This window comes from Diabrotica virgifera, chromosome 1 (assembly GCF_917563875.1).
Source record: "Diabrotica virgifera virgifera chromosome 1, PGI_DIABVI_V3a".
Classification (NCBI taxonomy): Eukaryota; Metazoa; Arthropoda; class Insecta; order Coleoptera; family Chrysomelidae; genus Diabrotica; species Diabrotica virgifera.
The window spans coordinates 132,301,116-132,356,186 of NC_065443.1; the positions used below are offsets into that span (position 1 = coordinate 132,301,116).

Here is a 55,071-nt window from a genome sequence, read left to right on the forward strand (position 1 = left end):
CGGGTTGATGATGATGATTACCTCTATTGAATATTGAATATCTTTGTTACATAAATATGTTTTAGTAAACGTTATATTTTTACATGGATGAATCACTATAGGAATAAAAAAAATTAGTAACCTGCGATACGCAGTTGACGCACTTATACTAGCAGCAAATGAAATGAAAATGATCAACGGCGTAACTAGGATGATTCAAAAGGGAGTTACAACTACTGGAGGGTATGGAATACTAATGGTGTTAAGCGTATAGAGCTCAAAGTACATCCCAATGGAGGGGATTATAACCCCCCAACCCCCCTGGATATGCCACTGGAAATGATTACCATCACAGAACGGCTTAGCCGGATAAGCAAAGAGTTCGGAGTTTAAATGAACACCGGAAAACAAAAATAATGATCGTGGAGAGGGCAAATATAACCTACCGCAAATACACCAAGTGATGAATTTGGTCAACGACAATGGCGATTGCTCCTCAAAAATGAAGTGTAGACTATCAATGGCCCGAACCGCAACAGCTAAATAATTAAAATATGGAAAAACAGAACAGTACCAAGGAATACTAAGCTCATGTTGGTCAAGGGCGTTATTTTTGCTATTGCTAGTACATATGCAATGGAAACATAGATTCTCAAAAACATCGATAGAAGTAAGATTGAAACCTTCGAAATGTAGCGCTACAAAAGAATTATACGCGTATGGCTGTCTTTTTTTGCTAAATCACTAGATTTAAACCGCCATATAGATGGGTTTTTGTTCTATCACCTATTTTATTAAATTGCCGACATATAAATATTCGAGTTTCATAAATTTCAACATCTCAGCCTCGATGTTATCTTCGCGCCTTTTGTTTTTTAATTTTTTGACTGCATTCTTCAATTCCGATACCAGTGTAGGTGATCCTGAACAATTGCTAAAGGTATACCTATGGTATACCTATAGGTGTACCCATAGGTAATCTCCATGTCTGTTCTAGCTACTTTTCGTTTGTTTTCTTATTCTAGATTTTCTTCTTCAGGTGCCCTATCCTCTGCGAACATTGGCTATTAACATGGCATGGTTATCGGAGAATATTGGCAATGAAAGAGCTACCTAATGGAATCGTCAGATCATCAACTAAAAAATACATCGGTCCAGAGCCGGCTGTGGTAATGCCAAATAGCATCGGTCAAACACATATCAAGATTGGACGATCATGTGCTAATTTTGCTGAAGTACTGCAGAAAACAAGCAGGAGTCAGCTCAGATAATAGAGCTTTATAGAAACCCTTCTATAGAAGGCTTCCTTAGTGGACATGCTCCAGTTAAGGGACACATGCATGCAATAAGACAGTTTCATGGAGACTTAAGCTGCAGACTCTATAGCAGAGAATCTGAAGCAGTCAACCATATTTTGTATGACATAAGCATTGGATCACGAGCAGCAAACACGTTTTGGAGACAATGAAATGACTCTTACAGATATGGTACTCATCTCTTAGACCTGTATAAGCTTGTACAGTATTCCAGAATCCTGAAATGGGTCTCAAAAAGGAATGGAAGATATACAATAAGTCAATTGGCTGCAGATAGTGCAGATTTTGATGCCACAAGTGTCTTTTTCTGTCTGGTCTTCGCCTGCTGTCTATTTTTTTGGATAACTAATTGAAGTAGACAGTGCTTCTCGTACCTCAATATGTGGTCTAGATATACAAGTTTTCTTTGTTTATTAATTGTGCTCACGATTTATTATTGTTTTCCAATTCTGTGACAATACTAAATAGATAATTGAATGACCTTTTAAATCAGCTAGCACACGACCCCTATTCCTATTTAAAAAAATCATCGATTACATCGTCACGCCTAGATGGATGACGTCACTAGTATGACATATATGCCAAATTATCACAATTTAAAAATAAAAATCAGGATTTTTCCTTAAAGTCGTCGGTTTACGAAATAACGAATTCATTCCTTTCATTTGCACCATACATATTAAAATATAATTATTTGATTTATATTGTAATTCTGCTGCACCTTTGAGATTTAACTTAAGTTGAAGATAATCACCACAACAAGTATTTTTAAAACGATTACAACTTTCATATCGATCGGAAGATAGTTGGCCCTTGAAGATAAGATAAATACATTCAATATTTATGTCAAATTCTTAGTGAGGTAAAGCGTTTGGATATACCTACCTACTCGTAACTATGGATATTGGGTGAGTCATTTAGCAATAATATAAGTAAATTATTTATTATAAATAATATTTTATATTTTAAAATAATATATTTTATGGTAATAAAACTTTCATAGAAAAAGTCTAGGGATATTTTTTGAAATAGATTTTTGTAAATAATTAATAGTGCAGTCACTGAAGGTTTTCACCTCCGATTTCGTTGAACCTCCATCAATTTTCATGAAAATTGGTGAGTAATTAGAGTATACCTCAAAGAACAAAGGTGACATGATGCCAACTTGCGCTTTTACCCTGGGGATGGATGCCACCCCTTCTCGGGGGTGAAAATTATTTTATTAAAAATAATACCAAAGGTCGTTAGAGGGACAAATTAAAAGCAAAATTTGTTATATAAAGTTATTAAAATAAATCAACACTTTTTGAGTTATTAAGGACCAAAAATTTTATTTTTTCGTAAAAAATCCATGTTTTAAATCGGTTTTTCACGTATAAATCAAAAACTATAAGCTTTTGCAAAAAAGTTATTATTACTGAAATTGAAGATAATAAAAAATTGAATACATTCCTCATATAAACAACTAAAACAATGTTAGTTCAAAGTGAGTTATTGGCAATTAAATGTGTATTTTTTTCGACGAGTACTCAAATCTAAGTATTCAAACTTAAATAACGGGAAAACGATGTAATGTATAAAATATTCCTGTTAAACATTTGCCAAAGTACTTCGGAATACCTATCAAATGAGCTTCAGAACAAGGTAATAGCATCAAAATTAAGCAAGTTATAATGAAATTAAAGAAACCGTTTCGAATTTTTTAGGAAAAAGTGAAAAATAAAACATACGCCATTTCCACAAAAATTAAAATTTATAGAAATCCTTACAAGAAATTCTTTATATTAGCATAAGTAATGTTTTCGAAAATTTTGACCGGTTTAGAATGTATATTTTTGAAAAAAAGATATAATTTAAAAAAATCACAATTTTTAAAATTATTGTAATTCTCATATTATTTTGATAATAACTCCAAAAATACTCAATATACGTAAAAAATTATAAATAACCAAATTTTAGTTTTTTCTCTGTCAAATATTTTACCTGTTTTACTATTTCTATAGGGTAAAAAATAACCGAGATAGAAATGTTTAAATCTTAAATTTTGCTGTAGGAACCATGCAACCGGGGTCATTTAACCTTTTATTTTTAAAAAAGTAAGGGGTTTAAAAGATTATATTCAACGTGCTTAAATAGCACTTGGAATTAACTTTCAAACAGTTTTTAGATGAACCTGATATCGTAAATACGAACGGAGTTATTAAAAAAATCAATAACATTTTTTGGAAAAATTTTTAAAACATAAATTTTAAAAAAATTTTGGAGCATAAATTTTAACGCGATCAACATGTTCGGGAGCTCATTTAATAGATATTTTTAAGTACTTTGAGAAATGTTTAATAAGTTTATGTTATAAAATGCATCAATTTCCCGTTATTTTAGCATGAATACTTAGAGTTTTTTACTCGCCAAAAAATATACATTCAATTACCTATAACTCACTTTTAGTAACACTACAAGGTTTTTGTAGTAATGGATTTATTTCATCTTTTATAAGCTTCAATTTTGATATTAATAACTTTTTTGTAAAAACTTACACTCTTTGAGTTATTGATGAAAAATTTGTTAGTAACATGCATTTTTCTCAAGAAGAATTAAAATCTTTGATCTTTAATAACTCAAAAAGTTTTGATTTATTTTAATAACTTTATATAACAAATTTTGTTTGAAATTTGTCACTCTATCGAATTATGAAGCTATTTTTAATAAAATAATTTTCACCCCCGAGAAGGGGTGGCATCCACCCCCAGGGTAAAAGCGCAAGTTATCACTATGTCACCTTTGTTCCTTGAGATATCTTCTAACCACTCACCGATTTTCATACAAATCGCTGGAGGTTCAACGAAATCGGAGGTAATAGCTCATATCCACCTTCAGTGACTCCACTATAATAGATACAATAAAAAGAACACATTTTTAATGCTAAACGTTCAGTCTGAAAGCACTGAAAATATTAGGTGTATTACAAAGTTTGATTTTCATTCTGGTTTAATGCAGATCCATATCTATCTATCATAATAGGCTGGGACTATGTCATTTAAAAAGGCACTAACGCGTTCAAGAAATTTTGTTGTTTCATATTAACCAAAAATCTAAAACCAAGAGTTAGTCAGAACATACCTTTTAATGACAACATCTTCGAAGTAGTCAAAAAGTTTAAATATCACATTCTAATAACATATAATCACATAGAAAAAGAGGTCTCAGCAATGAAAGCTGCGGGAAATAAAGCATTACACTCCCTATCATCATTATTAAGATCTAAGATGCTAAAAAGACAATTTAAATAATTAAGACTGTACCTACGTTTGTAGGTAGGTAGGTACATGTCAATTATTCACCCTTTTTTTAAATATGGAAGTGAAACATGGACTCTACATCAGTAGAAAATCAATAAGTTGCTGGTTTTTGAAACGAAGGTTTTCAGAATGGTATTTGGCTCTCAAAGTGTTGACGAATTGACAAGAAAGTGGAGACGGCGCCAAAATACTGAATTTGTGACTCTGTATTGTACTGAAAACATAGTCAGATATTTAAAAGCTAACCGAATAAGATCAGAGGACGACAGAATGTTAAAGACAATGTTTTTTGAGAGACCAGACGGTAAAAGATCAGTAGGCCGCCCTAGAAAAAGATGGAAGAATGATGTTAAAGACGATTGATCTAGAATTGGGTAGGGGCATCCATAAACTACGTCGTAAAAATTTGGACTTTTTAATACCCTCCCCCCTCCGTCGTAATTCGTCGTTTACAGACGAACCCCCTCCCATGTCGACGTCGTCATTGCAGTTCACGACCCCCCTTTCAGTGATTTAAAAAAATTCAATGTTATTTCTGTTTTTTTTAATCAACCTTGAAACTTTATTTGCGAATCTATCATAACAAGAACAATTAAGGGGGTAGGCGCAAAATCTTGGTCCAATGCTATTAAATGCATTCTTTTTTCAAATCCTGAGAAAAATAATATATATAAACGCAGAATGAAAGATTACGTTATTACCGAGGGCTTAAAGTCCCTTAGAATAAACAAAAGGTTTCTTAATTACGTATTTTTTATGGGAAATAAGCCACAATTTTACTAAAAAATGAATTTATTAACGTTTCGAAGCCCAAATCGGGGTTCGTTGTCAAAATACAAAATACTCTTTTTTGAGTATTTTTGACAACGAAACCCGATTTGGGCTTCGAAACGTTAATAAATTCATTTTTTAGTAAAATTGTGGCTTATTTCCCATAAAAAATACGTAATTATAAAAATGCCACAAGGAAGTAGCTTCAGAATAACATTAAAAAGGTTTCTTTTGAATGAAATTTTTGAACTTAAAAATCAGACTAAATATTCTCTTTTTTTATCCATGAAATAAACATTATAGATGTTTTCAGAAACTTTTGGCCTTCGGTAATAGTGTAATCTCTCAATCTGCGTTTAAATTTTTCAAAAGTTTTTATTAGTTTTCTGAGTATTCGAAAAAATAAATGCATTTAAATAGCATTGGACCAAGATTTTGCCTATAAATCTTCTCTAAGTATAAATAAGACTTTTTAACTAAATAGAACACAATATTTTATTTCCATTCATTCTTTCAGAACTATTGTTTCACACACAGTATGCAGCACATAAATGAACTAACAATTTAATATTGTTTGTTTCCAGACGTTGTTCTGTATATTTATATAGAAACGCTTGTTTAAACCCAAAGAACAATGTCTTATTGTTTGTTGTCCTGTACAAAAGTGTTACCTAATATTATTTTAAGGCTGTGACTGATAAAAACGAAATGTATGCGATAAAAGTATCTATAAGAGAATTCTTTTTAATTTTAACAAAGGTGTATTTATTCGTAGCCGTTTTGTTTTATTTTCAATTTCATTTCAAAAACTATACGTTTTTATATGAATATCTGATACTTTAATGCTCGTAAAAGCTAGTAAAAAATTATATTTGTAGAGGCAATAGCGACAAATTTAAATATATGTACCAATATATTAAACGACGTCGAATATGCACTCATACCCCCACCCCTGTCGTATTTCGTCGAAATAAGCAAGCCCCTCCCTCCCTCTTCTCAACGACGTAGTTTATGGATGTCCCCGTACAACCATGCGAAATGTAAGTGCAAGATCGTAGAAGATGAAGACCTGTAGTGTAGTGAAATCCAGGCAAGAAGAAGAAGATAATATGGTCAAATAACCACTAAAAATGATGAAATCGAAAAAATACCCCCAAATAAAATCTTGCGTTTTAATACTGGGTTAAATTTCTTCACTTTTCGGTTTTTTGTCTATATTATGTCTCTTATGCAGGATTTCTTTGTAAAGAATTAAATTTCCTATCGAAATAACATCTTTTAAAGTCCAAATTATTTTTTTTTCATTTTTTCAACAAAATAATTTCGAAAAACAGTATTCAAAAAGTCGAAACATTTCGAAATAAAAAAAAATAACTGTAACTGTTTTGTGAGGATACTTAGGCATTATATTTACTCTGATTTAAAAAAAAAACGTAACTGATGCACTATTTGTTAGTGATCTTCGAATTTGCAGATCTTCTAAAAATCTAGTAAATAAATTTTCAATTAATATCAAACATATTTATTTTATATTCAGTGCATTTGCAAATTTATTGAAAACATATAATATCACGCATAAACCAATTAATCTAATTAGATTAAAGTTAGCGTGTCACATTATCTTGATTATCTACATTTACCGTAACTGATAAAAAATATACATTATTATGTAATATTCAATTATCATATCTTTGTACTGATTAGATAGTAATATAAACAATAATAGCTATGGTAAATTTTCTTATACACTTGAATCTACATCTCCATCTCACGAAAATTGCATTGGAAATATTGAACTTAATAATTCTCTTTCACCCAAAACTACCTTAATATGTATATTGCCAACCCTTCGACCAAGCCATTATCCAGAATGTTCCAGAAATGATATATAAAGGACACTTTACTAAGAGAATTTTAACTGTGGTTGTACTCTATGTGAAATAGAGAAAACATTACAATAACCAAAGCCTTGATATGGATTACAGCGACTTGGCGTATTTTGTCGCAGATGATAATAAAAAACGCTTTACTAAAGTTGGAAAAAAAGGTGATGATTCAACATCAAAGACACATCAGTGGATTTAGAACAATCTGCCTTGATTGACAGTGACGTGCCAATAGAAATTGGAGCATTGACCGTCAATTACTGTATTGAAAATATATAAGAAATAAATGAAACTATCCCTAACTTGAAAGTTGCTTTAAACACGAATGGACCAGAGGAATCAGAAATTAAAAAAAGTAGTAAAGGGAAATAAAGTTTACGTTTCACTCCCCCACGTATTCCTCCATAAAAACACACAGGGGATCGAAAATCAGGGTCTACAAAATTATTGTCAGATCAATAATGTATGTTATGGATACGAGGCATGGGTGATGAGTGATGACAGAAAACACAAAAAAACCTGGAAGTTTTTGAAAGAAAAGTCCTTAGATAGGTATTTTGACCTTTGCACCGTTGCGCCATGAAAAATAAAATAGATCAGAAAACCTTCTACTACTTTTGGCTATGTAGGTACATTTTTCACAATGGAGAAGTGTTTTAGATTTTATGAACAAAACACATGATAGGCTATTTGGAATGTTTTTCAAAAACAACTCGGGACCCGTAATCATGATGGGCCTGGTCTCCTGGAGTCTTGTAGAAAATCCATATAAAATCAGTGCAATTTCCTCGTTACTCTGAGGTCTTTTGGGATCTCTGAACACGATTATCATGTCAGCGATAATCTCTGAGGTATCTGAAGAGTACAGTCCCGGATTAAGAATCTCGAGGCCCCTAGGCAACCTAAGCTAGGAGGCCCCTTAAGAAACTTTTGCCTTTTCCATCCAAAACCTCAGATAGCGGCTCCATCTCCGACCGGTATTCTTTTGATATATTAGTAACATTCTGTAGATTTAAAGTCTAAATTTTTGTTTCGTTTGGTAAAACGTGTTGCTTGTAGAAATAAAACAAAAAAAGTCAAGAAACTGTTTATTTATATAATTTTAAAAATGAATAACCATTTTCAATTTCGTTGCGACAGGAAACTACAGCCGCATCATTATTCCAGTTCAATCAGAGAGTGCAGCAAGCACCTCTACCGGTTTCGAAACTTATTAGTCTCTCATCAGGAGGCACATATGCTGCTCTCTCTGACTCAACTAGGACAAACCCCGGCGTGCAGTCACGGATTGCAACGAACGAAATGGCAGGGATGCCTTAGCGCATGGATAGTAAAACAGAATGAGATAATATAATGAAACAATAAAAAGAAAATTTCTTGAAATTTCAAAACCGAATGGAAAAATATGAAGATTTGAAGGTTTATTTAGAGCAAATGCAGGAAGAGGTAAATCAGATTGCTGAGGAGATACAAAAAATTGAAAAGGTGGAAGAAAAATTCAAGAATACGGTAAAATTCGATATGGAAAAAGTGGAAGAAAAATTGATGGAGATAGGAAAATGTCAAAAAGGAGGAGCAGAATTCTCTTTGACGAGGATATTAGAAAACGATATCCGGCACTTTCAGTAGTGACACTCTCGAAGGCGAATACCGTCACTGCTGTTAGATTTATTATGCTATGGTACTGGTAGGGCTGATTACAATGTGCTCATTCCATCTTACCCTTACCGTTCTTTTCAATATGTGGTACCATGTGGTTCCGTTCGCGTACCAAGATCTGGTCTGGGGTAAATTGGTTAAGACAAAGTAGCTGGGACCGGGGGCCGCTATTCCGGTTGCATTTTAGTTTTTATGTCACCAAAATAACTAATTTCCTCAGTAACAATTTATATCTTTACGAAAGATCTCAGGGGCCCAGCTTAGCCCGGGCCCCTCTTCTAATGGCATTTTAGGTTTTATTACCCAAATAACTAATTTCCTAAGTATTAATTTAAATTTTTATGTTAAGGTCTCGGGAGCCACAGCTCAGCTCAGGCCTCAGGGGCCCCTTCTAAGGGTTCTGTTCCAATTGCATTTTAGTCGAAAATACTAATTTCTCCAGTGAAAAATTAAAACTTAATGTTCAGATCTAGGGTGCCCCTGTAAGGTCTTTTTAAAATTGTGTCAATTGAAAATATTTCGTTGGGATCGGCTTTTAAAATACATATTTTTATTTTCCTCGTTAAACTCTATGCACGGTCAAAAAAGGGGCACCTGCGGGGCCCCCCTTGGCCGGGGGCTCCGGGGCACTGCCCCCGTTGCCCCAATGGTAGTTAGGGCCTTGGTTCAGCGAGACCAAAAAGCGAAAAATTTATCATTTTTCCTCACTTTGAAATACATTATGGAAAATGCATTTTCTTTGTTCATTTTTGTTCACAAAGTTTCCTAAGGCTCTTACTAATCAAATGCAAAAAGTTTCATTGAGATTAATCCAACTGCAAAAATTTGGTAGGTTAATTATTTTATACATACTCTTATAATTTTCACAGGAAATTTGATGAAAGTCTCACTGGTATTAAAATCTATATCTACATTAATTTAGTCTTTAATGACCCCGCATTTGTTTGTTTACTATTATGCCGCACCACCACAACTTTTAATTAAATATTATATAAACTAACAACTACATTTTAATAAGTGTATATAAATAAACAAGTATATTAGGTCTGGATCCCGCGTATGAAAAAAAAGTTGATTAATAGCAAGCTGAAAATTTGTTAATAGCTTAAGGGTGTCTAGTCGGATAAACTTTCATATATGGGAACACTGGAACAGAGGCAGTTTTAATTGTGGAACAGGTTAAAAATTTGGAACTGTCAGACCACGAAAACGGCACATTTATTTTGTACGACAGAATAGACCTAAACTCTCCGAACAGAGATTAAACTCTCTTGCAAAAATCAGACTGCTATTTATCACCTGTCATTATTCCTATCATTTGACATATTCTACATGTTCCACTCATTAAAACGCCCATTTGGTTATAAATAGCAGTCTGACTTTTGCATGAGAGTTTAATCTCTGTTCGGAGAGTTTAAGTCTGTTCTGTCGGACAAAATACATGTGCCGTTTTCGTGGTCTGACCGTTAAAATTTTTTTAACCTGTTCCACAATTAAAACTTCCCCTGTTCCATTGTTCCCATATATCAAAGTTTGTCCGACTAGACACCCTTAAGCTATTAACAATTTCAGCTTGCTATTAATAAACTTTTTTTTTCATACGCGGGATCCAGACCTATATGAATATATCATATAAATGAGATTTATACAATAACTGGCATAATATTTATTTTGATACCTACTTATTACCACCGTCCAGTTTGATCATATTTATTATATTATATTTTATATAATGAAAAGCTAAAAGCTATTTCATATATACCTAATATACATATAATCTCATATTTATTGTTTAGTAATAGAGGTGTATAAATAACAGTAATCAACGTATTAAATAAAATATAGTTCGTGCAGTGTCGACTTTTATCGAAACTAAAACTTAATTGACTTTCAACGTAGAATGAAGTAAACATTGCTGTCTTCTGTTGTATGTAGGTATATGAATTTATTAAAGGTTATTTAAAATTTATCCACAAGGTAGTGAAAAATTACAATACACAAAACGTTTAAGGTTAACAGTAACCACCATCAGTGTGAACGTCCAGTGTACAAGTAGGTATTTGAAACTAGCCACTTCCTTAGGTGTAAAACCTTCTAAATCACATTATTAATAGATTTAACATTGTAAAGTAGTCGACATTAAGTCGATGTATTCAAAATGAATAACCATTTTCAATTTCGTTGCAACATGAAACTACAGCCGCATCATTATTCTAGTTCAATTAGAGAGTGCAGCAAGCACCTCTACCGGTTTCGAAACTTATTAGTCTCTCATCAGGAGGTACATATGCTGCTCTCTCTGACCCAACTAGGACAAACCCCGGCGTGCAGTCACGGATTGCAACGAACGAAATGACAGGGATGCCCTAGCGGCAACTGCTAGCAAAAAACTAAGTTTTCAATCTAATAGCACATAAAACAACATCAAAAAATGTTACTCTACATCCTACCAGATTGAAAACATTGGGAACCTTCTGTGGTAACACCTCCGAGGCTTCTACAATTTGCAAGCCATAACGGATGCTAAGACTAAGGAAGATAAGGGAATTTTACAATATATAATTCACGTCCCATCTGCTCAGCGCGGTAAAGTTCCAACGAGAATGGTTCCCTTCGTACTCCAATCAGAGTAATGTAAATCAAAAATGAATAACCATTTTCAATTTCGTTGCAACACGAAACTACAGCCGGATCATTATTCTAGTTCAATCAGAGAGTGCAGCAAGCACCTTTACCTCTAAGAAATTGAAAATGGTTATTCATTTTTGATTTACATTACTCTGATGGGAGTACGAAGGGAACCATTCTCGTTGGAACTTTACCGCGCTGAGCAGATGGGACGTGAATTATTAATTGTAAAATTCGCTCATCTTCCTTAGTCTCAGCATCCGTTATGGTTTGCAAATTGTAGAAGCCTCGGAGGTGTTACCAGAGAAGGTTTCCATTGTTTTCAATCTGGTAGGATGTAGAGTAACATTTTTTGATGTTGTTTTATGTGATTTTAGACTAAAAACTTTTTAGTTTTTCGATGTATTATAAGATTATTTGAATACCATGTGGATGTACTTCATCCTTGCTCGAAAATTGCACGTAGTGCTCAAGTGAGAGGTTAACCACCAGTTGTTAACGACCGGTTGTCATCCCATTTTTGCACGGTCGACCGATACTTCTACCGATTGGTGATTTATCTCTTGCTATTTTGATCACATGAGTCTCCCCCATTCTGCTTATATGGTTATTCCATTCTTTTTTCTATTTATTGTTCATTCGTGAATGCACTGTACGTTACATTGTCTTATAATGTTTTCACTCCTTTTTCGATCTGTCAGCGTATTTCCTGTAATTCTTCTCAGTACTTTCATCTGTGCCTTTTCCAGTAGTCTTTGTATTGTGGCTGTATCGGGTCTTATTTCTGATGCATATTATGTCATTATTGGTCTTACACTGGCTTTATAAATTCTTGACTTCATCTCAGTGTTAATATGCCAGATCTGTGAATGTAAAGTTCGTGGGTAAAATAAAATCATTTACACTGATAATATAATATATGTATCTCTCTGTCTTCTTCTTCTTCTTCTTCTTCTTCTTCTTCCTTCTTGTATGTAGGCTTTAAAGCCTGTTTCTTCTTCAATATTAGCCGCCTAAATTTTTTAAGTTATCGCACCATCTTTTTCTTGGTCTGCCAATACTTCTCCGTCCATTTGGTGACTTATCTCATACTATTCGTACTATCCTATCCTATGCCGTTCTACTAATGTGTTCGTTTCACTCCTTTTCCGTTTGGTCACCCCTCCATTTATGTCTTCTACATTGCATGATCTTCTTATGTTTTCGCTTCTCTCCCTATCCAACAGATTTTTCCTGATATTCATCGAAGTATTTTCATCTCTGTTGTTTCTAGTAGTCGTCTCGTTTTAGATGTGTCAGGTCTTGTCTCCGCAGTGTATGTCAATATAGGTCTAATTGCTGCTTTATAGATTCTTGCTTGTGTCTTGTCTTAGGTGTTTGTTCTTTCAGATTGTGTCATTAAGAGATCCCGCCGCTTTATTTGCTTTTAAGCTTTGTTGTCGTACTTCCTCTTCAACATCTCCGTAACTGGTTATATCTATTCCCAGATATCTAAACATTCCTTCCTGCTTTATTATTTTCCCATCAATTTTGATTTTACATCGTAGTGGGTATTTAGATGTTGTCATAAATTTTTTTTTCATTAAAGTTTTTTTCTGCTGATATTATCATATTGTATTTCTTGGTTGTTGTATTGAAGATGTGTGTTAATCTTTGGATATCGTCTTCTGTCTCGGCAATTAATATCTCTTTGTAAAACCATTAATCTATAAAAATTTAAATATATAAAAAGTGTGTCCTTTTTCTGTTTCCAGAGCCAGTATAGGAAGCTTAACGTAAGTATGTCTCATCTTTTGTATCGCATCGCCTTGATTAATGTTTCTTCAGGTACATTCAGGAACAGCTTCAAGAGGAAGAGGAAGAAAAAGAAGAAGAAGTATTTATAACAAAAAAGAAGTCCATTGGTCAATATGAAAGTGACAGTTTTAGATGCTTATTACCACAGGTATGTATTTGCCAGATTTTTAGTATTTGTTTATAATAATCAGAAAATTTGATTAAAAAGCAGACACACTGCTAAACAAAAATACCAATTGCCCCCATAATTATAATTTTTATGGAAAAGATGAAAAGTCCGGATGCAAAATTTATTGAAAATAAATAATAATTTAAATCTGAAAACTTTTCATTCATGTAGTCCCATTGAAAACGTCTAGAGACAGAAACAGCTGTCTCCATTTCTGAATCGAAAGGAAACGTAATAAATTGTCCTTCACTTTTATCTTTACTCAGATTGTGAGTACTCGGAACTATATTTCGGACCTTTTCCTAGACGAATGAAGCGGAATGTGACTGCATATTGTAGAGTCCTTTTTAATGTTATTTTTAATTTTTAAGGTATTTTATGTGCTATTAGATTGAAAACTTAGTTTTTGCTAGCAGTTGCCGCTAGGGCATCCCGCCATTTCGTTCGTTGCAATCCGTAACTGCACGCCGGGGTTTGTCCTGGTTGGGTCAGAGAGAGCAGCATATGTGCCTCCTGATGAGAGACTAATAAGTTTCGAAACCGGTAGAGGTGCTTGCTGCACTCTGATTAAACTAGAATATGATGCGGCTGTAGTTTCGTCTTGCAACGAAATTGAAAATGGTTATTCATTTCTCTGATTCATTTACATTTACATGATACATTTACATGTTTACTTTGATTAGAGTACGAATGGAACCATTCTCGTTGGAACTTTACCGCGCTGAGCAGATGGGATGTGAATTATAAATTGTAAAATTCCCTTATCTTCTTTAGTCTCAGTATCCGTTATGGCTTGCAAATTTTAGAAGCCTCGGAGGTGTAACAGAGAAGGTTCCCATTGTTTTCAGTCTGGTGGGATATAGAGCAATATTTTTAATGTTATTTTATGTGCTATTAGATTAAAAACTTAGTCTTTCTTTTACAATATTTCAGAATCGAAAATATGTAGCTGTATTATTAAGATAAGTATTGTATTTTGACAAGAGCTATGAATTAAGCCGATTAAGTACACAAGTTTATGTAAAATTTTTAAGCTCATAGCTCTTCCAAAATCCTTTACCTATACCAGAAAGTAGTTTAACGAGAAGTTTTCAGATTTAAATTATTTATTTTTAATAAATTTTGCATCTCCACTTTTCATTTTTCCTTTAAGAGATGTGGCTAAAGCGTCCTAAAAGTGGATTATAAAATTATTTTTATAATTCTGCTTAAATACGCAGTTCGTTTTTTTTTTCGATTCAGATGTATTTATATAGCCCCACTGAAGACGTTTTAGAGACAGAAAGAGCTGTCTGGGGATGATGAACAACCTCTGAATCGAAAGGAAACATAAGTTATCTTTCACTATAATTTTATGTTTATGCATATGTGTGAGATTTAGAAAAGGCGAGAGGAAAAGACAGAGAGAAGGAGAGGGAGAGATAGGGAGAGTGAGAGAGAGAGAGAGAGAGAGAACAAGAAAATTACAAGATCAATTAAAATTGTAGGCACTATTGTCTATGATCGTTATATTTTCACACATGTAAAATTAAAAATTATTTTGAATAATGTTAATCGTTGACTACAAAAGTTTTGTTTTTTTTTTGTTTTCAGATCTACGCGTCGCTTGTTGTAGCGGCATACCATATTCAAAATGGAGTCGTTATGTCATTCTCAGCAGTTTTAATTTCCCAAATTGAGGTTCCAGATACTGAAATAGTATCTACCAAGGCCCAAAATACCTTCATGGGTAAGTACATACTGTGTTTTTGTTATAGGCCTGGATCCCGCGTACCAAAAAAAGTTTATTAATAGCAAGATGAAAATTTGTTAATAGCTTAACGGTGTCTAGTCGGACAAACTTTGATGTATGGGAACACTGGAACAGGGGAAGTTTTAATTGTGGAACAGGTTATAGGTTTCGAACGTCAGACTTCGAAAACGTCCCATGTATTTTGTCGGATAGAATTTCCAATTGATTTGTTATCCTTTCATTAATCTCTCATGCAAAAATCAGACTGCTCTTTACCACCAATATAATTCTTGTCATTCGACATGTTCTACATGTCGAACTTATTAAAATGGTCAACATATTTGTCGGACAAACATTTTGTCATATATTATAAAGTTGGCTATTGAATAAATTTAAAAACAACCTGCTACCCAGGCAACCAAATAACGTTTACAAAACGTTGAAAAAACGTCATAATTGTCTCCAAACCACGTAAGTTTATCACGTTTTTTCGACGTCGAATGTCACGTGAATAATATGTGCCACCATAATTGACGTCGTTTTTATCACCTTTTAAACAAGTGCTATCAAAAACGTAGTTTTTACGTCGTTTTTAGATTATGTTTCATTTTATGGTTTTAAAGATACACAATAATTAATAGTATGGGCATTGTTGGTATTGCAATTTTTCATTTAACCGTTTCAAATTTAGCCCATAGGCTAAAAGTAAAATCAAATTGGAAGACCCTCTAAAATGTATAGAATTACAATACTCTCAATGCAACATACCTACCCATAGGAATAGAATTTTCACTTTTTATATTATATATACTTACTGTGTCAAAATTGAAACAACATATAAACTAATAAATAATTTATTGTTAATTTAATCACAATTCACAATTTAAACTCAATAACACATAATTAGTTCATTAACAGAAAACAAACACCAAAACAAAACATAACCTCAAACAGTTTTCAAGAAGAATTAGTGTATTAAACTTATTCACTTGAGAAAAACTAATGAAAATCTCTTAACTAACACGTTTCTTCAACTAAATATCTAAATGAAAAGTCGTATTTTACCACACAAAGCACCTAAACAATAAATGAAACACTTCTTATGAAAATTGTTTGAAGTCATAAGCATTAAGTCTTTAAGCTCCTCCCAATTTTGTGACGTCAGACTGTCAGACTTCGGCTGCGTGAAAGGAAAACGTGTTTTTAGGCGTATTTTAACGTCATTAATCTTACGTATTTAAAATTACCTACAAAAGACGTTTATACGACGTAATCTTCAAACACGTATATATATTCAACCAAAAACTGAGGTTTCCTCGACGTTCTTGACATCACTTGGTTGCCTGGGTAGTTTTCACAATCGTAAACTTGTCAGGATGACACGTTCAACAATTAAAATCACGTTCCACAATTTATTAAAACTTTCCCTGTTCCAGTGTTCCCATACATCAAAGATTGTCCGACTAGACATCGTTAAGCTATTAACAAATTTTCAGCTTGCCATTAATCAACTTTTTTTGGTACTCGGGATCCAAACACATTATTTGTATTTATTAATTCATTAAAATGTTTTTTCAGCCAGTGTATTTACTATGATAATGCCATTGGGATCTACAACAAGCGGTTTCTTAATGGATCGATTCGGGAGACTTAATACAGTCAAACTTGGTCTGATACCCACCATTGCTGGTTGGGTTTTAATTGCGATGGCTAAGAGCATGACACCTATTATTTGTGGTAGAGCTCTTCTAGGAATTGGTGCATGTAAGTATATCATATAATGTACGACCCTTCCAGCAACTTTCGTAATAAACAATGTCATGACAAATATCTAACCAGCCTGTATCTTCTGGGCAATTTCTCGATCTAGTATACCATTTGCCATGTAGGAGCCAAGCTATTTAAATTCTCCTATTAGTCCTAGTTTTTTTCCAAGTAATTGTATGTCTACAACCATTCCTGTTCCTACCAACCATATATACTCCATTTTTGACCTGCTAACCTTTGGTCCGCCCTCTTTAATAGCTCTTCTCCAACCCTCCAACTTTTTCGTCAATATTTCATCAGTAAAGCGCCTAACCAGGAAACACCCTCTCTTACCTTCTCTGTCATAATAGGTACATCCATAACAAGATTAAACAGATAGAGACTCAGTAACGCTCTTGGATCTCATCTGGATTGGTATTGTACCACATTCGACAATTTTGTTTGTTGGCGTACCATTTAACAAAAAATGGACCTTATAGCTAAAGACGATTTTTGAATGAAAATAAGGGTCAATTTCCAATTGCTCCAAAGCCGATTCAGAGAACACTTGTATGTTATTTGGCGTCATTTATCTTTAGCTCGTTGAAAACGAAATTGAAATGGGAATACGCTGGACATGTAGCTAGGAGCGATCTAAACAAATGGCACAGAACAATTCTACCCTGGAGACCATACCAACACAAAAGACCCAGAGGCAGACCTCCTATGAGATGGACATATGATCTGAAACGCACTGCCGGGAAAAATTGGCTACAAGTAGCGTACAACACAAAATAATGGAAAGGGAGACTCAAGAGGCTTATGTTCAGATGTGGACGTGAATGGCTAGACGAAGAAGAAGAAGATCTTTAGGAATGGAAGCCATGACACTTACAGAGGTATTAGCCAATAAATTGAGAAAGACACAGAAGGCGATCGAACGAGCTATGTTAGGAGTATCTCTGACGGAACATATACGAAATGAAGAAGTGAGAAGAAGGACGAAGGTGGAAGATGTAATTGGAAGAATTGTGCAAATGAAATGGAACTGGGTAGGACACGTGGTACGATAAAACAACGAAAAGTGGACGAGAAACATTGTACATTGGAGACCACCCGAGCACAGTCGCACCTGGTTACGATGCAAAATTCGCCAAGTTCTGGTGTGTGAAAAGCCGAGATCTTGTGAGTGACGTGAGATCGACTGCCTGGTACTCTCCTGCACAATTTCACGGACAGGGACAACATTTTCGGCAGTTCTTGCGTTCCGTCGATGTACGGATGTTGGATGATTGTTTAGTAAACTAGTGGACTCTATATTTATCCACCACACCATTATAGTCCTGTCGATGTCCATAATAAACCATTTTATCTTTTGCACTTATTGTTCTACGCTATATTGATCCAGGGTAATTTAGGAACACGTACTAAATAGATGACAGTAAATTTTATATAATGTACAGCTTCATCAAATCTAGCCGCTATTAACTGTTAAAGTTGGGAAGTCCGTATTTGTAGAATCTGTCTATAGAAAGGCATATAAATCATTGAAATATATTTTAGACTTTGTTGTTTGTAAACTAATTCTAAACTATTATATTATATAATTGCATCAAACGATGTATTGCATATTTTAGGCTGGTCTTCAAACCCGGCCGTTGTTTATATGACAGAAATTGCACATCCAAAACTTAGAATGTCTCTAAATCAATTGGCACCAGTATATGTATCATTGGGTAAGTTCCATTTGGTTATTACATTCTCAAGCTTATATTTCAATAATTAAATGTAATGCTCCATATATTTAAAAACGATAGCGCGCAACGCCGCTGGTTTGGCAATGTTGACAAGGTTTGATGACGAATGTGAGTTGTTAAAGCAGTCATCTTGTCAAACCAATGGCGTTGTGCGCTAGCTCTCTTTCATTTTATTTCCGATACCACGCGTTTTTAACAGCTGGCAACCATAATTTGGGGCAATTTTTTTACAGGCAACCTTATAATATCATCGTATATACAGGGTGATTAATTAGCAGGGTAAAGCTCAATAGCTCCGCTATAGTAATAGATAGCAATAAAAGTTAATAACAAAAATTTTAGCCACCTTTGAGCTTCACATTACAAAGTTAGTTAGAATGTTATAGGGTGTTCGATAACACAGTGGCAGACCAAACTTATGTTTTTTTAAATGGAACACCCTATATTTTATTTTATATTCGAAATCCTGTTAACTTCTCCATCACAAAAATATAAAGATTTTTAATGTTATACAGGGTATTTACAAAGTTATAACCAATTTTGTATGAAAATCGTAACAAGTTAAACTCCCTGTATAAATAAAAATAATAACAACATCAGTGGTTTATTAATGCCATCTTTTCTTATTTATTGTCAAAATTTTTAAGAATTATTGATATTGCTAATTCTCTTTATATCAAATACAGGGTGAGTCAAAACGCAAGTTCATTATTTTCTCAGTAATGTTAAATGGAACACCCCGTATTTTATATCATTATTCAAAAGTTACATTAACGTATTTTAATTTTTATATAACATTCCCCATGCCCAAATTTATTAGTTTTCGAGATATTTTCATTTTTCAGAGCAAATTATTTTAGGTGTTTAAATTTATCTAAATTTTAAGTAAGCCATGACTGAATTGACAATTGAAGATTACCGATTGATTATCAATCCGGTAATCAATGTATCACTGTAGCAAATAAAGAAATAAAAATAATTTATTAGTACAGTGGAACCCCGATAAGTCGGCCCCCGATAACCCGGAAGTCCGGCTAACCCGGACCGATTTTCATCAGATAAACATTTTGATTTTCAATATTTTGTATTTTGACAACGACCCGATTTGGGCGTCGAAACGTTAATAAAATTATTTTTCAATTTAATTGTGGCTTATTTCCCATCAAAATAGTTAATTCTCAGACAAACCTTTCAACAATAAAAATGTATGTAATATAATATTTGAGAGATGTGTATGTGTGTAATTTGAACTATACGATAGTCGATAGTAAAAATGACTCATAGCACACGCCGCAGAAACAACAGGCACCTGTATGTAGTACCTATTCCTTTTTATTTCAAACTGTCTTAGCATTGTTTAGGAAAGACTATTTAAAATATTCTTGTATAAACAATGGTCTTTAGTTTTCACTGTTCTTAAATAACATTACATCGTTGTGACTGTATTGCGTGTCTTGTATTGTTCGCTTCCGTTTGCTTACGTTTGTGTTTGGTGTTTTTTTTTTCAGTAATTTTGATGTGTAGGTACTGTGCATATTTATAAATATATTTCATGTTATTTCAATTCTAACGGAGTTTATCTGTAAGTATACCGTATTTTATTAATTTTTACCATATTCTCCGGCTATCTCGGATTTTCGATAACCCGGATCGGCCGCGGTCCCGATTAATCCGAGTTATCGAGGTTCCACTGTAATACATTTCACAAACAAAAACACAACCACTACATGCAACATTTTTGAAACAATTAAAAACTATTAGACAAGTGCAAATAGCAAAAAAACAATAAAAAATTAATAGCAGGATGAGACCAATTCCAAATGAAAGTACACATATTAGATAACATGTGGAACATTTTTCACCAAATCTGGATGAGGGGAACATGGGTTGGGGGAGCGTTTTTAGGGGTGAAAACGGTTTATTACGATTTGCGGCAAAACGGCACATCCTATCGAAAAAAGTTAAATCGCAAAGTTGTAGGCTATAAGAAGATCTACAACTTTTGTAAATAAGCATTTTTCACATAACCTCAAAATATCCGAGAAAATTGGAAAATTCGATGTTTTTGATTTTATTTCTTTTCTCACTGAAAAAAAAATTGTTTTTACCAAATATGGTGGAAACTTACCTCTTTTTGTCCCAAACACGCTGTAATTTTTTTGTATAAAAATATTTTTTAAAACTCTTGTTTTTTATGTTTAAGGGAAAATGTAAGCATTTTTTCAATTGAAAAATCTCCCGAAATTTTTTTAGCTTTTTTAAAGAAGTTGGCATTTTTTTTGTTTATTCAAACCTCTATTTTCTGATGGTGTAAAAAAATATATACGTTACTGTGGAAAATTTTGTCACAAAAGGCAAAAATCGGAAATTTATTTTCAACCCCTCACCATTTTCAGATTCTCAGACGTAATATAAGTGCATAGCGAGTAGGTGCAGCCCAGCCAGACGCCGCGGCCATTATGTGTACCATGATGACACATACAGTGAATCAAACGTACGTGTTAAACATAATTTTGTGAAAAGAATTTAGTGACAAATTTATTTATTTTAAAGGAAATTGTGGAATCTACATAAAAAGGCAATTACCTGTGTCTTATTCTCAATTAATCAATGAAATATTATCATTTTCTTTCATAAATAGTATGACTAAAATAACCTGAAATTTTTTTATTTTTTTAATTAACAAGTTTTTAATAATAATTTAATACAACATATTTCAAAATAAATTAGAAATAGGTACTTCAGTACAATATTAACAAACAATAATTTCTTTCTTTTGCACAAGCAAATTTAGTTTTACTCAAAGAGAAAATTGTAAAATCATGATTTTGTATTTGTAGATTATCACTATGGATATGGAAGAATCTGTTTGTATAATCTGCAATGAGGCAGATAATAAGCAGTTGTATAAAATAAAAGAAAATGCTTTGAAACCTTTAGTGGAGTCTGGTAAAAAAAGATTTGACAGTAGACACAAAAAATTTGCAAATATGACATCAGCTTTTATTCATAAAAGTTGTCAGAAAAATTATAATGATGATGCTCTAATAACTAAATACCTTGATTCATGGCAAATAAAAGCAATGGAAGGAAAATAAGTTCAAAGAAACAAGAAAACAAATCTAAATGCTTTTTGTGCGGTGTGCCTATCCGTAAGGTTCAAAAAGAAAAAGTGAGATATGTTCAAAATAAGGAGACAACAGAAAATTTATTAAAACATATTAAAAAACAAAAAAATGTGATTGACGTTGACAACAACATTTTAGCTCGTTTGAAAAATGTACCTAATTTAGTTGAAGTACAAGCGTGTTATCACAAGGATTGTATGGGTAATTTTTATAGGAGGAGAAGCGACAGAAAGTTTGGTCGCCCAGAAAGTGAAAATACAAAGAATTTTATTGATTATCTCATTAATTACATTATTGACAACGAAAGAGGGGGCTGGAAGCAACATGAACGTGGCATTGTGCCCATATTCACAAATGCAGAATTAATTCCACAAATATTACTAAAATGTATTTGGTGCAGCTGTGAGACTGGATGCAATAGTCAAAAATGTGGTTGCCGAAAGCATGGTTTGAAATGTACCAAATTATGTTAAAATTGTACTTCTGATAAATGCTCCAATGTCGAAAAACATTTTTTTTGATATTAATGAATATGATGACATTATGGATGAGAAACCAACGCCAAATGAAGAAAATGTAGACGAAGACCATGATGGTCTAGAAGATTTAGAGAAAACTGCAGAATCTGTAAGCATTACCGAATGTGATGAAGAAATGCCATCAAAGAAGCAAAAATTTAATTAATTGATGAAAAATTGGCTATTAAAATTATAATAATTACTTTCTTTTGTACTACTTTACTGTACTACTTTTATAATAATTACTTTCTTTTGTTGCGACTTTTAATTTGGTTCATGAGAAAAAAGTTTAAAAAAAATATAGTTTATAGGTAAGTAGGCCGACTTTAAAAAAAAAAAATATAGTTTAAAAAAAATAAAAAACACGCTTTTAAAGCACTAACAATTTAAAAATAACTTTTAAAATTAAAGCTAGTAATATTTTATTTTTAAATTTTTAGTGCTTTAAAAGCGTGTTTTTTATTTTTTTTAACTATAATTTATTCACAAAATTAAAAATCACAGACAACGGCATTAGTGTAGTAAATTTTTAACAGAGGTTCGTTGGTTCCTGCTCGCTATGCAACTTATATTACGTCTGAGAATCTGAAAATGGTGAGAGGTTGAAAATAAATTTCCGATTTTTGCCTTTCGTGACAAAATTTTCCACAGTAACGTATATATTTTTTTACACCATCAGAAAATAGAGGTTTCAATAAACAAAAAAAATGCCAACTTCTTTAAAAAAGCTAAAAAAATTTCGGGAGATTTTTCAATTGAAAAAATGCTTACATTTTCCCTTAAACATAAAAAACAAGAGTTTTAAAAAATATTTTTACACAGAAAAATTACAGCGTGTTTGGGACAGAAAGAGGTAAGTTTCCACCATACTTGGTAAAAATTTTTTTTTCAGTGAGAAAAAAAATAAAATCAAAAACATCGAATTTTCCGATTTTCTCGGATATTTTGAGGTTATGTGAAAAATGTTTATTTACAAAAGTTGTAGATCTTTTCATTGCCTACAACTTTGCGATTTAACTTTTTTCGATAGGATGTGCCGTTTTGCCGCAAATCGTAATTAACCGTTTTCACCCCTAAAAACGCTCCCCCAACCCATGTTCCCCTCATCCAGATTTGGTGAAAAATGTTCCACATGTTACCTAATATGTGTACTTTCATTTGGAATTGGTCTCATCCTGCTATTAATTTTTTATTTTTTTGGTCCATTTTAGAGCTATCTGCACTGGTCTATATCTTTTTATGTAGATGCAACAAATAAACAAAGAAAATTAGTAATAAATTTTACAAAAAAACACACAAACACAAAATACAATATTTTGTGAAGACAATTAAACACTACTTTTGTATGTAAATGTAACAATGTAACAAATAAAGAACGAAACATAATTTATCAGTAATAAATTTTTCAAAAAGACATGTTTGAAAAAATTAGAAGCTACTTTTAATAAAACATTTTTAATACTTAATTAGCTACATAAGGTGTTCAAAATTATCTCCTAACACATTTATGTAGGTACGCCTAAAAACGATCATTGAATGAGCTACTTACTCTACGGAGCATTTGTAAATTAACACATCGAAATACACTTTATATTCTATTTTTCATCTCATCCCTTGTTGTTGGAGGTATTTTATAAACTTCATTAATAACGTAACCCCAAAAAAATCAGTCCAGTTTATTAAATTCTGGTGATTTGGGTCGCCACGTTACTGGTCCATTGAAAAATGAAAATATCTCGAAAACTAATAAATTTAGACATAGGGAATGTTATCTAAAAATTAAAGTACGGTAATGGTACTTTTCAATAGTGATATAAAATACAGGGTGTTCCATTTAAAATTACTGAGAAAATAATGTACTTGCGTTTTGACTCACCCTGTATTTGTTACGAAGAAAATTAGCAATATCGACCATTCTTGAAAATTTTGACAATTTTTTAAAAACTTTGGCATTAATAAACCATTGTTGTTTTGCTTATTTTTATTTATACAGGGAGTTGAACTTGTTACGATTTTCATATAAAATTGGTTATAACTTTGTAAATACCCTGTATAACATAACAAACCTTTATATTTTTGTTATGGAGAAGTTAACAGGATTTCGAATTTAAAATAAAATATAGGGTGTTCCATTTAAAAAAACATAAGTTTTGGTCTGCCACTGTGCTATCGAACACCCTGTAACATTCTAACTAATTCTGTAATGTGAAGCTCAAAGGTGACTAAAATTTTTGTTATTAACTTTTATTACTATCTATTACTATAGCGGAGCTATTGAGCTTTACCCTACTAATCAATCACCCTGTATAAAAACAGGCAACTACGTCATAAACGTTTTTTTTTTCAAAAATGAAATAGACTAGGAACCGGTATAGGTGAAATTTGCTAATCATTTTAGGCACGATAAGACCCTATAACTTAAATAGTAGAACCTAAAAGAAAACGTATGAACACTGTGCCGTCATTTTTTAGTGGCATATCCATCGACAGTGGCGCTTCAAACTTTCCACTTATGGACGGGATAAATAAATTAAAAGGTACCCTTCTTCACTCCCAGAGTTCAATATTTTTCATTTTTTAAGTTCTATGTGATTAGAAAATAAGACTCAGCGTAATTTTAACCCACCACTTCCCCTTCCCCCACCATCAACAACTTCATTTTTTGTTTTCATTTTTTTTAGGTAGGATGAAGTCAATTTTAAAATTTCAAAAAATTCATAGGCATAATTAAGGCTTTTACAAAACATGTCTATTTTTTATAGATCCGTAGGTTGAGTGTATATAACCTCAAAAAATTAAAAAAACATTTTTTTTGGAAAAAAGCATATAACTTTTTTTTGGAGATGGTTGGAAATCTTATTTTTTTTTCTATTTTATGTATTTTATCAAACACTATGTTTTTGATTTTTTTCAGATTTTTCGAAAGGTTCGCCACCTTCAAAAATCCAAAAAACTGATCTTTTATGGAGGTTTTGGGGGTTTGAACGTGTTTCTCCCATTTTTAAATATTACAAAGGACTAAGTTACTTCAATTTACGTATAACCTATAAAAAGAACATTGATTTGATCTATTTTGAAGTCTATAAATTAGGAAAATATACAAAACCCCCCAAAAAACAGTTTTTTGGATTTTTGAAGATGGCCAACCTTACGGAAAAATCTGAAAAACATAATGTTTGATAAAATACATAAAATAGAAAAAAAAATCAGACCTCCAGAAATCTCAAAAAAAGTTATACGCTTTTTTCCAAAAAAAAAAAAAAAAATTAAAAAAAATTTTGAGATTATGTACACACAACGTACGGATTTATAAAAAATTGACGTGTTTTGTAAAAGGTTCAGCTATGCCTATGAATTTTTTGAAATTTTAATATCGATTGCATCCTACCTAAAAAAAAATAAAAAAACGAAAAATAAAATTAATGGTTAGGGAAGGGAGGGGAAAGGTCTTATTTTCTAATCACATATAACTTAAAAAAATGAAAAGAATTAAATTCTGGGAATTAGAAGGGTACCTTTTAATTTATTTATCCCGTCCATATGTGGAAAGTTTGATGCGCCACTGTCGACGCATGTGCCACTAAAAAGTGATGGCACAGTGTTCATACGTTTTCTCTTAGGTTCTACTATATAAGTTATAGGGACTTAGGTATCGTGTCTAAACTGATTAGCAAATTTCACCTATAGCGGCTCTTAGTCTATTACTACTAATTTAACCTTCCGCTACCGGAGGGGGGTACAGATTGTACCCCAAATTCGATTTTTCATGAATAATTTTTAAAAATGTTGGAATTTTGTTTAACTTTTCTAGTTACTTCTTCATTGGGATGTGTAAAAGCATATCCAACCATTTGTTTTCAATTTGACATATTTTTACCTATGAAAAGTGCAGCACTGTGCTTGGGGTACAAGTTGTACCCCCTCCGTTAACCGTGGTACAGTTCATTGCGGTCGACGCCACTGACTAAACCAGACGTGTTGCGCACGGCACCAAACCTGTTGTTTGTAATAACACACAAATCAGTTCTGTGGATGACTTAGTGCTAACATACCGTTTTAGTTTATCCATTTGTGATTACACGATTTACCGATATGTCGAAAAAAATAAAGTTAGACCTTCGGAAAGAACAGGATCGTGAAACTGCAGTGCAGTGGTTAGAGGAAAGTGATGATGATTACCTTTCTGAAAGAGATAGTTTATCGGATGATTCAGAATTAGATGATAATTTAGAAGTAGCGGAATATGAGCCTGAAATTCTGCAGGTAATTTTTATTTTTGTTTTATGTACGATATTTCTATCTTGAGTTTATTATATTTTCGCCATCTGAGAGCGACAGTAATGATTCTGATAAACCAGTTTTGGGGGCAGTAGATTCCACATTTATTTCCAAGAATGGTACAGTTTGGAAAAATCGTCCTTTACGAAAAACTAGATGTCGCACAAAAAACTTGCTCGAAAAACCAGGGCTTACAGAAAAATCTAAAAATGTCGCTAAAATTAGTGATTGCTTCAAATTATTTGTAGATGAGAAAATTGTAGAGATCATCGTCAAATGTACAAACCAGAAAGCGGAGAAATACATTCAGGATTGGAATGGGAAAAATCCTAATAAAACAAGAACCTGGTTGCCCACTGATTCAGTGGAAATTTATGCGGTCTTGGGACTCTTGATTACGGCGGGTGCGCTAAAAGCCAATAGGGAACCAGTGCACTTTTTGTGGTGTCGAAACCCTTTGTACAGTCGATCTATTTTTCCGGCTGCCATGTCACGCGACCGATTTCTAGATATAAGTTCACTTATGCGATTCGATGATTTGAACACTAGAGAAGAACGTAGAAGTTCTGACAAACTAGCAGCTTTTAGGGAAGTGTTTACAAAGTTTGTAGAACACTGTAAAGAAAGTTTTAAGTGCCACTCTCATCTAACTGTTGATGAACAACTTGTAAGTTTTAGAGGTAAGTGTCCATTTAGAGTCTACATGAAATCAAAACCAGCCAAGTATGGCATCAAAATATGGGCTCTAGTTGATGCAACAATCACCTATGCTGCTAACCTTCAGATTTATACTGGAAAAGATGGTAACAAACCAGAAAAAGACCAGGCAAAAGAGTAGTACTTGATTTGGTCTCATTTCTAAAAACTGGTTATGGCATCACTACTGATAATTTCTTTACCAGTGTTCCCTTGGCAAAACAACTCCTAGATCGACAAATAACATTATGTGGAACACAATGTCGAAAAAACAAGCAGGATATCCCTCCAGCCCTACTACCCAATATTTTTAGACAAGAAAAGTCCTCAGTTTTTGCGTTCACTGAGGAAATAACACTGGCGTCTTACGTTCCTAAAAAGAACAAGGCAGTAATTTTATTGAGTACAGAACATAACGACGATAAAATTAGCGGAGAAGAGACGGACTATAAGCCAGACATAATCTTGCATTACAATTCTACAAAAGGTGCCGTAGATACTATGGATAAGATGGTAAATGAATATTCTTGTAAAAGAGCCTGTAAGAGATGGCCATTTGTTTTGTTTCAAAATCCTCTAGACATTGCAGGTCTGAATGCATACGTACTGTGGACGACAAAGAATTCCATTCGTGCGTATGAAGCTTCTCACAGACGCAGAGAATTTTTACTAAACCTGGGTCAAGAACTTATAAAGCCCCATGTCGATAGGCGACTACAAAGTCCACAAAAATTCCATAAGCGAATTATAAACGCGATGTACGAATTATGCCCACCGCCACCAAGGGAGAATCGCGAAAACGACGCCACCATCTTGAAATCCTTAGGGATATGTTTACTTTGTCCACGCAAGAAGGACCGCAAAAGCAGAAAAACGTGCAATTCTTGTAAATTCTTTGTTTGTGCTGAATATCAAACAACCCCAACAATTCAAACAATAATATGTACAAAATGTAAAGCTAATCAAAAAAACGATAATTAATTTTTTCAAGACACCATATATTTTTTTATTGTTACTTATATTCAATAAAAAATACTTGCATTTGTTATAATTATGTTTTAACTAAAATTATTGCATTATGTTAATATTTAATCTATAAAAATGCATGGGGTACATAATGTACCCCCTCCGTCAACTACAAAACAACCTTGACCCTTCGGTAGCGAAAGGTTAATTAAAAATATTTATCAATGTATTCTCCTATCCTTAAATTTATAAAAAAATGTGATTTTAATTAACTTACTTATGAACGTGGTGATTCTGCAGTGAGATCTTGTACTACAAGAATTTTATGCACAAAAACTGGTGGATGTAGCTCAGCGGTTAGATACTGGATTCATAGCCAGAGCGCTCGGGTTTGATTCCCGGCAATTTCCCGGAACAACTACATTTTCATTTCTAAAAATGATACGAGCCGTTAACCGTTCTTCGGAGGATACGTTAAGCTGTCGGTCCCCCTTAGTGCGGTAGATTCGTGCAAATATTGTAAGAATTGCACATTTAATGATACAAGCATATAATTTGGTCCACATATACTGCAAATATAAAGGTTGAAATTTAGATATGAGGCCATCTCAGATTTTGCCTTTTACAAAAATGGCGGTCATTCAAAATGGGCGACTATACATATGTGACTAATAGCACGATATCTTTTGAATGAAAAGTCCGATTTCAACCAAATTTGGTACATAGGTTCTTTCTGTGATTTACAAGATCGATGTCCTGAACTGGAAGAATCGGTTTACCGGAAGTTGTGTTTTTCCTGGTTTTTTATGTAAAACTATTTTATATTATGTAAATAATTTGTTTTAAATTTTTTCACCCTGTATGTATTAATTTTTCAAAATGGTAATACCACCATTGAAAAGAGCGTAAGAATATGTTTTAGGAATATTTTGAACTTTTTGGTTATGTTAATTACCATGTATAACGTATAACAAATGCATAACGTATGTTCACATGTACCACATGTGTGACAGATTCGTGCAAATATTATAAGAATTATTGTGCATTTAACAGTAGAACCATATAATTTGGACCACATATTCTACACATAAAAACGTTCAAATTTAGATATGAGGTCATCTCAGATTTTGTCTTTTACAAAAATGGCGAACATTCAAAATGGCGGCTATACATATGTGACTAATAGTACGATAACTTTTGAACGAAAAGTCCAATTTCAGCCTTTGGCATCAAGGTTATTTTTTTGATGAATAAGATCGAGATCTTGAACCGGAAGAGTCGGTGTACCAGAAGTTGTGTTTTTCCTGTTTTTTATGTAAAAATATGTTGTTTTTTTTCAATTCTTTCACCCTGTATATATTAATTTTTCCAAAAAATAATACCGCCAGAGTGTAAAAATATTTTTTAGAAAAGACTTTCAACTTTTTAGTTATGTTAATAACCGTTTAATAAATGCATAACGTATCTTCACATGTACCTATGTGCGACAGATTCATTTTGAATCCCGCCATTTTTGTAAAAGACAAAATCTGAGATGGCCTCATATTTAAATTTGAATCTTTGTATGTGTAGTGTGTGTGGTCCAAATTATATGCTTTTACCATTAAATGCACAATAATTCTTATATTATTTGCACCAATCTGCCGCACATAGTTTCATAGGTACATGTGAAGATATATTATGCATTTATTAATTGGTAATTAACATAACTAAAGAGTTCAAAATATTTCCTGAAAAATATTTTTACGCTCTTTTCAACATCGGTATTAACTTTATGAAAAATTAATATATACAGGGTGAAAGAATTGGTAAAAAAACAACATGTTTGTACATAAAAATCAGGAAAAACACAACTTAAGGTAAATCGATTCTTCCGGTTCAAGACCTTGGTCTTACACATCAAAAAAAGAACCTATATACCAAATTTGGTTGAAATCGGACTTTTCGTTCAAAAGTTATAGTGCTATTAGTCACATATGTATAGTCGCCATTTTGAATGCCCGCCATTTTTGTAAAAGGTAAAATCTAAGATGGCCTTATATCTAAATTTGGACCTTAATGTGTGCAGTATATGTGGTCCAAATTATATGCTTCTACCATTAAATGCACAATAAGTCTTATAATATTTGCACGAATCTGCCACACATAGGTACATGTCAAGATAGGTTATGCATTTATTAAATGGTAATTAACATCACTAAAAAGTTAAAAATATTTTCTACAAAATATTTTTACGCTCTTTTCATTTGAGGTATTATCTTTTTGAAAAATTAATATATACAGAGGGAAAAAATTGGAAAAAAAAACATATTTTTCCATAAACAAGCAGTAAAAACACAACTTCTAATAAACCGATTCTTCTGGTTCACCACATCCATCTTGTAAATAAAAAAAAAATATACCAAATTTGGTTGAAATCGGACTGTTCGTTCAAAAGTTATGGTACTATTAAACACATATGTATAGCCGCCATTTTAAATGCCCGCCATTTTTGTAAAAGGCAAAATCTGAGATGGCCTCATATTTAAATTTGAACCTTTATAGGTATGTGTAGTTTATGTGGTCCAAATTATATGCTTGTATCATTAAATGTGCAATTGTTTCACATATCGGCCGCACTACCTGGGCTAGTGTGAGAATCGACACTAGTACTTCAAAAAGGGTTAAAGATGTAAGTGGCGCCGGGACCTGTTCGAAATGACCTCCCCGGCAAAAATGCCATACGTTTGCCGGGAAGGTCATGTCAAATATTATTGTTATGCACAAAAACTGTAATTAATGTACCAGATAAAATAGTTACCGATTAAAATTAATCTAGGAATTAATTTTAGGATTAATTTTTGGATACATATCCGGATCATATATAAGTTGGAGAGTTATTTCATGGATATGCTCCGTTATGGTGATATTTCCTATAATAGGAGTATGTTTCTTACATGAAAGTCCTCCGTGGTTGGTTCTAAAGGGAAGGTATGATCAAGCTAGAAGATCTCTAAGTTATTTACATAGAAATCAACCACAACCTCCTGGAATGGTAGGTAATTTTCGAAATTTAAATATGAAGGGTATTACCAAAAGTTAATTGTAACGATCCAAAAAATTTATCTTTTATTTATCTTCGAGCCTTAATCTATCAATCTTTGGATGTAGACCTCCCCTTCTCTTTTCCACTGGTTTCTATCCAGCGCTGTGGTCATTCATCTGGATCCGGCCAATTTTTTGAGGTCGTCGCTCCATCTCATCTGATGACTTCCTCTTCCTCTCTTATGTTCCCATGGTTGCCAGTAAATTATTTTCTTGTTCCATCTTTCATCTGCGTGTCGGATGGTGTGACCTTCAAATTTCCATTTGAGTTTTGCCACCTGTTTCTTAACGTCTTTAATTTTGGTTATTCCTCTGATCCGGACGTTTCTTTTGCGATCTTTAAGTTTTATATTATGTAGCATCTGTCGTTTCATCGATCTTTGCGCTTTTGCCACTTTATCGATATTCTCCTTTTTAAGTGTCAAAACTTGGGAGCTATATGTGAAAATATTAAGTATACACTGGTTAAAAATTTGCGTTCTAAGATATTGCGGGTATTTTTTGTTTTTCGAAATGTAGCTTAATTTACCGGGTGATCGTAAATTGGGTCCCGGCAGGTAGCAGATTAAATTAAAAACTTTCTATCCTTTTGTCAATGAGTAAATTCGGTCCCAACCATCTTAATTGCTAAGGGTTTTACAATACTTGGCTGCTTAATCGATTTCGTAGAAAGAAGTAATTAGGATTATTTCCCGACATTTTTGCCTCCCATAAATATGCAACATTTCCTATTTTAATTCATTTCTGTTGTGAATTCGAATTGACCTAATCAGCATTTTGGGTGTGTGTTGTTTATCATTTATCACTTATCATTAATAAACTAGTCCCGGAGTCCCGGCCGATAGCCGAGTGCCGAGAGAACTGGGTGTGTGTTGTTTAAAAGAATTTCGATTTGCGATGGATCTTAAAATTATTTTAAGCGAAAAGGTAAAGCACTTACAGTTATATTTTGGGGTTCAAAAATAATTTACTGGGGACCGAATTTACATATGCAGTTTCAGGTAGAAACAAAGTTTGGGACCCAATTTACTCGTTATTTTGGGCGTAATATTTCTTGGGACCCAATTTACATATTCCCAATTTACCGGATGCTACTCAGGCCAGTCTGATTCGCCTTTTAATTTCTGCCGTTTGGTTTTCCTTGCTGAGCGTTAAGATCTGCCAAAAATATATATATAATATTCCTTAACTTGTCCTATTATATATAAAAAACTGTAAAATACGTATTAAATATTTTTCAAAAATTTATCGAATGACACTAAACACGACCCCCCTCCACCCCCTGGAGGAGGGGTGGGGGTAACTTTGAAATCTTAAATAGAAACCCCCATTTTTTATTGCTAATTTAGATTTCTTATGTAAACGTAAGCAACTTTTATTCGAGACATTTTTTCGAGTTTTATCATTTATCGTGATACCATAGGTAAATTATAGAAACGGTCTAATATCTCGAGAAATACACTTTCAAATGAAAAACCAAAGAACAAGTTTGTAATATTTTTCAAAAACCTATCGAAAGACACTAAACACGTCCTCTCACTCCAAACCCTGTAGGTGGGGGTGGGAGTAACTATAAAATCTTAAATATGAACCCCCATTTTTTATTGTAGATTTGGATTTCTCATAAAAAATAAGTAACATTTATTCGAAACATTTTTTAGAATTGTTGATAGATGGCGCTAATAAACCGCATTTTCCGATTATAGCGTCATCTATCAACAATTCTAAAAAATGTTTCGAATAAATGTTACTTACTTTTTTTTGAGAAATCCAAATCTGCAAAAAAATGGGGCTTCCTATATAAGTTACCCCCACTCTCACTTCCAGGGTGTGGAGTGGGGGGCCGTGTTTGAGGTAGTTCGATAGGTTTTTGAAAAATATTAAAACATGTTTTTTGGTTTTTCATTTTGAAGTGTATTTCTTGAGATATTAGACCGTTTCTGTAATTTACCTTTGGTATGATGATAAATCGTTTTTACCGATTATAGCGCCATCTATCCAGAATTCGAAAAAATGTCTTCAATAAAAGTTGCTTATTTTATGAAAGGAAACTAAATCTGCAGTAAAAAATGGAGGTTTATAGTTAAGATTTTAAAGTTACCCCCCATCCCACCAGGGGGTAGAGTGGGGGGTCGTGTTTAGTGTCATTCGATAGATTTTTAAAAAAATATTAAATACGTATTTTTCAGTTTTTTGATCCGATGTTCATTTCGCGAAATATTCGACCGTTCCGCTACTTTTGGGACACCTTGTATATTGACCTAACGTGATTGAGTAGTTTTCGTCCGTGTTTGTCATAATCTTTGTTTTATTGTAAGTCATCCTCAGTCCTATTTTTCGGCTTCATCGTTTAATTCTTCTAGCATGGTTTTTACGGCTATTTTTGTATCAGCGATTAAGATTATATAGTTCGCATATCGTAGGCGATTCAGATATTGTCCATTGATTTTAATACCTCGTTCCTCCCAGTGAATTTTTTGAAGACATCCAGTGCTTGACTAAATAGTTTTGGAGAGATGGTATCTCCCTGTCTAACTCCTCGTTTTAGTTGAACTGGTTCTCTTCCTTCATATACTTTTATTCTAGTTGAGGCATTAGGGTACTATGGTTCCATGACATCTCGTAACGCGACAGTTCGTAACCGGACAACTGGTAACGGACAATTCGTAACAGCGACAGTTCGTAACGGCGACACTTCGTAACGGCGACACTTCGTAACGGCGACAGTTCGTAACTATACAAATTCGTAACGGACAATTCGTAACGTCTAAATTGAATTATCCTGTTTATTTTTGTTAACGTGGAAACTAAATGTTATTACAATTATAAATGAAATTATGTTTATCAGTTTAACGAATCAGTATCAGGATAAACATTTTTAAGGCATTTCATATTTCGTGTTTCAGAATATAATAAAAGTATTTAAACCAAGTATTAAAGTATTAAAAGCCATCCCTCGTATCAACAATGATCGTTGATTGAATACCCCAACGCTATAACCAATCACAAGGTTTATTATAATAACAGGTAATTATAATCTTTCCTTTACAAAATGTTTACTAGAAAATTGGGAATGTCTAAAGATGGTTGTTGGCTTAAATATTTCACGAATTACTCATTATTCCTTTGTCTAGCTAGGTATATGCAAATTTAAGGAACAATGAGAGGGATAAACTTTTAAAAATATTGTTAAAAGTTTGTATGTATTTAAATATGTGTTTGTGTTTAAAGACTTTTACTAAATATTTATATTCTGAAACACGAAACATAAAATGTGTTACGATTCGTTAAATTAATAAACATAATTTTAATTATAACTGTAATAACAGTTACTTTCCACGTTAACAAAAATAAAGAGAATAATTAAATTTGGACGTTACGAATTGTCCGTTACGAATTTGTTTAGTTACGAACTGTCGCCGTTACGAAGTATCGCCTTTACGAACTGTCGCTGTTACGAATTGTCCGTTACCAGTTGTCCGGTTACGAACTGTCGCGTTACGAGATGTCTGGTCACGGGGTAATATATACATATATGTTCTCTTTCAGGTCTCTATATCTGTAATCAATTCGGCTGTTTTGTTAGGACTTTATTATGGCCCAATATTCTACACAATCAAACGCTTTTTCAAAGACGATGAATGCCATGAATAATGGCATGCGATATTCGTTGGCTTTCTCGATTAAGATTTTCATCGTTAGTAGATGATCAGAAGTGCTAATTCCTTTTCTGAAACAAGCTTGTTCCTTTGGCTGGTATCCATTAAACTTTGTTGTGAGTCTGGCTGTCAGTATTTTAGTGAAAAATTTGTACAGAACATTTAGAAGTGTTATTAGGCGATAATTTTTCAGGTCTGATCTATCGCCTTTTTATGTACGATAATTGTTATTGATTCATTCCAGTTGTCCGGAATTTTCTTTACCTGCATTATTTGATTCATAAGAGTATGAAGGATATTGATGACCAAAAAATCTATAAAATATATCTTCGAATTAACATGAGAGTGTAGGTGAAGCAGTGTCCCTAATTCATCAAATTGTTCGATGGGAACCAGTCCCTCTTCTATTAAAAGAACGCGCAAAGTCTCCAGTCAAAGCAAATGTAGTGAAACAAAAAAATTTAAAAATAAAAATGTATACCATTTTTATTCAGTTGCAATGCGAAGCCAAAACTGTCTTAACTTTTACTTAGATCAGAGAGTACAGCCAGCACTCTTATCGACGATTTCACCTCTTGTTAGAGGTTTATCAGAGACTGCATAGGCTGGTCTCTCTGATCCAGGTAAAAATTTTCGATATATTAATCCCCCATTGCAACTGACGAGAAGGTAGTAGGTGCGTAGCGGCATCTGCTAAATAAAAGACTAAGTTTTTCAACCTAATAAAAATATTTGTAAATTAAATATTTTTAAAAGATTTTTAATTAAAGAACTTATTGGCCCATTTTCCTGGTGACAACTCCAAGGCTTCTACAATATGCAAGCCAAATGGATGCTGCAGTGAAGACAAAAGGGAAGGACCTATGCAGTCTCTGATGAACCTCTAACAAGAGGTGCAATCGTCGATAAGAGTGCTGGCTGCACTCTCTGATCTAAGTAAAAGTTAAGACAGTTTTGGCTTCGCATTGCAACTGAATAAAAATGGTATACATTTTTATTTTTATTTTTATATTAGTATTACTCCTATAGGGTAACTAGGTCCATTTTCCGTTGGAACTTTACCACGCTGCAGACGGGGGTTGTGAATTGCATAGTGTAGAATTCCTTCCCATTTGTCTTCACTGCAGCATCGATTTGGCTTGCATATTGTAGAAGCCTTGGAGGTGTCACCAGGAAAATGGGCCAATAAGTTTTTCAATTAAAAATCTTTTAAAAATATTTAATTTACAAATATTTTTATTAGGTTGAAAAACTTAGTCTTTTTTTTTAATTTAAATTTTTTGTTGTAGAAAGAATCTTTTGCTGAACTCCAATTTGAACTGCTCAAAGGACAACGAGAGGAAATTGAAAAAAATAGTAAAAGTAGTGGTGACCTAAAAAGTATTCTGAGGGAGTTTTTAAAACCGACTGGATACAAACCGCTTATAATAATGTGCCCTTTGTTTTTTTGTCAACAGTTTTCGGGAATCTACATAACAATGTATTATTCAATACAATTTATTAAAGTAAGTTTTTTACTATTTAATTAATCTTTATATTATTCTGCATGGAGTACCTAAACTAGGTGTCTGTTTTATTTTCTTTATTCTCATGATAGTTACTTGCTGCTTTCTATCACTGAAATGCTGTCTTATTTTAGCATAAGTCGGTGCCGCTTCTAAAATTCCCCTGCTTTCCTATTTCTCCTTTTTTGACTTTTTGTCTAGTTTGACCTTTTTTTGTGAATCCACTCATCCGTCTAAGCATTCTCATTTGTGCCAAGAGCCTGTTTTTTTGAACTGCTCAAAATTTGTGTTTGTGTCTTTTAGTAATTTTTTAAAATGTTAATTGTAATCAATAATATCAAAATTTATAAAATTACAGCGAACGCGTATACAAATGTTGTGAACGTAATTTCTCTCTTTTTGCTTCTTCTTCTTCATGTACCATGCCCTTTCAGAATGTTGGTTACCCTCATAGATATCTTAATTTTATCCACTGACAGCCTAAATAACATGCTTGTATCAACACCATACCAATCTCGCAAGTTCTTCAACCATGAGGTTCTTCTTCGTCCTGGACTGCATTTGCCTGCTATTTTCCCTTGCATAATATTTTGTATCAACTTATACAGGGTGAGTGGTGAGGAACGCGCCAAACTTTAAGACTGTATAATAGGCGTAATATTAATTAAAAATAACTCATATGATGTTATTCGATTTTCATTTGTTTCCGAGATACGAGGTGTTCAAATTTTTCTTACAAATTGACGACTTACTTATTGCTCTAAAATTTGGTGGGTTTTAAGACACAGTTATTGCGAATTTTTTGATACACAATTAAGAATTTTATATTCACCATTGCCGCGCGTACGGGTAATTGTCTGACATTTTTTAAAGAAAAAAGAAAAAATAGTACGCCACTGAGATATTTCAAATCAAAAATTATTTTTGAATTCCTTGTTCAATTTCTAACAAACAATCTATCTTCCCGTTTGGTCATACGACGCTTTGTTTTCATGCAACAAATAAAATATCTTAACGCTTACAAAGTATTCGAAATAAGTTTCTACACATTCATATATTAGGAACTTCGTCGAAAACTTTGTAAGCGTTAAGATTTTTTATTTTTTGTATGAAAACGAAGCGTCCCCTGAAAAAAAGGAAGATACATTTTTTGTCACAAATTGAACGAGGAATGTAAAAAGGATTTTTAATTTGAAATATTTCAGTGGCGTACCATTTTTATCTTTAAAAAATTTCAGACTATTACCCGTACGCGCGGCAATGGTGAATATAAAATTCTTAATTGTATGTCAAAAAATGCGCAATAACTACGTCTTAAATCACACCAAATTTCATTTGCACACCTTAATCGATTTTAGAGCAATAAATAAATCGACAGTTTGTAAGAAAAATTTTTAACACTCTTTATCTCAGAAACAAATGAAAACCGAATAAAAACAAATCAGCTATTTTTGATTATTATTATGTATATTATACAGTCTTGAAGTTTGGCGCGTTCTTCACCACTCACCCTGTATATGGGACCTCTCATTACATGTCCGAATTACTCTACCTTTCTCTTCTTAATGCTCTTTATAATCTCAGTAGTCTTGCTGAGACCTTCTAGTATTGTGGAGTTTTGAATTTTCTCCACCCAACAAACTTTTAAAATTCTTCTATAGCACCACATCTCGAAAGCCTCAAGGCGATTTAGATAGATTTAATTCAAAGTCAAATACTCGACACCATAAAGTAAGACCGAGAACACGTAGCAGTGAAGTAGGCAGACCCTTAATGCTTTTTGCTTGCGTTTTTTAAAACAAGCCCAAAAAAAATTTATTGTGAATGAATTCTATAAGAAATGTCGCTGTAACGTCCCAAAAGTGGATTTTAAACTATTTTTAAAATTCCACATAGATAGACAGTTTGGTTTCGTTTTGTCTCAGAGGCATGTAGGCAGCTCTACTGAGGAAGTCTGTAAAACAGAAACAGCTGTCTAGAGGTTGTGCATCGCCTCTGAATCGAAAGAAAACATAAACTGTCTTTTTCATTTCTATCTTTACTCAGATTTGAGTACTAGGAATTTTCTTTCTGACTGCATATTGTAGAGTCCTTTTCGCTTTCTTTATTCTTTATTCTTTATTCGTCGTCTCTTGTTTTTATAAATTGAAAAAAGGCAGAGATTAAGGATGTACCAGAAAGAAGTTCCAACGGGAAAAGATTTTCAGATCTAAATAATTATTTACTGTTTTAATTTTTATTTTAATAGTGAATTTTTTATATGAGACTTATAGTTCAGAGAAATAAGGAAAAAAATATCCTGTTGGTGACACAACCCCCTCCAGGCTGAAACTAAATTTTTTGAGTAGTATGGACATCTATATTAATAACTTTTTTGCACGATTGATCATTTTTGACTGTTTACCGTGACAGATTTTACGTCAGTAGGTGACATTTACTAGCACCTCGACGGTAAGTAATCCAACTCGACGGTAAGTACTCCAACTCGACGGTAAGTAATTCACTTACCGTCGAGTTAAAAGATCTCTTAATTTTAATTTATTTTTTGAAATAATAAAGAAAACTAACGAATTATTGCAGAATTTCTATATATGGAATTTTATCGTCTGGTTTATTAACGACTGTAAAAGTACGCTGGATGTTCGTTTTTGTATTGGGTACTTTTACAATCATTAAACCATCGGTTTGTTGGATGTCATTCATAGTAATATTATATAATTCTCTTCTACAGGCACCAGACATTCCCAATGTCATTGCGACCTACAAATTATGAAAAAATGTTCATTAGAGTATTTCTTTTACCTAAACTACCTTATATTACCTTGTGAACTAGAAACTCTTCATCCGGTGCTTCCATCAGAAATTTTTCAAATTGCTCCCGTGTAAAAATGCTCGCTTTCTTAGGCCTATAGCCAACATTTTTTCTCTTCAAATACGCGATCAAAGTTGAAAACTTGGAAATATCAATGCCATCATAAAGAAAAACGGTGGATTTAATCATTGAATATTCTGCCCAGAGGCTTCCAGGAGCTTTCAACTGCATATGTCTTTGAAAGAAATATTCCAATAGAGTCTTTTCTTCGATTCTTAAATTCTAGCTTTCGCACCATTTTTTAAAACTTTGGTAGGTATTTTGATAACGGATTTTGGATTTTTCGGGAATAATTGCGGAACACCCTTCTTCCCAAGCCCGTTCAATTTCTTCAAATTCACTTTCGCTCATATTTTAATTTATAATAATCAAAATTGTACTTAAAATTATTGACAACTAAATAAAAACTCAATTCTCCATTGTTGTTATGCACCCTAGTTACTACCTAACAACCAAAGTATCTATCTTGATAAAATGAATGAAACTAGTCAATATGACGAAAATGTTTAATTTTATAATTTATAATGGTATGAATCGTGCAAAAAACGTTATAAGCATGTCGAACGTTAAGGGTAACCGATCTCAGACAATAATTGGAGTCGTCGCTCCGCTCCTCCTCCAAACAATTGTCTTCGATCGGTATAAAACCCTTACCGTTCTCCATACTTAATATACTAATACAGTAGGAAAAATGAAAGAATACCCATGAACGAACACATAAAACACGCTGTATTTTCCTTTCACCGTGTCACACAAAAAATTGACCAGCGCAAGTACATGTAATAATTATTATTACATGTACTTGCGCTGGGCAATTTTCTTTGTGACACGGTGACAGGAAAATACAGTGTGTTTTATATGTTCGTTCATGGGTCTTCTTTCATTTTTCCGACTGTATGTTTCCTGCAGCCGATTTTGATGACATACATAGTTATAAACAAATGAAGATAAAAAACGGTAAATTTTCGCTTTTTTCGTCTATATCCAAAAAGTTAGGTATCTTAAACAAATTTGAGAGTGAGAAACTCATAAATCGTATAAAAAAGTTCAATATGGCGTTCGCTGAATATGTCTATCCTTATTGGTTGCTAAGAAAATTGCAAAATAAATCATAAATTTTGAGTTTTTATAAATATTCATAACTTATGTAAAAATGAACTTAGAACGTTTTTATTACACGGAATGCTGAAACTTCTGCTGCTTAAATCATACCCTAAATTTCAAAGCAATTGGTCAAATAGTTTAAAAGGTATTTAATTTGTTTATCACAAATTAATTTTTTTGCAACGCTAGAAGTCAGAAAATGATGAAGTTACACTAATACTTTGGATAGTTTATGAAAGAAGAAAATTTATAACATGTGAATTAAAAAAAGGGGGGGGCTAACTTCGTCCGTAATTGTCCTAGGACAATTGTTTTTCTTTCTAAATGTGTATAAAAATGCAGTCTTTCCAAATATGAACAAATAATTTTTCTACGGGTAACGGTTAAAGAATTATTCTAATTTTTTTATAAGTAAGCAAAAAATCGACGTGTTTTTGCAAAATAATTTTACACTGTTTAAAATTACTTTTTGTCATTTTTTTTTAATTAAGTCAATCGTACATAATATGTTCTTCTTCCATAAACTGTCAGAAGTCTTACTGTAACCTCATAATTTTCTGAGTTATAGTGTTGCAAAAAAAATTAATTTGGGATAAACAAATTAAATAACTTTTAAACTATTTGACCCATTGCTTTGAAATTTAAATTACAATTTAAGCACCAGAAGTCTCAGCAATTCGTGTAATAAGAAGGTTCAAAGTTAGTTTTTACATAAGTTATGAATATAATTTATAAAAACTCAAAATTTATGATTTATTTTGCAATTTTCTAAGCAACCAATAAGGATAGACATATTCAGCGAACGCCATATTGAAATTTTTTAGACGATTTATGAGTTTCTTACTCTCAAATTTGTTTAAAATGCTTAACTTTTTGGTTATAGACGAAAAAGCGAAAATTTACCGTTTTTTGATTACCAGTTGTTTATTACTATGTATATCATCAAAATCGGCTGCAGGAAACATATAGGTTATTAATATAGATGTCCATACTACTCAAAAAATGTGGTTTCGGCCTGGAGGGGGATGTGTCACGAGAAAAATCCTATTTCTCTGGACTATTTTCGCTTTTCTGTATTTATCGTATTTTTATATTACTAATTTTCAGGAAGCCGGAACAGAGTTAAATCCATATTACGCATCGGCTCTAATCGGAGCAATTCGTTTAGTAATGGCCATATGCAATGTTTTTACATTAAAATATGTCACCAGGAGAACAGCCATTATATCAAGTGCTATTGGAATGGCCATTTTTATGTACATTGCTGGCCAGTACACATTATGGATAAAATCTGGTAATTAATCTTTATATTACTTTAAAATATATAAATATAATAATCATAAAAATTAGACGGGTGACTTGAATCTCCTTAACCATGGCTTTTGATTTTTCTTGAATGTAATGTTTTGTCCACAGATTTTTAAATGTCTCCATAAAAATATATGTTATACTTGAAGTACATAGCTTTTTAGCTGGATTGTTCCGCCTGAGTTTCAAATGCAATGAAAAATACTGAGTAATAACGTTGATTGAAATATTATAGAGATAATAAATATATCAATATTACCCCAATATATCAATCAACGGTAATAACCAGTCAGTAGCTTTTGTAATTCTGTCTTTACTTCTTCTTTTTGTAGTACCTATCCATTTCGGATGTTGGCGACCATCATGGCAATCTGTACTTTGAACACTGCTGCTCTGAAAAGATTTGTGGTTGTGTTGAACCACGTACGTAGATTTTTCAGCCAGGAAATCCTTCGCCTTCCTGGTACCCGTTTTCCTTCTACTTTTCCCTGCAAGGTTAGTTGCAGCATTAAATACCTCTCGCTCTTGTTGTTACTCATGATGTGAACGAGGTATTCGATTTTGGCTGTTTTTATTGTGGTCAACAGTTTTTTTCTTTTCGCATTATCAACAAAACACCCTGATTAGTCAAGTGGTCCGGTATAAGATATCTTCAGGATTCGATTTTACTTCTATAGTCTAGTCGCAACATAGGGGGTCCCGTGGGAAATTCTAGCTCGCCGTGATTTGATGGTGGTATCGTAGGGTTTTTGGGTCGCTGAATCCAATGGAAGTGGTCTGGATGCCCAAATGTGGTGAGTTTAATTGTTATTAACAAATTATAGTAAAATTAGATATTTTTCTGGTATTATTAGATGCCCTGTAAATAAATTGATATCGTCAAGGTCTTCTCTGGTGTATTTTTGGTCGCTGAATCGAATGCGACTATTGTTTGTTTTTTAACCAAGAGGAGTGATTCAAATTTACCGCGCTGTAATGCTTGTTTGTAATTGGTCCAACCACAGGCAAGTTTACTCCACTGTCATAAAATTTTGACACTAATGACATTTATCAAGTTTTGACACTTTTGGCATTTCATAGGTTAATTCAGTTATATCGGCGATTTTTGTGTTTTCTGTGTTATTTTTTTAATTTATAGATTTTTAGTCTGATTAGATATAAAAAGCAATTGTTTTAACTCTTCAGCGACGTATTAATATATATAATATTTATGGATTACCGTTCAGGGCCGACATGATCAACCAAAAAAGAAGATGTATTTGGTTATTTTTCTAGTGACTTCCTGGGGTGTGAATCTGTCTTTTTAGTTTACTCCTCCTGGTTAAAAAATAAACTATAGTCGCGATTACTCAAAATATGTTCTTATTTTGTTAGTAACAATATAATTGTTTATTCGCCGAAAAGCTCGAAATAATGCGCTATCTACAGCAAGTTTGTAGTCTTTTTCATAGTATTTTTATACGCTAAATCAATTGGCACTAGTCGTGATAGCTTAAACCACGTTTCGAGTTTATTATTAATAAATTATTGCAAAAATAACGGTTTACAGTACGTTTACTCACAGTTTTTGCTCTAAATTTTAAAAAACCACTTGGATTGACATTAAATTTGGCATAAACGTAGCTAACATGTCAAACAAAACAAGTCATATTGTGCCGATGTGTGCTTTTACCCTGGGGATGAGTTTCACCCCTTTTCGGGGGCGAAAAAAGAAACCTTTAAAATAGATCCGGAAGTGGATAAACTGATTAATTCTAAGCAATTTTTGTTCTATACAGTTTTTTCACTAAGTCAATACTTTTAGAGTTATTTGCGAGTGAATATGTTAATTTTTCAACAAAAAAAACCACGTTTTTGGTGGTTTTGTAAGCACTTTCGAACTGATGAAACCTACAGATCATATAAATACAACATAAGCAAAGCAACTTGTGAAACGGTAATGATTAATTTCATTTGAGATGCTAATTAAGGGGTGATTTTCCCGTTTTTTTTTAGCAAAAAAAGGAACCAACTTTATTTTGAGCGTAACTTGCTTATTTTTGATACTAGATACTTTTTAAAAAACAAGAGTAAAGTTTTTTCTAAAAGCTTTAAAAAAGTTGAAATGAGTTTTCCTCAAAAAGTGCTTTATTTTTTGGCTATTTTATGTTGAAATATTCGATTTGGAATTTGACGAATATGAACCTGTTGTTCATTAGCTACAACTCCGCTTCTACTGGGTCTACGGACCTCACACATACACCATTTTTTCACTTTTTTATAGTACAGTAGACGCCCTCTTAACCGACCTCCCTTTAACCGACCGTCGGCTTAACCGACCGACCCTACTCCTTTTTGGATGATACTATTTTTAGATTAGAGGTCATACAAGTTTCATAATTTGTCTTGTGAGTGATATTGTTTTACATGTGTATATACACATCGACGTTCGTTTCACTTTATGTTTTGACTTAATTTGTTTGAAAATGAATCGTGACCCATGGGAAAAGTTATAGCGGACGGACTATATGTACATACTACTTTTTTGTTTATAGATCATAAAATATATACATTTTCAATAGAGTTACACATGTAATGTCTTTCTGAGGGTGGTTTTAAAGATTTTCGGTTTAACCGACTTTTTGATTATCCGACCTATGGGCAGGTCCCGTCATGGTCGGTTAAGAGGGCGTCTACTGTATATATTTTGGCTAAGAAAATTTTTTTTGAAAAAATACTTACTTTTTGAGGTATTTGCGAAAAACCGTCGAAAAACGTGGGGTTTTTTGTTGAAAAATGAACATATTTATTCGCAAATAACTCGAAAAGTATTGACTTGATGAAAAAACTGTATAGAACAAAAGTTTCTTAGTATTAATCAGTTTATCTATTACCGGACTTATTATAAAGGGTTCTTTTTTCACCCCCGAAAAGGGGTGAAACTCACACCCAGGGTAAAATCACACATCGGCACAATATCACTTGTTTTGTTTGCTATGCTAGCTACGTGTATGCCTAATTTCATGTCAATCCAAGTGGTTTTTTAAAATTTAGAGCAAAAAACCGTGAGTAAACGTACTATAAGCCGTTATTTTTGCAATAATTTATTAATAACAAACTCGGAAAGTGGTTTAAGCTATCACGACTAGTGGCAATTGATTTAGCGTATAAAAATACTATGAAAAAGACTACAAACTTGCTGTAGATAGCGCATTATTTCGAGCTTTTCGGCAAATAAATAATTATTTCATTTTTAACAAAATAAGAACATATTTTGAGTAATCGCGACTAGTCGTATGCGATTCAACGACCAAAAATACACCAGAGAAGACCTTAACACTATTAATTTATTTACAGGGCTTCTAATAATTAATGAAAAATACCTAAATTTACCATAATTTGTTAATAAGAATTAAACACACCATATTTGGACTTCCAGACCACTTCCATTGGATTCAGCGACCCAAAAAACCTATAATACCACCATCAAATCACGGCGAGCTAGAAATTCCCACGGAACCCCCTATGTTGCGACTAGACTACTATGGTTTGTTTTTAAACCAGAAGGAGTAAACTAAAAAGACAGATTCACAGCCAAGAAAGTCACTAGAAATATCACCAAATACATCTTCTTTTTTGGGTGATCATATCAGCTTTCGATGATAATCCATACATATTATTATCTACTAACATATCGCTAAACAGTTCTAAAAACAACTGTTCTTATATAAAAGTAGACTAAAAATTTAAAAATTAAAGGAGTAATGCAGAAAACACAAACAATCGCCGATATACTTAATTAACCTATAATATGACAGAAGTGCCAACATGAAATTTTCATAAATGTAATTAGTGTCAAAATTTAATAACAGTGGAGTAAACTTGCCTGAGGTTGGACCAATTACAAACAAGCATTACGACGCGGTAAATTTGAATTACTCCTCTTGGTTTTAAAAACAGACCATAGTCTAGAGTGCCCAAATTTTCTAAGGTGTTCAATATGTTTATTCCAGTTTGAATTGTTAATGACTTGCTGTGTCAGCAGATCCTGCTACAGGAAATAAATACATATACAGTATGTCCCTGTAAGTTGTATCCATATGGAAAACTTTTTTATTATTAATTTTACAGAAAAAAGTTATTCTTTATAAAAAGCTCTGCATGGTCCAAAACCTAAGATTTAACCATCAAATATAAATTTTTTTGAATATTATACGAGGTATGTCAAAAAGTTTGAATTTCACTCAAGAGTAAAGTAGCATTATTTTTCTTCTAATTGAAAAATTTTTTTTTGAAAAATTTTGGAAAACTAACATTATTTTCAGTTATTTTAATTCAGATAACTCTTTTATTATTAATTTTACGAAAAAAAGTGATTCTTAATAAAAAGTTCTGCCTGGTCTAAAACCTTAAATACAACCATCTTATGTTAAATTTTATTAATTATATACGAGGTATGTCAAAAAATATGAATTTCGCTCAAGAGTAAAATACGTTTATTTTTCACAATAGCAAAAATTGTTATTATGAAAAGTTATTTAGAATTAAGAACTATGTTTCATTATGTAATTAGATCCTTTTAATTGAAATATTCTGAACTGTAAAGGTACTTTACTTTTGATCTAAATTTATCTTTTTTGACATACCTCGTATAAAATTAACAAAATGTGATATCTGACGGTTGTATCTTCATATAAGATAGTTGTATTTTAGGTTTTAGACTATCCAGAACTTTTTATTAAGAATCACTTTTTTTCGTAAAATTAATAATAAAAGATTTATCAGAATTGAAATAACTGAAAATAATGTTAGTTATCCATAATGTTTCAAAAAAAAAATTTTTTCAATTAGAAGGATGTAATTGCATATTAGAATATAGTTTTTAATTCCAAACAACTTTTCATAATAGCAATTTTCAATATTGTGAAAAATAAAGCTACTTTACTCTTGAGTGAAATTCAAACTTTTTGACATACCTCGTATAATATTCAAAAAAATTGATATTTGATGGTTAAATCTTAGGTTTTGGACCATGCAGAGCTTTTTATAAAGAATAACTTTTTTCTGTAAAATTAATAATAAAAAAGTTTTCCATATGGATACAACTTACAGGGACATACTGTATATATTTGATAAGTTATTTTCACAATTTCATAACAATTCAAAAAAGGAAATCTAGAAACAGAGTCTTGTTAGTTAAACGCGGGACAAAATAACTATGAAGTAAACATTGGTTATTATTGGTACTATTCTATTTCTATTTTTTTTAGGTGTTTCGACAGCAACTTGGGTACCAGTAACAGCCTTATTAATGTATGTTGTATGCTCTGTGATAGGACTTATGTTTTTACCGTTTATGATCATTTCTGAAATATTTCCTTTGGTAATCAGAGGAGTAGGATTCACAGTAGGTTAGTATAGTTTGTTGAATGGTTTTAGTTTATGGCCATAAAAGTCCATGGCGCCTTTGTACGCTGACCATTTAAGTGGGAAACAGGCGACATTCGTTGGCCTTCCGTGTTCAGCCCGAGTGTCTGATGAGGCAATGGGACGCCAAAATGACGGAATAACACTCTGTTAATTATCAATGCAAACACGGGAGGTTGACAAGTTGTGCTTCTACGCCATATTATACTGGCTTTATAATAGGTACATAAAATAAATAGCAAGCTTATGCTAAAATAATATTTTATTGAAATTTTTTCTGAAGGTAATACATGGTCGTATCTACAATAAATGCGAGGAATACCTGGATGACACACAGTTTGGTTTCCGTAACGGGTTTGGAACGAGAGAGGCACTGTTTGGAATGAACGTACTTGCTTAAAGATGTTGAGATATATCTGTAGACATATACTGTTGTTTTATTGACTTCCAAAAGGCATTTGATCGTGTTAAGCACTCTATATTGATCAAAGCTCTAAAAGACATTGGCTTGGACGGCAGAGATGTTCGAATAATTGCAAAGGCTATAGCGGGATAAGATGGTCAAAAATGCCCCCGCACCGATCATCCCCGCTACTTATTTTTTCGATAAAGGATATAAAATTATGCCCTCATGCAAATTTTTAGCTTCCCAAAGGTCCTAGAACCTCTTAAATCGAGAAAAGAAGAATTTTTAGGTTTTATTTTTTTGTGAGCGCAATTTTAACTTAAAAAATCTGAAAAAATTCGAGATGATGTATATTTTGAATACAAAACAGCCTGATTTTTTTCAGATTTTTGTAATAAAAAATGAGCCCAGGAAAAATTTTCGAAATTTTCAAAAAATTTTTAGGTTATGTAAATATAATTTGGCCAACTTTTAAATAGTATTTTTTTGTGTATCTTTTGTCGTTCTTTTGAATGGAAGAGGCAGAATTTTTAATATCTGAGCGGAAAGACCGAAAAAATTGAAAAAACCGATTTTGCTGTCTCGAGATGCATCTCGGGACAGCCAATTTTAGGATTTAGGATCCTGACTACAACAACTTAAAACAACACTAAAAGTGTGAATTTTGTCATAAAATTTGGTATGTGGGTTTATAATAATATTTGGAACAGCTTTTCCAAATAATTTTTTCGATATCTCTAACGCGAAGCAAATCGAATCGCATATCGAAAATTCACCCTGTTCGTGGATTCGCAGTAGACCGCGTTTAAAATTTAAATTTCAGTTGACCATTTTAAAAATTGTGAATCGTTAACTTGTATGACTGTGCCAAATTTCAAATCTGTATATATTTTGATTGCCGAAATATAGGGGTGTCTTCATCTTAAATGCGACACACTGTATATTATCAATTTGATAATTTATTGCAACTAATATAGACGTATTTTTTATACCTAGATTCAAAAAATATACATTCCAAATACTGACTAATTCACTAATTTTATCATAAAAAGTCAAATTGATTGCATTGAAAATTGAACCAATTAATGCGTATTAATATAATATTATTATAATAATTATAATATACAGAGTGAGTTTTATGTATAGAAACCCTCAATTATCTCGGAAACATCTTGCATAATTTTTATAGGTTTTGGTGGGTAGGGGTTTTCTAATGCAGCCGATATTATAGTGATAATTACATTGTTGTCAGATCTTCCGTTTTTCTGTAAATCTAATGAATTTTCTTATTTTTTTTTGCGTTTTGAAGTCCTTAGGAAATACTGATTATTTTTCATGTTATATTCTCTATACCTAAATGCCACAGTTTCGGAGTTATTGCTACATGTATTTAAAAAAAAATTAAACAAATTATAAATATCAATTTTTTCGGCCCGTGTAGTTACATTCTTTGGATCATTGGGAAGAAAAAATGTCTTTTGTAATTTTTCTCTAAAGGTTTTCGAGATCCAAATAATTTAATTGAAAAAAATCGAATAATGACGATTTTCAAGGTTCAAAAACACAAATAAAAAATATTATTTTTGAAACTGCTGAGTAGCCAAATTCAATCTAAGCCCCTCTTCTAGGGGTTCGCTATAAAATTTTTTGTCCCGTTTTATTCTAAAACATTGCCTTTTATTAATTGTTAGTGAAGCGCATATGAGAGGACGGGCGATCGGGGTACATTAACAACTAAAAAACAATATTTTAGAATGAAACAAGCTTAAATTACTTATTGGTAACTTATAAAATAAGTCTTGAACTTGAATTTGTGTAGACAGTTTTCAGTTTTAAATTGTTTATAACTCGAACTCGTTTAACTTTAGAGAAACATTACAACAGAACTTTTCTTGTTCCCAATAGTCCAAAGAACGTAAAATAATGTCTACCCGGGCCGAAAAAATTGATTTTTATAATTTGTTTAATTTTTTTTTTAATAAATATAGCAATAGCTCCGAAATTATGATTTTTAGATATAGGGAATATAACATGAAAAATAATTAATATTTCTTAAGGACTTAAAAAAGCAAAAAGTAGAAAGGGTATTCCAATTGAAGTAAAAAAAATTAGATTTTTAGAAAAACGGAAGATCTGACAACAATGTAATTATCACTATAATATCGGCCGCATTAGAAAGTCCAAATCCACCAAAATTTATAAAAATTGTGTTAACCGTTTCCGATATATTTGAGGGTTTCCGTACATAAACCTCACTCTGTATATTATATTATTACACATTAATTGGTTCAATATTTCAATGCAATCAATTTGAACTTTTTATGATAAAATTAGTGAATTAGATATTGTTACACATTAATTGGTTCAATACTTCAATGCAATCAATTTGAACTTTTTATGATAAAATTAGTGAATTAGTCAGTATTTTGAATGTATATTTTGAATCTAGGTATAAAAAATACGACTATATCAGTTGCAATAAATTATCAAATTGATAATATACAGTGTATCGCATTTAAAATAAAGACACCCCTAATATTTCGGCTATCAAAATATATTCAGATTTGAAATTTGACACAGTCATACAGGTTGATGGTTAACAATTTTTAAAATAGTCAACTGAAATTTAAATTTTAAACGCGGTCTACTGCGAATCCACAAACAGAGTGAATTTTCGATATGCGATTCGATTTGCTTCGCGTTAGAGATATCGAAAAAAAAAAAAAAAATTTGGAAACGCTGTTCTAAATATTATTATAAGCCCACATACCAAATTTTATGACAAAATTCACTTTTAGTGTTGTTTTAAGTTGTTGTAGTCAGGATCCTAAATCCTAAAATTGGCTGTCCCGAGATGCATCTCGAGACAGCAAAAAACGGTTTTTTCAATTTTTTCGTTCTTTTCGCTCAGATATTAAAAATTCTGCCTCTGCCATTCAAAAGAACGACAAAAGATACATAAAAAAATACTATTTAAAAGTTGGCCAAATTATATTTACATAACCTAAAAATTTTTTGAAAATTTCGAAAATTTTTCCTGGGCTCATTTTTTATGACAAAAATCTGAAAAAAATCAGACTGTTTTGTATTCAAAATATACATCATCTCTAATTTTTTCAGATTTTTTAAGTTAAAATTGCGCTCACAAAAAAATAAAACCTAAAAATTCTTCTTTTCTCGATTTAAGAGGATCTAGGACCTTTGGGAAGCTAAAAATTTGCATGAGGGCATAATTTTATATCCTTTATCGAAAAAATAAGTAGCGGGGCTGATCGGTGCGGGGGCATTTTTGACCATCTTATCCCGCCTTTATATTGGAATCAAACAACATCAGTTTTAGTAGATGATGTGGAATCACAGGTTCTTAATATTAAAAGGGGAGTACGGCAGGGATGCCTCTTGTCACCCCTGCTTTTCAACGTTTACTCCGAAAGAATTTTCAGAAAAGCACTTTCTGAAAAACAAGAAGGAATACTTGTGAACGGTGAAGTCATCAATAATTTGCGATATGCGGACGATACAGTACTCCTAGCTTCTACTCAAGAAGATCTGCAAACACTACTTGATAGTGTCGTTGAGAGTTGTAGGGAGGCAGGTCTGGATCTGAACATACGGAAAACCAAAATACTCTTAATAAGTAAACAACAGCATATAAAACCGTCTATATATGTAAATAATACCAAACTGAGCAAGTTGATAAAATCGTTTACCTTGGATAGCAATTAAATTGTAACGCAGAAAGTCACTGCGAAATTAGATCTAGGATAGACCAGGCTAGAACCGCTTTTAAAAGGATGTCCAAGGTGTTATGTAACAGAGACCTAAAAATTGGCATTTAGGATCTGCCTACTTCGCTGCTACGTGTTCTCGGTCTTACTTTACGGTGTCGAGTCCAGGACTGTGAATAAAATCGATCTAAATAGCCTTGAGGCTTTCGAAATGTGGTGCTATAGAAGAATTTTAAAAGTTTCCTGGGTGGAGAAGATTCGAAACTATACAATACTAGAACGTCTCAGCAAGACTGCTGAGATCATCATGCAGAGAAAATCATCATGCTGAAAAGCATCAAGCAGAGAAAGCTGGAGTATTTCGGACATGTAATGAGAAGTCCTAAATATAGGTTGCTACAAAATATCATGCAAGGAAAAATAACAGGCAAACGCAGTCCAGGACGAAGAAGAACCTCATGGTTGAAGAACTTGCGAGATTGGTATTGTGTTGATACAAGCATGCTATTTAGGGTGGCAGTGAATAAAATTAAGATAGCTATGATGGTAACCAACGTTCTGAAAGGACATGGTACATGAAGAAGAAGATGCTAAAATATGTAAACTGTTTTATTTATTATTATATAATATTTTCAGCTTCTAGTTTAGCTACGATGTTCATGTTTGGAGCTCTCCAAAGTTACTATTGGTTGAATGAAGTTTTGGGTGGTGCTGCGTATTTGCAATGGTTTTTCTCAATAGTTTGCGTTATTGGAGCGATTTACACTTACTTGTTTTTACCAGAAACAAAAGGAAAGAAACTTACTGATATTTCAGAATATTTTAACACTGGCTGGATGTATATAGGAAGAGCTGACGAAAATAAGGAAAATTCTGGAGGTATAAGTTAATTATTGTTTAATGATTGCTGATATTGTTTGTGTATAAAGATTATAACTTTATATTTAAATTTTTTTAATGACAATAATGGATCGAATGATTATTATATTTTTCTATATATTTAATATAATTTAAATTTTTGACAATCATGTTTGTATTTTTATTGAATATCCTCCCTTTACTACATCAAAATAACATAGCGAGACAAGCACTAGAATACCAAATAGAGGCGAAAAGAAAGAGAGAAATACTAGGCACCAGCTGGAAAAGAACTACAATGAAAACACACGAAAAAATTGGACTTAAGAAGGGTTGAAATTAAAAACAGAGCAAGAAATAAAAGAGAATTGAAAGATATAGTACATACACAGTACAAAGAAGCTGCGCTGACCAGGCCAATCATCAGTCTTATAACTTGTGACCAAGAAACGCATAAGCGCCCAATACTCCACAAGTAAGGATGTAATTCTCTCTCTCTCTCTCTCTCTCTATAGAGAGAGAGAGAGAGAGAGAGAGAGAGAGAGAGAGAGAGAGAGAGAAAGAGAGAAAGATTATAACTTATACATACGTATATTATTTGAAACGACTATAGTTCCTTTGAAACTATAACGTAGTGACTTTACTGGCTGACCTGTAATGATTAACCTGCAGATATCCTTTATTTCTAATTAATTTTAAATGCCGCAAAAGAGTAGCTTTGGATTAATATTAAAATAATTTGTAATTTTTGAACAGCTTTTCCAAGTAAGTAGTTTCAAATAAGTTAAAAATTAGTGTGATCATATTGTTGACAGAGTTCTATAATTGATTCTGATGTAAGCCGGGTAAATGTCATGATCTATACAAAGTGGATGAATGGCCGATTATGAGTTGAGTGTGACATGTGTAATTGATTTAATAATGGAATAGAAGAATAAACATAAACGTATCAATAAAAGTGTATATTATTTGTTTTAGGTATGTTTACATTTTTATTCGACTGTTTTTCTATCGGAATTATAAAATGTACTGTTGTTATGCTCTGTATTTTCTCTTTGTTATGAGATTTATCAGCATTTTATTAATTCAATAATTTAATTAATTATTTTAATTGCTACTCATGGAAACAAAACCAAAATTTAATAAAACTTTCCAATAAAAATATTCTCAGGGCTAATTGATTTTAACGTATCAACTTTAGTTTGTGGCTTCTAGTATTTCTTGTTGCTTACTTTATCCAGGACAAACCAGGGAAAATAAATATACTCAAATTCATATAAATTTTATAAATATTATTTATTTATATACTATACCATAAATATAAGATTCAAAATGTATGTTGAAACTTGTTGTCAAAATTTTCTTATCTAATAAAATTAACCTTTAATTTTCATTTAAATGATTCGGTAGACTGTTCTTATTATTAAAAAAAAACAATATTAATTTACCTTTTAAATAGATTATTTATATCTTCTATGATATGAATGAATAAATTATGCTGTAAAACTGTTAAATTGACAAAAAACAAATATGGTATGTAATATAAAATAACTCTCTCCTTTTCACAAATAATCTGACTAACCTTTTTTATCTTCTTTACTTCTTCTCATGGATTGTGTTGTCCTCGGTTCTTCCACACGTGCTCCTCGGATGCTGCTACGATCTTTCTCCTCTAAACTGTTTCACAAAAAAAAAACAGCACTCGCTCGAAATCTCTTCTCTGTTTAGCCTCCGACTCGATACAAACAATATCAATCTTTATAATTTCAAGATTTTTTCTCTCAGCTCGATATCTTGTGCAAAATTGATACAAAGCGGCTACTCGTTCCAGACAGAAACTCGAATCTATTCGGACACGAGGAGATTGTACTTCTCGACTAGATCACGATTCCGTCTCAACAGGAATCTGCTTACACGGCCACCAAATTCACCACTTTACACAAAATTACTATTTTTCAAACTGGACTGCTCCCTTCCGATCTTAATTACACAGTAAAACTTTTTTCCCCATCAATCTGAGACTCAACCACTCTATTTTTCTTCCATCAATCTCTTCGCCAATCACAAGCATTCTCTCTACACATTACATCCCTACTTTCATTTCTTAAGAACAAATAGGGTTGTACACAAATTATCTGTCTTGTCAAATTTCCAGGAGATATTAAAATTAAATTTTTTCTTATATCCTAGAAAAACCCTATATTCTAAAACTAAACAAATTGTTTATCGTCGTTTCTTTCTAAGAAACCATTTAGAAACATTTTATTGTCTATTCCAACCGCGAGTACATTCACTTTCTAATCCGACCGTATTTTAGTTTATTGTTTGAATTGTATAAGTCCGTTCGTAGAATCTTTACCACTAAACATTTCCTCTTTCCACGAAACACTGCTTACGGCTAAATATTATTATTTACAAATTTTGGCTATATACAGGGCGATGAAAATTTACGATCTCGTGGTCTTTGACATAAAATTAATTCTCTAAATTCTTCCCATAAAAATTATTTAAAAGTACGGTATCTGTTTTGGATCGTTTACAAATTTCCCATTCTTTATTCTTCTTCTTCTAGTGCCGACTCCACTAATGAAGGTTGGCTATAACCATTGCAAATTCGTCTTTATATCCTGCTTTTCTGAAAAGCGTCTGTGTATTTAACCCGGTTCAGTCGGGAATGTTTTTCATCTAGGCTATATTTATCGTCTACCAGGACCCCTTTTCCTTTAATTTTACCCTTCATAATTAGCTGTAATGACTAACTATTTAGAGGGGAAATAAGCCACAATTAAATTGAAAAAATAATTTTATTAACGTTT

At 32.5% G+C, this 55,071-nt stretch overlaps 1 protein-coding gene across 1 annotated transcript; it reads left to right on the forward strand.

The window, feature by feature from the left end:
- The first annotated feature begins 2,106 nt into the window (after positions 1 to 2,106).
- Positions 2,107 to 52,425, forward strand: LOC114327021 (facilitated trehalose transporter Tret1-2 homolog). The gene is made up of 11 exons (XM_028275515.2): positions 2,107 to 2,203; positions 13,293 to 13,313; positions 13,366 to 13,483; positions 15,098 to 15,233; positions 16,815 to 17,000; positions 18,620 to 18,718; positions 31,157 to 31,359; positions 36,358 to 36,573; positions 41,657 to 41,843; positions 47,107 to 47,247; positions 52,034 to 52,425. The coding sequence occupies exons 1-11, from the start codon at positions 2,193 to 2,195 to the stop codon at positions 52,285 to 52,287; spliced, it is 1,572 nt and encodes a 523-aa protein (XP_028131316.1). The 5' UTR covers positions 2,107 to 2,192; the 3' UTR covers positions 52,288 to 52,425.
- The last annotated feature ends 2,646 nt before the right edge of the window (positions 52,426 to 55,071 follow it).

Coding starts and splice junctions, on each gene's coding strand:
- LOC114327021 (XM_028275515.2), top strand. Junction 13,484..15,097: donor TTAGATGCTTATTACCACAG/GTATGTATTTGC, acceptor TTTTGTTTTCAG/ATCTACGCGTCGCTTGTTGT. Junction 15,234..16,814: donor GGCCCAAAATACCTTCATGG/GTAAGTACATAC, acceptor ATGTTTTTTCAG/CCAGTGTATTTACTATGATA.